The sequence below is a fragment of the Manis pentadactyla genome, chromosome X, assembly GCF_030020395.1.
Source record: "Manis pentadactyla isolate mManPen7 chromosome X, mManPen7.hap1, whole genome shotgun sequence".
Lineage (NCBI taxonomy): Eukaryota > Metazoa > Chordata > Mammalia > Pholidota > Manidae > Manis > Manis pentadactyla.
The window spans coordinates 64,139,115-64,211,203 of record NC_080038.1 but is presented as its reverse complement, the minus strand read 5'-3'; the positions used below and the strand labels follow the sequence as shown (position 1 = coordinate 64,211,203).

The following is a 72,089-nucleotide window of genomic DNA, read 5'->3' as shown; positions in this document are numbered from 1 at the left end:
CTCTGTCCTTCTTCAGGAGTAAATAACCCTCCAGCCCTATGTCAACAAAAGACTTTTTTACTTTTCTCTTCCAGAGGATTTCATGCTGGCCTCTAGCACTGATGACACTATGCTGACTAGACCTGGTGAACAGGAAGTAACAACTACTCTAAATTGGCAAGACATTTGTGGAGCTGAGGATGGGAAATAAATCCCACAAACATTCAGAGGCCTTCCACTTCAGTGAAATTTCTAGGGGTCTAGTGGTTGGGGGATGTCAAGACATACCATCTAAGGTAAAGGATAAGTTATTGCATCTGGCCCCTACTACTACTAAAAGAGGCACAAAAGCTAAGTGGATATTAGAGGCAATATATACCTCATTTGGCTGTGCTACTCTAGTCCACTTATCAAGTGGCCAATAAAACCAGTTAGTTTTAAGTGAAACCCAGAACAAGAGAATGCTCTGCAACAAGTCCAGGCTGCCATGCAAGCTGCTCTGCCACTTGGGCCATATGCTCCAGTAGATCTGATGATGTGTCAAGGGGCAGTGGCAGAAAGAGATGCCACTGGGAACCTTTAGTAGACCCTTTGAAGTGAATCACAGTGTAGATCCTTAGGATTTGGGAGCAAAGTCTTACCATCCTCTGTAGAAAACTACCTTCATTTTGAGAAATAGCTTTTGGTTTGCTTCTGGGCCTTAGTAGAGACTGAATGTTTAACCATTGGTCACCATGGTACCACGCAGTCTGAGCTGCCCATTATGAACTGGGTGTTGTCAGACCCACAAAGCCATAAAGTTTACAGTTAGCACTCCATTATCAAATGGAAGCAATATATATGAGATCAGGCTTGAGATCAGAAGTGATATATATGAGTACCTGGAGGTTCAAGTATGTTGTGTGATGCAGACGCAAATGCCCATGGTCCTTACTCCTTCTACATTACCTTCTCTTAGCCCACACCTATGGTCTCATTGGTAGTTACCTATGATCAGCTGACTAAGGAAGAGAAAAGCTGGGCCTAGTTTACAGATGGTTCTGTACAATATGCAGGCACCACCAGAAACTGGTGCAGGATTACAGCCTCTTCCCAGGAGATCCCTGAAGGACAGTGGTGAATGGAAATCCTCCCAGTAGAGAGAACTTTGAACAGTGAACCTGGATGCTCATTTTGCATAGAAAGTAGAAAAGGTCAGAGGTAGGAGTCTATATAGATTCACAGACCATGGCCAGTATTTTGGCTGGATGATCAGGAACTTGGAAGGAATGTGATTGGAAAATTGGTGATAGGAAGGTCTGGGAAAAAGTTGTATGGATAGAACTCAATGAAAGAACAAGGAATATAAAGGCATCTGTGTCCCATGTGAATGTTCATCAAAGGATGACCTCAGCAGAGGAGGAGTTAATAATCAAATGTCTAGATGATGAACTGTTCTGTGACACCAGATAGCCTCTTTTTCCAGCTACTCCTGTCATTACTCAATCGACTCTTGAACAAAGTGCCCATGGTGGTAGGGATGAAGGTTATGCATGGGTTCAACAATATGGACTGCTGAGTGCCCAACTGCCAGCAACAGATAATGACACTGAGTCTTTCACATGGAACCATTTCTCAGAGTGATCAGCCAGCTACCTAATGGCAGATTGATTACAACGAGTCATTTCCATCATGGAAGAGGCAGTTTTTGTTCTTACTGGAATAGACACATACTCTGGATATGGATTTGTCTTTCCTGAATGCAATGCTTCTGCCAAAACTACCATCCATAGACTTACAGAATGCCTTATCCACTCTCGTGTTATTCCACACAACATTGCTTCTGATTGAGGAACTCATTTCACAGAATTAAATGTGGCAATAGGACCATGCTCATGGAATTCACTGCTCTCGCCACTCCCCCATCATTCTGAAGCAGTTGGCTTGATATTATGGTGGAATAGCATTTCAAAAACTCAGTAACAGTGTCAGCAGGTGGCAGTACCTTTCAGGACTGGGGAAAGGTCCTCTAGGATGCTGTATCTGATCTGAATCAGCATCCAGTATATGATGCTACTTCTCACATGGCCAGGATTCACAGGTCCAGGAATCAAGGGGTAGAAATGAGAGTGGCTCTACTCACTATTACCCCTAGTGAGCCACTAGCATCATTTTTACACTCTCTGTGAATATAGAGGTCTTCATTCCAAAAGAAGTAATGCTTCCACCATGAGACACAACATTTCCATTGAACTGGAAGTTAAGACTGCCACCCAGCCATTTGGGGCCCCTCATGCCTCTGAATCAACAGGCAAAGAAGGGAATTATTGTATTGGCTGTGATGATTGATCATGATTACCAAAGGGAGAATGGTTTGCCACTGCACAATGGGAGATAGGGAAGATTATGTCTGGAACATAGGCAATCCCTTAGGATCTCTACCCTTCTTCAGGTACTAACTCACATGGTCATACCATTGGCCTTATCATTACTGAAAACTGCTATTCATTTCTTTTCTCAATTTTAAGTACTTAGTACTCCCATGCCCTGTGATTAAAGTCAATGAAAAAGTACCCATACCCAATTCTGGCAGGAGTGCTAATGGCTCAGACCTTTCAGGAATGAAGGTTTGACTCACCCCACTAGGAAAAGAACCACAATCAGATGTGGTACTTGCTGAGGGCAAAGGCAATATGGAATAGGGAGAATAAAAGTGTAGTTATAAATATCAGCTATGACCACATGGTCAGTACAGAAATGAACACACATAGTTATGAATATTTCTTTCTAATTTGATAATGAATATTTTTGCATATATACTAACCAAATGTTTTTGCTTTCTTCCCTCTTATTTCCTTATTTTATAACATAAAATATATTAATAATAGTTAACTTTGTATTACACATTACAATATTTAAGTTAAAGGATATCAAAGGAGAAAAATGAAAATCACCCAAGGACTTTCCATCTTCTTCTAGGGAAAGGGATGGGATGGTTTCAGTTGTACACAGGACAGTTTTATCATATTAGGTGGAAATATGACTTTGCTATTGTCCTTATTAGAAGAGTAAGTATGGTTTAAGTATGGTTTATGTGTGACAAATTGACAAGGGGTGGACTTTTTTGGTCAGTTTATATGTCATCCTTGCCAGATTATAGTCCCCAGTTATTCAATCAAACACCAATAATCTAAGTATTTATTTGAAGGTACTTTGTAGATTTGATAGAAGTCCATAATCAGTTGAATTTAAGTAAGGAATTTTATTCAGGATTATATGGGTGCACCTGTCTGAATCCACTGGAAGGCCATCAAAGCAGGGCTGAGATTTTCCTGGGAGAGAGAAGAATTTTCACGTATGAACTATAGTTTTGACCCATATGACAATAAAGTCTCATCCTGCTCATGATCTTCCCTTCCTGACTGCCTGTTGACAAGAGTTTTGGTCAGTGCCCAGGGGTTTGAGCCTGCCTGCAATCTTCCCTTTTTGACAGCCTGCTTTATAGATTCTGAACTTTCTTAGCCAGTCCTTAAAATCACATAAACTGATTTTTAATCACAAAACCAATCATATAAAACCAGTATACATATATTAGTTATCACTCTCTTAGTTCTGCGTCTCTGGTTGAACCATGATTGATTGATACAGACCACCAATTTTCACTCCCCAGGGCTTCACCATTACTATTTGTCTTGAAACCATCACAAATAATCTCACCATGGATTTTATCTGTTTATGTCAATCACCCTAAGTCACCCTGAGATCCCCAAGTCATCCCTTCTTTACTAAGTGTACTCAGCTCTGTAAAGCACTTTTATGACTTCATGTTCCTCCTCTTCCCAACTTCTGAAATCCTTCCACTGTGCTTCGTGTAATTTGTGGACAGTCATCATCAAATTCCCTTGTATCCACAACTGCTTCCCCGTATATTCCCTTCATCTTCTTGATTAACTGAAATCAAACTCTCCTCTAAGGTCTTTACTCTCCCTAAACCCCCTTAAATGGTGTTTTCTTCTCTCCCACACCTCTATCACCACAAGGCCTGGAAGTGGGGGAGGTGCCCTCCTCATTACTGTTTACAGAATAGTCTCCCTCCCTCCTCAGTAACAATTCCCAACTTTGAATCTCATGTCATCAGATTACATTAGCCTCTATCTGCCATCAGGGTAGTCAAGTGCTGACCCCAGAACACTCACCTTTATTCCTTGAATATTTTAGTACCTTGCTCACTGTCACTCTCTCTAGCACCATTCCAGTCAAAATTTTTGATATTTAGGTATCTACATAGATGATCTTTCTAATAGTCTGGCCTCTCAGCTCCTTGACCTTTTTTCTTCCAAATACCTTGTTCTCCACCCTACTTTAGCCACGAACTGACATGGCCATACCACTGAGCTTATCATTACTAAAAATTGCTATTCTTTTATTTTCTCAATTTGAAGCACCCCACTTTTCAACTAACACTTCCTTCCTTCAAATTCATTCCTATTATTTCTCCATCTTAACAATACCTTAGCCCAACTCATTAAATCTGCTACTCCCATTTTCCCTTCATGTCCTTACTTCTTCTCCCTACCCAGCTTAAATTTCATAGTCAATATCATGTTATTTCCTCTGCATGTGCTTTCAATTAACGATTAGAGACCTTCTTTTCTAATATAATATCGAATGCTATAAATTTCCTGCTAAGCACTGCTTTTACTGTATCCTACAAATTTCAATATGCTTTATTTTCATTTTTATTTAATTAAAATATTAAATTTCCCATGAGAACTTCTTTCCTTTGATCCCTGGGTTATTTAGAAATATACTTTTCAAGTCCAAAACATTGAAGGATTTTCCAGACAACTTTCTGGTAATGATTTCCAGTTTAATTGCAGTATGGTCTGACATGTCTGATTTTTACTACTTTAAATTTCTCAGGGGATACTTGTCCAGAATATGAGCTAACTTTATGATTATTTCATGTTCTCTTAAGATTTGTATTGTGTTGTTGTTGGATTCTATAAGTGTCAATTGGGTCAAGTTGGCTGATAGTGTTCTTTATGTTATCTATATCCTTACTGATTTTCTGCCTACTTGTTCTATCAATTATTGATAGTGGAATGTTGGATGCTCCAACTATAATTGTGGCTTTGTCTATTTCTCCTTTAAGTTCTGTGTGTTTTGCCTTATGTATTTTGAAACTCTCTTGTTAACTACATACACATTTAGGGTAGTTATATCTTTTTAAAAATTTGCACCTGTATCATTACAAAATGACCCTTTTTATCTTTAAAAATAATCATTGCTCTGAAATTAGATTTGACTGAAATTAACATAACTAGCCCAGTTTTCTTCTGATAATACCTGCATGGTATCTCTTTCTCCCATTTTACATTTAATTTATTTCTTTACACTTAAAGTGAGTTTCTTGTAGATAGCATATAGTTGGGTTTTTCTTATTGATCCAATCTGACAATCTCTGTCTTTTAACTGTGTGTTTAGATCATTCACATTTATTGTGATTATTGATGTTTGAAATAAAATCTGCCATCTTGTTAACTGATTTCAATTTGTTATGTCTTTTCTGTGTTTCTTTTTTCCTCTTTTTCTCTTCTTTCTTTTTGGAATTATTTTTATTGCAGTAAAATATATATAAAACAATATTTTTTATTTTAACAATTTTTTTTGTAGATAATTATTTTTTATTGAAGGGTAGTGGACACATAGTACTACATTAGTTTCAGGTGTACAACACAGTGATTCAACATTTATATACATGATAATTCTAGGTACCAGCTATCACCATACCAAGCTGTTACAATATTTTGACTATATTCCTTATGCTATACATTACATCCTGGTTACTTATTTATTTTACAATAGGAAGTGTGCACTTTTTTTTTTGTGAGGGCATCTCTCATATTTATTGATTGAATGGTTGTTAACAACAATAAAATTCTGTATAGGGGAGTCAATGCTCAATGCACAATCATTAATCCACCCCAAGCCTAATTTTCGTCAGTCTCCAATCTTCTGAAGCATAATGAACAAGTTCTTACATGGAGAACAAATTCTTACATAGTGAATAAGTTACATGGTGAACAGTACAAGGGAAGTCATCACAGAAACTTTCGGTTTTGCTCAAGCATTATGAACTATAAACAGTCAGTTCAAATATGAATACTCATTTGATTTTTATACTTGATTTATATGTGGATACCACATTTCTCTCTATATTATTATTATTCTTAATAAAATGCTGAAGTGGTAGGTAGATACAAGATAAAGGTAGAAAACATAGTTTAGTGTTGTAAGAGAGGAAATGTAGATGATCAGGTGTGTGCCTATAGACAATGTGTTAATCCAAGCTAGACAAGGGCAATAAGACACCCATGTATGCAGAAGATTTCTCTCAGAACAGGGGGGGTGAGGTTCTAAGCCTCACCTCTGTTGATCCCCAGTTTCGCACCTGATGGCCCCCCTGCAACTGTGCCTGTCTTAGGTTGTTCCTCCCTTGAGGAATCTTACCTGTCTCTGGTAAACCAGTCATCTTCGGGGCCATACAGGGAAATGTAAAGTTGGTAAGTGAGAGAGAAGCCTTCTTGTTTGAAAAGGTTAGCTTTTTACTTCTCTGCATATTTATGCCCTGTGGCTTCTTTGCCCAGCATTTGTCTTGAGGTATCTTTACCACTTGGAAGAATTATGATACTCGGTAAATTTGATATGAGGCACGAATTCTATTTAAGGGTTGTAATTAGGAAGGAAGAAGAAAAGCTATAGAAGTAGCAGGTGGAAGAAAACACGGGAAGATTGATTATTTCTTTGACGTATCTTCTTGTAGAGTAACTTCAGCATGTATAGGTTTTAAACTACTAATTAAATTGTGCACACACATTAACATAATAGGAGTATAGTTACATAACCAAAGCATACCTGTAAATACCAGCCATCTCCAGTGAAACCAAGAAAACCAGTTAGGCACCTTAGGCATTTGTGAAAACTTATCTATGATATGGTGGATATTGTCCAACTGAACTTGAACAGTCTGAGAGAAATCAGACAAATTAAAACAACCTAATCCTGGGGACTGGTCACATCCCATATGTTCTTTTAACAGTAGATAGTCTGTAGTTGTAAGATTTTGGAGCGCTACAATTTGCACTTCTCCTAATTCTTGGTTGAGTTCCAACAGTATAGATCCAGTCAAATTTGTTGTTTTACTGTATGTGCAGGCCAGCTTAGATATCTCCTTCTTCATTCCCATGGCAAGTCCAGGAACTGGTGGGATGAGTGCATCTACAGCTGTAGCACTGTGTGGATCTTTGTTGGGGTTTTTTGATGATCATCTTCTGGCATGAGTCTCCCAGAGAGTGCTGATGTTGGAAGTCTTTTTCATATCATATCTTAGTTCATTTTCAGGGTAGCCAAATTAGGCTTTGATCCTCTGTAAAAACACAAACAGACATTTTGCCTACACATTTATATGCCCTTTATACCCTTGTGTAGAACTCATTGGAGGTCACCACACAGGAACTGCCTTTTTTTTTTTGGTATCATTAATCTACACTTACATGACGAATATTATGTTTACTAGGCTCTCCCCTATACCAGGTCCCCCCTATAAACCCCTTTACAGTCACTGTCCATCAGCATAGCAAAATGTTGTAGAATCACTACTTGCCTTCTCTGTGTTGTACAGCCTTCCCCTTTCTCCCACACCCCCCAATGCGTGCTAATCTTAATATCCCACTCCTTCCTCCCCCCCCTTATCCCTCTCTACCCTCCCATCCTCCCCAGTCCCTTTCCCTTTGGTACCTGTTAGTCCATTCTTGAGTTCTGTGATTCTGCTGCTGTTTTGTTCCTTCAGTTTTTCCTTTGTTCTTATATTCCACAGATGACTGAAATCATTTGGTATTTCTCTTTCTCCGCTTGGCTTGTTTCACTGAGCATAATACTCTCCAGCTCCATCCATGTTGCTGCAAATGGTAGGATTTGCCCTTTTCTTCTGGCTGAGTAGTATTCCATTGTGTATATGTACCACATCTTCTTTATCCATTCATCTATCGATGGACATTTAGGTTGCTTCCAATTCTTGGCTATTGTAAATAGTGCTGCGATAAACATAGGGGTGCACTGGTCTTTCTCAAACTTGATTGCTGCATTCTTAGGGTAAATTCCTAGGAGTGCAATTCCTGGGTCACATGGTAAGTCTGTTTTGAGCATTTTGATGTACCTCCATACTGCTTTCCACAATGGTTGAACAAGTTTACATTCCCACCAGCAGTGTAGGAGGGTTCCCCTTTCTCCACAGCCTCGCCAACATTTGTTGTTGTTTGTCTTTTGGATGGCAGCCATCCTTACTGGTGTGAGGTGATACCTCATTGTAGTTTTAATTTGCATTTCTCTGATAATTAGCGATGTGGAGCATCTTTTCATGTGTCTGTTGGCCATCTGTATTTCTTTTTTGGAGAACTGTCTGTTCAGTTCCTCTGCCCATATTTTAATTGGGTTATTTGTTTTTTGTTTGTTGAGGCGTGTGAGCTCTTTATATATTCTGGACGTCAAGCCTTTATCGGATGTGTCATTTTCAAATATATTCTCCCATACTGTAGGGTTCCTTTTTGTTCTATTGATGGTGTCTTTTGCTGTACAGAAGCTTTTCAGCTTAATATAGTCCCACTTGTTCATTTTTGCTGTTATTTTCCTTGCCCGGGAGATATGTTCAAGAAGAGGTCACTCATGCTTATGTCTAAGAAGTTTTTGCCTATGTTTTCTTCCAAGAGTTTAATGGTTTCATGACTTACATTCAGGTCTTTGATCCATTTTGAGTTTACTTTTGTGTGTGGGGTTAGACAATGGTCCAGTTTCATTCTCCTACATGTAGCTGTCCAGTTTTGCCAGCACCATCTGTTGAAGAGACTGTCATTTCGCCATGGTATGTCCATGGCTCCTTTATCAAATATTAATTGACCATATATGTCTGGGTTAATGTCTGGATTGTCTAGTCTGTTCCATTGGTCTGTGGCTCTGTTCTTGTGCCAGTACCAAATTGTCTTGATTACTATGGCTTTATAGTAGAGCTTGAAGTTGGGGCGAGAGATCCCCCCTACTTCATTCTTCTTTCTCAGGATTGCTTTGGCTATTCAGGGTCTTTGGAGTTTCCATATGAATTTTTGAATTATTTGTTCCAGTTCATTGAAGAATGTTGCTGGTAGTTTCATAGGGATTGCATCAAATCTGTATATTGCTTTGGGCAGGATGACCATTTTGACGATATTAATTCTTCCTAGCCACGAGCATGGGATGAGTTTCCATCTGTTAGTGTCCCCTTTAATTTCTCTTAAGAGTGACTTGTAGTTTTCAGAGTATAAGTCTTTCACTTCTTTGGTTAGGTTTATTCCTAGGTATTTTATTTTTTTTGATGCAATTGTGAATGGAGTTGTTTTCCTGATTTCTCTTTCTGTTGGTTCATTCTTAGTGTATAGGCAAGCTACAGCTTTCTGTGTGTTGATTTTGTATCCTGCAACTTTGCTGTATTCCGATATCAGTTCTAGTAGTTTGGGGGTGGAGTCTTTAGGGTTTTTTATGTACAGTATCATGTCATCTGCAAATAGTGACAGTTTAACTTCTTCTTTGCCAATCTGGATTCCTTGTATTTTTTTGTTTTGTCTGATTGCCGTGGCTAGGACCTCCAGTACTATGTTAAATAACAGTGGGGGGAGTGGGCATCCCTGTCTAGTTCTCGATCTCAGAGGAAATGCTTTCAGCTTCTCACTGTTCAATATAATGTTGGCTGTGGGTTTATTACAGATGGCCTTTATTATGTTGAGGTACTTGCCCTCTATTCCCATTTTGCTGAGAGTTTTTACCATGAATGGATGTTGAACTTTGTCAAATGCTTTTTCAGCGTCTATGGAGATGATCATGTGGTTTTTGTCTTTCTTTTTGTTGATGTGGTGGATGATGTTGATGGACTTTCGAATGTTGTACCATCCTTGCATCCCTGGGATGAATCCCACTTGGTCATCATGTATGATCCTTTTGATGTATTTTTGAATTCGGTTTGCTAATATTTTGTTGAGTATTTTTGCATCTACGTTCATCAGGGATATTGGTCTGTAGTTTTCTTTTTTGGTGGGGTCTTTGACTGGTTCTGGTATTAGGGTGATGTCAGCTTCATAGAATGAGTTTGGGAGTATCCCCTCCTCCTCTATTTTTTGGAAAACTTTAAGGAGAATGGGTATTATGTCTTCCCTGTGTGTCTGATAAAATTCCGAGGTAAATCCATCTGGCCCGGGGGTTTTGTTCTTGGGTAGTTTTTTGATTACCGCTTCAATTTCGTTGCTGGTAATTGGTCTGTTTAGATTTTCTGTTTCTTTCTGGGTCAATCATGGAAGGTTGTATTTTTCTAGGAAGTTGTCCATTTCTCCTAGGTTTCCCAGCTTTTTAGCATATGGGTTTTCATAGTATTCTCTAATAATTCTTTGTATTTATTGTTGGGTCCGTCGTGATTTTTCCTTTCTCGTTTCTGATACTGTTGATTTGTGTTGACTCTCTTTTCCTCTTAATAAGTCTGGCTAGAGGCTTATCTATTTTGTTCATTTTCTTGAAGAACCAGCTCTTGGTTTCATTGATTTTTGCTATTGTTTTATTCTTCTCAATTTTATTTATTTCTTCTCTGATCTTTATTATGTCCCTCCTTCTGCTGACCTTAGGCCTCATTTGTTCTTCTTTTTCCAATTTCAATAATTGTGACATTAGACCATTCATTTGGGATTGTTCTTCCTTTTTTAAATATGCTTGGAGTGCTATATACTTTCCTCTTAAGACTGCTTTTGCTGTGTCCCACAGAAGTTGGGGCTTAGTGTTGTTGTTGTCATTTGTTTCCATATATTGCTGGATCTCCATTTTGATTTGGTCATTGATCCATTGATTATTTAGGAGCGTGTTCTTAAGCCTCCATGTGTTTGTGAGCCTTTTTGCTTTCTTTGTACAGTTTATTTCTAGTTTTATGCCTTTGTGGTCTGAAAAGTTGGTTGGTAGAATTTCAATATTTTGTATTTTTCTGAGGCTCTTTTCGTGGGCTATTATGTGGTCTATTCTGCAGAATGTTCCATGTGCACTTGAGAAGAATGTATATCCTGTTGCTTTTGGATATAGAGTTCTGTTGATGTCTATTAGGTCCATCCGCTCTACTGTGTTGTTCAGTACTTCTGTGTCCTTACTCATTTTCTGCCTGGTGGATCTATCCTTTGGGGTGAGTGGCGTGTTGAAGTCTCCTAGAATGAATGCATTGAAGTCTATTTCCCCCTTTCGTTCTGTTAGTATTTGTTTCACATATGCTGGTGCTCCTGTGTTGGGTGCATATATATTTAGAATGGTTATATCCTCTTGTTGGACTGAGCCCTTTATCATTATGTAGTGTCCTTCTTTATCTCTTGTTACTTTCTTTGTTTGAAGTATATTTGGCCTGATATTAGTACTGCAACCCCTGCTTTCTTCTCGCTGTTGTTTGCCTGAAATATGTTTTTCCATCCCTTGACTTTTAGTCTGTACATGTCTTTGGGTTTGAGGTGAGTTTCTTGTAAGCAGCATATAGATGGGTCTTGCTTTTTTATCCATTCTATTACTCTGTGTCTTTTGATTGCTGCATTCAGTCCATTAACATTTAGGGTGACTATTGAAAGATATGTACTTATTGCCATCTCAGGCTTTAAATTCGTGGTTACCAAAGGTTCAAGGTTAGCCTCTTTAGTATCTTACTGCCTAAGTTAGCTCGCTTATTTAGCTGTTATATACAGTGTCTGGAGATTCTTTTCTTCTCTCCCTGCTTATTCCTCCTCCTCCATTCTTCCTATGTTGGGTGTTTTGTTCTGTGCTCTTTCTAGGAGTGCTCCCATCTAGAGCAGTCCCTGTAAGATGTCCTGTAGAGGTGGTTTGTGGGAAGCAAATTCCCTCAGCTTTTGCTTGTCTGGGAATTGTTTAATCCCACCATCATATTTAAATGATAGTCGTGCTGGATACAGTATCCTTGGTTCAAGGCCCTTCTGTTTCATTGCATTAAATATATCATGCCATTCTCTTCTGGCCTGTAGGGTTTCTGTCGAGAAGTCTGACATTAGCCTGAAGGGTTTTCCTTTATAGGTGACCTTTTTCTCTCTAGCTGCCTTTAAAACTCTTTCCTTGTCCTTGATCTTTGCCATTTTAATTATTATGTGTCTTGGTGTTGTCCTCCTTGGATCCTTTCTGTTGGGGGTTCTGTGTATTTCTGTGGTCTGTTCGATTATTTCCTACCCCAGTTTGGGGACGTTTTCAGCAATTATTTCTTCCAAGATACTTTCTATCCCTTTTCCTCTCTCTTCTTCTTCTGGAACCCCTATAATATGGATATTGTTCCTTTTGGATTGGTCACACAGTTCTCTTAATATTGTTTCATTCCTGTAGATCCTTTTATCTCTCTCTATGTCAGCTTCTATTTGTTCCTGTTCTCTGGTTTCAATTACATCAATCGCCTCTTGCATCTTATCCATTCTGCTTATAAACCCTTCCAGAGTTTGTTTCATTTCTGTGATCTCCTTTCTGGCATCTGTGATCTCCCTCCGGACTTCATCCCATTTCTCTTGCGTATTTCTCTGCATCTCTGTCAGTATGTTTATGATTCTTATTTTGAATTCTTTTTCAGGAAGACTGGTTAGGTCTGTCTCCTTCTCTGGTGTTGTCCCTGTGATCTTTGTCTGCCTGTAGCTTTGCCTTTTCATAGTGATAGGAATAGTTTGCTGAGCTGGGACGAGTGATGGCTGGAAGAACTTCCCTTCTTGTTGGTTTGTGGCCCTCCTCTCCTGGGAGAACAGTGACCTCTAGTGGCTTGTGCTGGGCACTGCGTGCAGACAGGGCTTCTGTTTCCTGCCCAGCTGCTTTGGAGTTTATCTCTGCTGTTGCTGTGGGCATGGCCTGGCTCGGGCCTCTGCTCCAAAATGGTGGAGTCGCGTTGGAGGGGGAGCGGCCGGGAGTCTATTTATCTCCGTAAGGGGCCTCTGTGCTCCCTGCAGCCCAGGGGATTAGGGTGCCCAGAGATCCCCGGATTCCCTACCTCTGGATTAAGTGTCCCGCCCTGCCCCTTTAAGACTTCCAAAAAGCACCCGCCAAAACCAAACAATGACCACAAAAAAAATAATAAATTAAAAAATAAAAAAAATAAAAAATGGCCGCTCATTTTTCTTTATTCTCCAGCGCCTGCCTCAGGCATCTGCTCACCGGTCTTGCTGCCCTGTTTCCCTAGTATTGGGGTTCCTATCCCTTTAAGACTACCAAAAAGCGCTCGCCAAAACAAAACAGCAAAAAAAAAAAATTGGCCACTCACTTTTCTTTTGTTCTCCGGTTCCAGCCTCCGATACCTGCTTACCAGTCTTGCTGCCCTGTTTCCCTACTATTGGGTTCCCTGTCCCTTTAAGACTTCCAAACAGCACTCGCCAAAACAAAACAGCAAAAAAAAAAAAAATGGCCGCTCGCTTTTCTTATGTCCTCTGGCGCCCGGCCTCCGATACCCTCTCACCGTTCTTGCTGCCCTGTTTCCCTAGTATCCAGGGCCCCGCGCACGCACTGTGTCTGCGCGCTTGTCTGGATGGCGGGTACTGGGTGTTCAGCAGTCCTGGGCTCTGTCTCCCTCCCACTCTGCCTACTCTTCTCCCGCCGGGAGCTGGGGGGAGGGGCGCTTGGGTCCTGCCATGCCGGGGCTTGTATCTTACCCCCTTTTCTAGGCACTGGGTTCTCACAGGTGTGGATGTGGTCTGGATGTTGTCCTGTGTCCTCTGGTCTTTATTCTAGGAAGAGTTGTCTTTGTTATATTTTCATAGATATATGTGGTTTTGGGAGGAGATTTCCGCTGCTCTACTCATGCCACCATCTTGGCTCCTCAGTCTATTTTAACAATTTTAAGTGTACAATTCAGTGACATTAATGACATACCATTATATTGTGTAACCATCACCACTGTTTCCAAAACTTTTTCATTACCTAAAACAAATACTCCATAACCATTAAGCAATAACTTTCCATATCCACCTTTTCCTAGTCCCAGGTAGCCCCTAATCTACTGTCTGTCTATATGATTTTGCCAGTTCTAGATATTTCAGATAACCAGACAATATTTTTCCTCTTCTGTCTCTCTTCTTTTACTTAGCACAATGTTTTCAAGGTTCATCCATGTCATAGTATGTATCAGAATGTCATCCCTTTAATTGACTGAATAATATTCCATTGTATTATATATCATGTTGTGTTAGTGGACACTGGGTTGTTTCAACCTTTTGGCTATTGTGAATAATCCTGCAATGAACATTGGCTCATGTGGCAATTCTATGTTTAACCTTTTAAGGAAGTACTAGACTGTTTTCCACAGCAGCTATACCATTTTATATTCCCACCAGCAATATATGAGGTCCAATTTCTCCACCCCTGCCAATATATAATTATTATTTTTTGTTTGTTTTTTTCTATTATAACCATCCTTGTGGGTATGAAGTGGTATCTCATGGTGGTTTTGATTTGCATTTCCCTAATGACTAAAGATGATCTTTTCAAGTGCTTACTGGCCATTTATATATCTTCTTTGGAGAAATATCTCTTCAAGTGCTTTGCCCATTTTTAATATGGTTGTTTGTCTTTTTACTGTGGAGTTGTAGGAGCTCCTTATATATTCTGGATGTGAAACCAGTATCAGATATAAGATTTGGAAATATTTTCTCTCATTCTATATGTGCCCTTTTTACTTTCTTAATAATTTCTAAGATCTTAATGTACAAAGTATTAGTTTTAATGAAGCCCAAATTATTTTTTTCTTTTGTTGCCTATGCCTTTTATCCCTTTTCTAAGAATGCATTGCCAAGTATGAGGTCATGAAGACTGACTGCTGTGCTTTCTTCTAAGAGTTTTATGGTTTTAGTGTTTATATTTAGGTCTTCGATCCACTTTGAGTTAATTTTTGCATATGGTATGAGGCAGGGGTGAAATTTCACTCCTTTGCATGTTTCCCCTCACCATCTGTTAAAGAAAGTGTCTTTCCCCATTGAGAGGTCTTGACACTCTTCTTGAAAATCAATGTATTATAGATGTGCCACTTTATATCTGGACTCTTAATCTACTCTATTGTCTATGTGTCTATCCTTATGCTAGGACTACAGTACTTTACTTACTATACCTTTGTTTTGAAAGTGGTAAATGTTGAGTCCTCTAGCATTATTCTTTTTTAAGATTGTTTTGGCTATTTGGAGTGCATTGCAATTTCATATGAATTTGAGGATTGGTTTTCCATTTCTACAAAAAAAGACCATTGGAATTTTGGTAGGATTACATTCAACCTGTAGATTGCTTTGGGTCATATTGGCATCTTAATATTAAGTCTTCCAACCCATAAAGACAGGATGTGTTTCTATTTATTTGGGTCATAGTCATTTATTGCAGGAATGTTTTGTAGTTCTCAGTGTATAAGCCTTAACCTCCTCAGGTAAGCTTATTTCTAGATATTTCTCCATTGGATGCCATTGTAAATTGAATTGTTTTCTTAATTTCCTCTTAGAATATTTTATTGCTAGAACTAATTTTTTTATTGATGTACATACAAAAAATACACAAATCTTACTGTACAACTCAACAAATATTGACATGTGTATACACTCAGGTAACCATTACCCAGATTAAGATATTGAACATTCTCACTAATTTTTCCCCCTTTACCTATTTCACCAATTCTCCCACCTCCCTTACCTAGGGCAACCACAAGTATGTTCTCTGTGTTTATGAGTCTGTTTCTGTTTTGTTTGTTTGCACATTTTGATTTTTAGATTCCATGTGTAAGTGACATCATAAAGAATTTGTCTTTGTCTGACTTATTTAACTTAGCAAAATATCATCTAGGTCCATGTTGTCATGAATGCAAGAGTTCATTCTTTTTTTTTTAATTTTCAAGCTTCATTTTATTCTACAAATTATGTGTTACATGTTGCCAGAATGCAGATAATATCTTTTTTTATTTCAGTCTTATAATTAAAATTTTAAAAATTAGGTTTAAGATGGCAGGGTGAGAGGTGAGACAGAGGCCTCCTCCCCAAACCACATTTAATATGAAAATATAGTTAATACAACTAATCCTGAATCAGTGACAGAAAAGAAGGCTGTGCAGAACTGCATACACCTGGAATAAAGAACAGACTTCATGGAACAGGGTAACGTACCAAAGCTGTGATCCAGTGGGACCCAAGCTGTTCCCCCAACCCAGCTCACCAGTGGGAGGAAGAGAAATGGAGCAGGAAGGGGATTAAGGCCTAGGACTGCTGAACACCCAGCCCTGGAGATCTGCTCTGGGAGCAATAACCAACATCAGATGATGTTCTGGAGATTACTTCAGCTGCAAAGCTAAGATAGGCAGAATAGTTTAAGAGACTGAGATTTCAGCAGCTTCTGGAAAACAGGGATCCACATCCAGCTTCTCTGAGACAAAAGAAAGGTGGGCAGACTGAGACTTCCTAAAAGCGAGAGGGCTGCAAAAGGGGCAACCACCGCACAGAACTTGCTACTCAAGGGAAAGGACAGGTGTACAAAATTACCTGAGCACACTCTGCCCAGCAGGTTGGGAACTTTCAGGAGATTCAGGCACCCTATCCCACTGACTGGCTACACAGCTCCAAGGCCCTTCACCTTGATATGCAGCCTGCTGCACCTTCCTCCTGGCTGTCCAGCACCAGCTTGCAAATTGGCAGCCCCTGCCCTGGTGTCAAGCCAGCCAGGGGGAGGCCCCACCTATGTCAACTACAAACACAAAGCACAGAACCTTACACCTGTGCATTTAGCCCAACAGTTCTGGCAGCAGAGACAGGCACAGTAGCAAGGAAGTAGGAAACAGCTCTTTCCTCCCCCCAGGCACCAGTGCCGCTCCCCTGTGATGTCCAACATCACTCCAGGGGCAAAGCACCTCGAGAGAGTAGGGCTTCTGGGCACTAGAGGGTGCCACAAATAAATACAAAATGTCAATGGAACCTTAGTCAAATCAAAATCCCACAAACACCAGAAAAAGGGCCAACTGAAAATGAACTCATCAATCTTCCTGAAAGTCTTCAAAATAAAAATCATAAACATGCTCATGGAGGTTCAGAAAAATCTTCAAGAATTCAGGGATGAACTCAGGACCGAGACTCAATCATTAAGGAATTCAATACCTGAAATGAAACATACAATGGAGGGATTTAAAAGCAGATTATATGTAGTAGAGGAGATCATAAATGGAATAGAAACTATAGAAGAGGAATACAAAGAAGCTGAGACACAGAGAGAAAAAAGGATCTCTAGGAATGAAAAAATATTAAGAGAACCGTGTGACCAATCCAAATGGAACAATATTTGCACTATAGGGGTGCCAGAAGAAGAAGAGAGAGAAAAAGGGATAGAAAGTGTCTTTGAGGAGGTAATTGCTGAATACTTCCCCAATCTGGGAAAAGAAATAGTCTCTCAGGCCATGGAGGTGCACAGACCTCCCAACACAAGAGACCCAAAGAAGACAACACAAAGACATATAATAATTAAAATAGCAAAGACAAAGGATAAATACATACATTTAAAAGCAGCCAGAGAGAGTAAAAAGATCACATACAAAGGAAAACCCATCAGGCTATCATCAGACTTCTCAACAGAAACTTTACAGGCCAGAAGGGAGTAGCATGATATATTTAATGCAATGAAACAGAAGGACCTTGAACCAACAATATTCAATTTGGCAAGATTATCATTTAAATTTGAAGGGGGGATTAAACAATTTCTATATAAGGAAAAGCTGAGAGAATGTAGCTCCTACAAACCATCTCTACAGGATATTTTGGAGGGACTGCTATAGATGGAAGTGTTCCTAAGGCTAAATAGCTGTCATCAGAGAAAATTAAGTGACAGTAAAGTAAGTAGGACAATAAATTACTAAGCAGATGCAAAATCAAATCAACTATCCCCAAAATGAGTCAAATGCATAGACAAAGAAGAAAATGATACCTAATATATAAAGAATGGAGGAGGAAGAAAAAGGAGGAAAAAACCCAATTTTTAGATTGTGTTTGTAATAGTATACTGAGTTTAATCAGACTGTTACACAGCGAGGAAGTTTCCCTTGAGCCTTTGGTAACCATGCATCTAAAGCCTGCAATGGCAATAAGTACATATCTATCATTATCACCCTAGACATAAATGGTGTGAATGCACAAATCAAAAGACACACAGTCACTGAAAGGATAAAAAAACAAGACCCATCTGTATGCTAACTACAAGACACTCACTTCAAACCTGAAGACATACACAGATTAAAAGTGAAGGGATAAAATGATATTTCATTAAACTAATACAGAGAAAAAGTAGGAGTTGCAGTACTTGTATCAGACAAAAAAGACCTCAAAACAAAGAAAGTAACAAGAGACAAAGAAGGACATTACATAATGATTAAGGGTTTGGTCCAACAAGAGGATATAACCATTATAAGTATATATGCATGCAACATAGGAGCATCTCAATATGTGGAACAAATACTAACAGAATTAAAGGGGGAAATAGAATGTAATGCATTCATTTTAGGAGACTTCAAGACACTACTCATTCCAAAGGACAGATCAACCAAACAGAAATTAAGTAAGGAGACAGAGGCACTGAACAACACATTAGAATGGATGAAAGTAACAGACATCTGGACAACACTCTACCTGAGAGCAGCAGGATACACATTCTTCTCAAGTGCACATGGCACATCTTCAAGAATAGATCATATACTAGGACACAAAAAGAGCCTCAGTAAATTCAGACAAATTGAAACTGTACCAACCAGCTTCTCAGACCACAAAGGTATGAAACTAGAAATAAATTACACACACAAAAATGAAAAATCCCACAAACACATAGAGGCTTAACAACATGATCCTAAATAATCAGTGAATCAATGACCAAATAAAAACAGAGATCAAGAAATATATGGAGACAAATGACAACAGTAATTCAACACCACAAAATCTGTGGGACGCAGTGATGGCCATGCTAAGAGTGAAGTATATTGCAATAAAGGCCTATCTCAGGAAAGAACAAGCCAATATGAACAGACTAAACTCACAATTAATGAAACTAGAAAAAGAAGAACAAATGAGGCCCAAAGTCAGTCGAAGGAGGAACATAATAAGAATTAGATTGAAATAAATAAAATTGAGAAGAATAAAACAATAGAAAGAATCAATGAAAGCAGCAGCTGGTTCTTTGAGAAAATGAACAAAATAGATAAACCCCTAGACAGACATATCAAGAAAGAAAGAGAGTCTACACAGATAAACAGAATCAGAAATGAGAAAGGAAAAATCACTACAGACACCACAAAAATACAATGAATTATTAGAGAATACTATGAAAAATTTTATGCTAACAAACTGGATAACCTAGAAGAAATGGACAACTTTCTAGAAAAATACAACCTTCCAAGGGTGGCCCAGGAAGAAACAGAAAATCTGGACAGACCAATTACCAGCAACAAAATTGAATTGGTAATCAAAAAACTACCTAAGAACAATATACCGGAACAAGATGGCTTCGCTGCTGAATTTTATCAAACATTTAGTGAAGACCAGTATTAGATATTCATCCATTCTCCTTAAAGTTTTCTGAAAACTAGAAGAGGAGGGAATACTTCAAAACTCATTCCTTGAGGCCAACATCACTCTAATACCAAAACCATACAAAGACACCACAAAAAAGAAACTTACAGATCAATATCCCTGATGAACATAGATGCAAAAATCCTCAACAAAATATTAGCAAACGGAATTCAAAAATACACCAAAAAGATCATCCATCATGATCAAGTAGGATTTATTCCAGGGATGCAAGGATGGTACAATATTTGAGAATCGATCAAAATCATCCACCACATCAACAAAAAGGACAAAAACCACATGATCATCTCCATAGATGCTGAAAAAGCATACAGCAAAATTCAACATCCATTCATGATAAAAACTCTCAACAAAATGGATATAGAGGGCAAGTACCTCAACATAATAAAGGCCATATATGACAAACCCACAACAAACATCATACTTAACAGCAAGAAGATGAAAGCTTTTCCTTTAAGATCGGGAACAAGACAAGGATGCCCATTCTCCCCACTTTTATTCAACACAGTTCTGGAGGTCCTTGCCATGGCAATCAGACAACACAAAGAAATAAAAGGCATCCAGATTGGTAAAGAAGAAGTCAAACTGTCACTATCTGCAGATGACATGATATTGTACATAAAAAACCCTAAAAACTCCACTCCAAAACTACTAGAACTAATTTATGAATCAAGCAAAGTTACAGGATGCAAAAATTAATACACAGAAATTTGTTGCATTCCAATACACTAATGATGCACTAGCAGAAAGAGAAATCAGGCAAACAATTCCATTCACAATTGCATCAAAAAGAATAAAATACCTAGGAATAAACCTAACCAAGGAAGTGAAAGACCTATACCCTGAAAACTACAAGACACTTGTGAGAGAAATTAAAGAAGACACCAATAAATGGAAACACATCCCATGCTCATGAATAGGAAGAATTAATATTGTCAAAATGGTCATCCTGCCTAAAGCAATCTACAGATTCAATGCAATCCCTATCAAAATACAAACAGCATTCTTCAGTGAACTAGAGCAAATAGTTCTATAATTCATATGGAACCACCAAAGACCCCGAATAGCCAAAGCATTCCTGAGTAGGAAGAATAAACCTAGGGGGATTATGCTCCCCAACTTCAAGCTCTACTACAAAGCCACAGTGATCAAGACAATTTGGTACTGGCACAAGAACAGACCCATGGACCAATGGAATAGACTAGAGAGCCCACATATAAACCCAAGCACATATCATCAATTAATATACAATAAAGGAGCCATAGACATACAATAGGGAAATGACAGCCTTTTCAACAACTGGTGTTGGCAAAACTGGAGAGCTCCATGCAAGAGAATGAAACTGGATTATTGTCTAGCCCCATACACAAAAGTAAATTTGAAATGGATCAAAGACATGAATGTAAGTCATGAAGCCATAAAACTCTTAGAAGAAAACAGGCAAAAATCTTCTGAATATAAACATGAGCAAATATTTCCTGAACACATCTCCTCAGGCAAGCGAAACAAAAGCAAAAATGAACACATGGGACTACATCAAGCTAAAAACCTTCTGTACAACAAAGGACACCATCAACAGAACAAAAAGGTATCCTATAGTATGGGAGAATATATTTGTAAATGACATATCCAACAAGGGATTAACATCCAAAATATATAAGGAATTCACACACCTCAACAACCAAAAATCAAAAAACCCTATTAGAAAATGGGCAGAGGATACGAACAGACAATTCTCCAAAGAAGAAATTCAGATGGCCAATAGGCACATGAAAAGATGCTACACCTCGCTAATTATCAGGAAAATGCCAATTAAAACCACAATGAGATATCACTTCACACCAGTTAGGATGGCCAACATCGACATGACTAGGAACAACAAATGCTGGTGAGGATGCGGAGAAAGGGGAACCCACCTACACTGCTGGTGGGAATGTAAACTAGTTCAACCATTATGGAAAGCAATATAGAGGTTCCTCAAAAAACTAAAAATAGAAATACCATTTGACCCAGGAACTCCACTCCTAGGAATTTACCCAAAGAAAACTAATCTGATTCAAAAAGACATATGCACCCCTGTGTTTATTGTAGTACTGTTTACAATAGCCAAGATATGGAAGCAACCTAAGTGTCCATCAGTAGATGAATGGATAAAGAAGAAGTGGTACATATATACAATGGAATACTATTCAGCCATAAGAAAGAAACAAATCCTACCCTTTGCAACAACATGGATGGAGCTAGAAGGTATTATGCTCAGTGAAATAAGTCAGGTAGAGAAAGACAAATACCAAATGATTTCCCTCATTTGTGGAGTATAACAATGAAGCAAAACTGAAGGAACAAAATAGCAGCAGAATCACAGACTCCAAGAAGGGACTAGTTGTTACCAAAGTGGAGGGGGTTGTGTAGGGCAGGTGGGGAGGGAGGGAGAAGGGGATTGATGGGTATTATGATTAGTACACATGGTGTGAGCGGATCATGGGGAAGACAGTGTAGCACAGAGAGGACAAGTCATGACTCTGTGGAATCTTACTACACTGATGGACAGTGACTGCAGTGAGGTATGGGGGGGGCTTGATAATATGGGTAAATGTAGTAACCACACTGTTTTTCATGTGAAGCCTTCATAAGAGTGTATATCAATGATGCCTTAATAAAAATTAAAAAGAAAAAGATTAGTGGGACACAATAACGATGGGCCTCTATTTTCTTTTTAAGTATCAATGATATACAATCTTATGATGTTTTCATATACACAAAACAGTGGTTCAACATTCACCCGTATTATTAAGACCTCACCCCCTCCATTACAGTCACTGTCTATCAACCTAGTAAGATGTTATAGAGTCCATAATCGTACTCTCCATGCTGTACTATCATCCCAGTGACCTACCTATATTGTGATTGCAAATTATAGTGTCCCTTAATTCCCTTAATCTCCTTCTCCCTTCCCACCCACCCTTCCCAACCCCTCCCCTTTGGTAACCACTAGTCTCTTCTTGGAGTCTGTGAGTCCACTGCTATTTTGTTCCTTCAATTTTGCTTGGTTTTTATACTTCACAAATGAGCAAAAACATTTGGTATTTGTCTTTCTCCACCTGGCTTATTTCACTGAACATAATACCCTCTAGCTCCATCCATGTTGTTGCAAATGGTAGGATTTCTTTTCTTTTTATAGCTGAATAATCCATTGTGTATATGTACCACCTCTTCTTTTATCGATTCATCTATTGATGGACACTTAGGTTGCTTTCACAGCTTGGCTATTGTAAATAGTGCAGCGATAAACATAGGGGTGCATATGTCTTTTCAAATCAGGAATCTTGTTTTCTTCAGGAGTGGAATTGCTGGAGTGGAATTCCTAGGAGTGGAATTGCTGAGTCAAACAGTGCTTATGTTTTTATTTTTATTTTTGAGGAACCTCCAAATTGCTTTCCACAATGGTTGAACCAATTTACATTCCCACCAACAGTGTAGGAGGGTTCCCTTTTCTCTGCATCCTTGCCAGCATTTGTTGTTTCTTATCTTTTGGATATTGGCCATCCTAAGTGGTGTGAAGTGATATCTCACTGTGGTTTTTATTTGCATTTCCCTAAGGATTAGCGATCTGGGGTATATTTTTATATGGCTGGTGGCCATCTGTATTCCTTCTTTGAAGAAATGTCTGTTCAGGTCTTCTGCCCATTTTTCAATCAAGTTATTTTTGGGGGGGGTTGAGACCTATGAGTCCTTTATATATTTTGGATGTTAACCGCTTATCAGATAAATCATTAACAACATATTCTCCCATACTGTAGGATGCCTTTTTGTCCTACTGGTGTCCTTTGCTGTACAGAAGCTTTTTAGTTTGATATAGTCCCACTTGTTCATTTTTTATTTTGTTTCCCTTGCCCAAGGAGATGTGTTTAGAAAAATGTTGCTCATGTTTATATTCAAGAGATTTTTACCTGTTTTCTTCTAAGAGTTTTATGGTTTCGTGACTTACATTCAGGTCTTTGATCCACTTCGAGTTTACTTTTGTGTATGGAGGTAGGCAATAATCCAGTTTCATTCTCCTACATGTAGCTGTCCATATTTCCCACCTCCAGTTGTTGAAGAGGCTCTCTTTTCCCTATTGTATATTCACAGCTCCTTTACCATGTATTAATTGACCATATATGTGTGGTTTTGTATCTTGGCTTTGTATTCTGTTCCATTGATCTATGAGTATTTTCTTGTGCCAGTACCAAATTATTTTGATTACTGTGGCTTTGTAGTAGAGCTTGAAGTCAGGTAGTGTAATTCCTTCCAGCTTTGTTTTTCTTTCTGAGGACTGCTTTGGCTATTTCGAGTCTTTTGTGGCTCCATATGAATTTTAGAACTATTTGTTCTAGTTCATTGAAGAATGCTGTTGGTGTTTTGATGGGGATTGCATTGAATCTGTAGGTTGCTTTAGGGAGGGTGGCCATTTTAACAATATTAATTCTTCTTATCCATGAGTACTGGATAGGTTTCCATTTATTGATGTATTCTTTAATTTCTCTCATTTGTGTCTTGTGTTTTCAGAGTGAAGGTCTTTCACCTCCTTGGTTAGGGTTATTCCTAGGTATTTTTTTCTTTTTGATGCAACTGTAAATAGAATTGTTTTCCTGATTTCTCTTTCTGCTAGTTTGTTGTTAATATATAGGAATGCAACAGATTTCTGTGTATTAAGTTTGTATCCTGCAGTTTGCTGAATCCAGTTATTAGTTCTAATGGTTTTTTTGGTGGAGTCTTAGGGTTTTCTACAAATGTATCATGTCATGTGCAAATAGTGACAGTTTTACTTCTTCCTTACCAATTTGGATGCCTTTTATCTCTTTATCTTGTCTGACTGCCATAGCTAGGACCTCCAGTACTATGTTGAATAAAAGTGGTGAGGGTGGGCATTCTTGCCTTGTTCATGACCTTAGAGGAAAATCTGTTAGCTTTTCACCATTGGATATGATGCTAGCTGTGGGTTTGTCATATATTATGCTGACGTGTGTATCCGCTACACCTGTTTTGTTGAGAGTTTTTATCATCAGTGGATGTTGAATTTTGTCAAATGCTTTTTCAACATCTATTGAGAGGATCCTATGGTTCTTATCCTTTCTTTTGTTAATATGGTATATCACATTGATTGATTTACAAATATTGCGCCATCCTTGCATCCCTGGAATAAATCCCACTTGGTTGTCATGGGTGATCCTTTTGCTGTATTTTTTAATTTGGTTTGCTAATATTTTGTTGAGTATTTTTGCATCTATGTTCATCAGGCATATTGGTCTATAATTTTCGTTTCTTGTAGTGTTTTTGTCTGGTTTTGGAATTAGAGTGATGCTGGCCTCATTGAATGTGTTTCAAAGTATTCCTTCTTCTTCCATTTTTGCAATACTTTAAGAAGGATGGGGGTTAGCTCTTCTTTAAATGAATGGTAGAATTCATCTTTGAAGCCATCTGTGCTTGGAGTTTGGTTTGTTGGGCATTTTTTGATTACCAGTTCAATTCTGTTACTGGTAATTTGTCTGTTCATATTTTCTGTTTCTTCCTGGATCAGTCTTGGAATGTCATACTTTTCTAGGAAGTTGTCCATTTCTTCTAGGTTGTCCAGTTTATTGGCATATAATTTTTCATAGTATCCTCTAATAATTTTTGTATTTCTGTGGTGTCAGTTGTAACTTTTCCTTTTTTGGCTCTTATTTTGTTTACTTATGTCCTCTCTCTATTTTTCATAAGTCTGGCTAGGGGGTTGTCTATTTTGTTAATCTTCTCTAAAAACTAGAACTTGGTTTCACTGATTTTTTTCTATTGTTCATTCATCTCTATTTTATTTATTTTTCCTCTGATCTTTGTTATGTCCCTCCTTCTACCAACTTTCAGTTTCATTTTTTCTTCTTTTTTTTTAGTTTATTGAGTTGTGCATTTATTTGGGATTATTCTTGTTTCCTGAGGTAGGCCTCTTTTGCTATGTTCTTTCCTCTTAGAACTGTTTTTGTGGTGTCCCACATATTTTAAACTGTTGTAGTTTTATTTTTGTATCCATGTATTGCTTAATTTTTTCTTTGATTTGTTCATTGATCTATTGATATTTAGAAGCATGTTTTTTCACTTCCATGTATTTGTGGGGTTTTTTGTTTTGTGTAATTTATTTCTAGTTTCACACCAGTGTGTTCTGGAAAGATGCTTGATTCAATTTCAATCTTTTTTTAGTTTATTAAGGCTCTTTTTGTGTCTTTATATGTGATATATTCTGGAGAATGTTTCCTGTGCACTTGAGAAAAATGTGCATCCTTCTGCTTTAGGATGGAATGTTCTGTATATATCTGTTAAGTCCATCTGATTAGTATGTTGTTCAATTACTCTGTTTCCTTATTTATTTTCTGTGGATGATCTATTTATCCATTGATCTAAGTGATATGTTAATGTCTCCTAATATGATTGAGCTGCAGTCCATTTCTCCCTTTAGTTCTGTTAATATTTGTTTTACATATTTACATACTACTTTGTTGGGTGCATAGACATTTACAATTATTATATCCTCTTGTTGGAGTGACCCCTTTATCATTATGTAATGTCCTTCTTTGTTTTGAAATCTATTTTGTCTGATATAAGTGCTGCTACTCCTGCTTTTTTCTCCCTATTATTTGCATGAAATATCTTTTCTCATCCCTTCACATTCAGTCTATGTATGTCTTTGGGTCTAAAATGAGTCCCTTGTAGTCAACATATAGATGGGTCTTATTTCTTTATCCATTCTGCAACCCTATGTCTTTTGATTGGTGTATTCATTCCACTTATATTTGAGGTAGTTATTGATAGGTATTGCCATTTTATTGTTTTCTGGTTGTTTTTTTAGTTCCTCTATGATCCTTTCTTCCTCCATTATGCTCTTCTCTTGTTATTTGATGGTTTTCTTTAGTGCTGTGATTGGATTTCTTTTTTTAAAATTTTTTGTGTATCCATTATAGGCTTTAGGTTTGTGGTTACCGTAAGGTTCATAGTTTCTTAAATACATAACAGTCTATGTTTCATCACTATTTCAAATACAGTCTAAAATTACTTCTTTTTTGTCCTTTTTCCTACTCCACACTTTATATATGAGATGTCATAATCTGCATTTTTTGTGTATCCCATGACTGATTTTGTATATAATTGATTCTACAACTTTTTTTTAGCTTCCTACTTGATTTGTAAGTAATTGGTCTACTACATTTACTGTAGGTGTATTTTTACTGATGAAAAATGTTTAGGCTTAAGAACTATTCCATCTACAGGAGCTCCTTTAACATATACTGTAATGCTGGTTTAGTAATGGTGAAGTCCTTCAGCTGTCATTTATCTGGGAAATTTTAAATCTCTCCTTCAAATATCTTGCTGGGTAAAGGATTCTTGACAACAGGTTCTTTTGTTTCAATTCATTAAATATTTCATGCCACTCCCATTGGCCTGTACACTTGCTGCTGAGAAATCTGCAGGGCCCTGGTTCTCCTTTGTCATGGAGCCCCAGTTGCTCTTGGTGGATTATGCACAGGACACAAAATCTTATACTGCTGTGCTGAGCTAGTTGGGCAGGTGGTGTACAAGGAAGCACTCAGGGCTGAGGTGCCAGTGAGGGGCATGGAGCATTTGGGGCTCCCAGAAGTGCCTAACCAACTGGGCTGAGGGAGGGCTGGGGAAGTATCACCCACCTGCCCTTTATTCTGCAGAGAGAACTCTTTCCAACCCTCACTTCTCTGGAACCCTTCCCACTGCTGGTAAAGCTTTCAGACTGTCACCTCCCTTTTGGGTCTAAGTGGGACCAACAGAGCATTCCTGTCCTCCACAATCAGCAGGAGTCTCAGCCTCCTGGAGTGCTCTGACTCTCCCTAGTGTCCAGTCCTGCTAATCACCAAAGCCCAATAAAATGTGGACTCATGTTCCCAGAGCAGATCTCCAGGGCAAGGTGTGCAGAGTTTCTGAGCACTTATCCTCTCCTCACTCCATTCCTCTTCCTTCTGCTTATGGGCTGGGAAGGGAGAAGGGCTTGAGTCCCCCTCAGTCATGGCTCTGCCACTTTATCCTTTTCTGTGTGGTCTTCTTTTCTTCACCATGTGTAGATGGTCTGTTCTGCAGTCCTCAGATCATTTTCAGGGTTAGTTGCTTTTGCTGTAGCTACTTCCTTGGTGTGTATGTGGGAAATTGTTCCACCCTTGCCTTCCTACTCCACCATCTTTTTTACAGGAAGTCCACATCTTCTTTATACATTATCTGTCAATGGACATTTAGGGTGCTTCCATATTTTGGCTATTGTAAGTATTGCTGTGGTAAACATCAGAGTGCATATATCTTTTTGAATTGGTGATTTTGTTTTCTTTGTGTAAATTCCCAGAAGTGGAATTACTAGATTATATGGAAATTATATTTTTAGGTTTTTCAGACATTTCTGTACTGCTTTCAGTACTGACTGCACACATTTACAATCCCACCAGCAGTATATAAGGGTTCCCTTTTCTCCACATCCTCACCAGCACTTCTTATTTTTAACACAACTGATTTTTGATTATCAATCTCGTACCTGCACTTTTGCTGAATTTAGCTCTGGTAGCTTTCTTGCAGAATTTTGGTTATTTTTTTTGTAACATAGTGTAGCTCCAAGGGGAAGGCTATTCCTGGCCCAAGGCAAGTGCCCTATTAGTAAAACCAAAATAAGTCAAGGGAAAGGGTAAGTTAGGGGAAAGGCTTTTATTCCTTACAGTCACTAGCCAGGCACAGCACTATCCATCTACTCAGGCCATGTCTTGTGCTGTCCTTCCCTGACCCAAGCTTTCTGGCAGGAACTCAAAGGGCAGGTCCTTGGTGACTGGCAAACACCAAACCAATTATATACCAGGAACAGGGGTAGGAGAGAATGGCTGTTTTCTTTCCACCCCTTGCCCTAGATCAAGGGGAGACCCTGCAGTGGTAAACACCTATTGATCTGTAAGTGAAATAAGGCTATTGGAGAAATTCTGGCAATTCTGCCATTTATCCTGCACATAGAATCATGCCATCTGAGAATAGAGATTTTACTTCTTTTACAATTTGCAATTTTTAAATTTATTCCTCCACCTAATTGCTCTGGATGAAATTTACAGTATAAGGTTAAATAGTAGTGGTGGAAGTATTCTTATATTTTTCTTGATCTTAGAATGAAAGTTTCCAGTGTTTTGTCATGAGTATGATGTTAGCTTGTGTGTTACATATAAGATTTTGTAACCCACATTTTTCATTCAACACAGTTTCATAAACATATTTCCATTCTACTAAAAGCAGAAATATTTTTGTATGCTTAATATAGTCGGGAAATAATAATAAACTGGAGAATATAGGCAGAGAACTGAAGAGAATAATAAAAGAACCAAATAGAAATTCTACAATATGTAAAGTTAAGAATTCAGTGGATCAGTATAACAGACAGGATACAGTAAAAGAGAGAATTAGAAAACTCAAAGATAGATTAGAAAAATATCTCGAATTAATTAATTAATGTCTCAGAGAAACATTAATGTGGAAAAGAGGGAAGAAAGAGTAAAATGTCTCAGAGAGATATTAGTGTGGAAAAGAGAGGAGGAAGAGTAAGAGACAAAGGGATACAGTGTGAAAATCTAACATATGTACACTTGGATTCCCAGAAGGAGAAAGAATGGGGCAGAAGTAGTATTTGTAGAAACAAATTTCTAAAATTGAGAAAAGATATCCAGACATAAATTTAAGAATCCCTATGATCCCAAAGCAATATAAATCAAAAGAAAAACAAGCCTAGGCACTTTATAGTAAAACTACTAAAAACAAAGGAAAAGAGAAAAATATTAAAAACATCCTGGGAAACAGCAGAGTAGTTCATCAATATATTAAAAATAGAATTAATATAGGAGGGGGCTCAAGATGGCAGTGTGAGTATGGCAGCAGAAATCTCCTCCCAAAATCATACATATTTTTGAAAATACAACTATTCCTAAAAGAGAGACCAGAAGATACAGTACAACAGCCAGGCTACATCTACACCTGCAAGAACTCAGCATCTCATGAAAACGGTAAGATACAAAGCTGTGACCTGGAGGGACCCAAGCACTCCCCCCACCCCAGTTCACCAGTGGGAGGAAAAGAATCAGAGTGGGGGGTGAGTGGAAGCACAGGACTGCTAAATAACCAGCCCTAGTAATCTGCACCAGGAGCACAGACACACATTACATGGTGTACTGGATATTAGAGAAACAGAAAAGTAAAATCCAAGATGGAGACTGCAAGCAGGTCCCCACAGCTGGCTTCCCTGGGACAAAAGAAAAGTGGGAACTTTCTAAAATAATTAAAGGGACAAGGGCTCGACAGCTGGAAAAAATAGTCCCAGCACACTCAGCCAAACAGACTGGGAATCTTGAGGAACTTCAGGCTCCCTAACCTGCTGGGGGGTAATACAGACCTGAAGCCCCTCATGGTGATAAGCAGCCTGCCATTCATTCCCGGCAGCTAGTGCTCCAAGCAAACTGGCTGACCCACGACAGCTGCAGAGCAGCTGGAGAACAGCCCTGCCCACAGAAACCACACAGTCTCCTCCCGGTGTGCAGCTAACCATGACAGAGGAAGCCACAGTAAGATCCAGAGGGGATGAAGGGGCGTTGTTCTCACAGGAGAACACACCTGGCGTGTCGGCAACCCGCCGCAGTACACTAGGCTATCCCGAGGGCTGCCCCACCCATGGCACCTCAGGAGATTATCCCAGAGTCTGCTCCCAGTTTGCAGGTAACTGGCAAAGGCAGCGGAAGCTGAAGCAAGGTCCGGAAGGCATGAAGAAGCACCATTCTCACAAGAGAACACACCCAGTGTGGCGGCAACCCCTTGCAGTGTGCTAGGCTAACCTGAGGGCCACTCCACCCATGGTAGCTCAAGGGATAATCCCAGAGACTGCACCCTGTGTGCAGGTAGGTGCAAGGCAGTGGAAGCCAGAGCAAGGTCCAGAAGGCATGAAGGGGCGCCATTCTCACAGGATAACATACACAGCATGTCTACAACCCCCCGCAGTGCTCTAGGATATCCCAAGGGATGCCCTGCCCACAGCAGCTCAGGAGATCATTGGAGAGAATGCTCCCGGTGTGCGGGTAGACAGCACAGGCAGTGGAGAAGGGCAAAGTGAACAACAAGCAGGAAGGGACTTGGTTCTCCAAGTTGACACACACGCCACCTGCCTGCACCCACTTTTATCACCATGAAAAGGCAGAGGAATCTGGTCCAGTCAAAAATCACTCAGCCAACCCCAGAGAGAGGGCCTGGTGAAATATATATAACCAATCCTGCTGAAAAATAATTCAAAATAAAAGTCATAACCATGCTGGCTGACCCACAGAGAAATATGCAAGAGCTAAGGGACGAAGTCCGGAGGGAGATAACAGAAATGAACCAAGCAGTGGAAGCCTGGAAAGGTTCAGAAGACACGAAGGGGAGATGTTCTCACAGGAGAACATACCAAGCACATCTGCAACCCCATGCAGTGCACTGGATACAAGGTCTTAAGAGTAGACTGGATGAGGTGCAAGAAACTGTTAATAGAATAGAAAACAGAGAACAGGAACACAGAGAAGCTGAGGCAGAGAGAGATGAAAGGATCTCTAGGAATGAAAGAATATTAAGAGAATTGTGTGACCAATCCAAATGGAACAATATTCGCATTATAGGGGTACCAGAAGAAGAAGAGAGAGTAAAGGGTACAGAAAGTGTCTTTGAAGAAATAATTGCTGAAAACTGCCCCAAGCAGGGGAAGGAAATAGTATCTCAGACTATGGAAGTCCACAGAATCCCAACACAAGGGACTAAAGGAGGACAACACCAAGACATATAATAATTAAAATGGCTAGGATCAAAGACAAGGACAGAGTATTAAAGGCAGCCAGAGAGAGAGAAAAGATCACCTACAAAGGAAAACCCATCAGGCTATCATCATACTTCTCAAGAGAAACCTTACAGGCCAGAAGAGAATGGCATGATATATTTAATGTAATTAAACAGAAGGGCCTGGAACCAATAGTACTGTATCTAGCAAGATTATCATTAAAATATGAAGGAGGGATTAAACAATTCCCAGATAAGCAAAAGTTGAGGGAATTTCCCTCCCACAAACACCTCTACAGGATATTTCAAAGGGACTGCTCTAGATGGAAGCACTCCTAAGGCTAAATAGATGTCACCAGAGAAAATAAAATAACAGCAAAGAAAGCAGATGAACCAAATACTACCTACAAACAAAAAATAAAATAAACTATCCACAAAAGCAGTCAAAGGAAACACAAAAGAGTACAGAATAAAACACCTAACATATAAAGAATGGAGGAGGAATAATAAGAAGGGAGAGAAATAAAGAATCATCACACTGTGTTTATAATAGCTTAATAAGAGAGTTAAGTTATACGGTTACATAGTAGAGAAGCTACCCTTGAACCTCTGGTAACCATGAATCTAAAGCCTGAAATGGCAATAAGTACATATCTTTCAACAATCACCCTAAATGTGAATGGACTGAATGCACCAATCAAAAGACACAGAGTAATAGAATGGATAAAAAACAGAGACCCATCTACATGCTGCTTACAAGAGACTCACCTCAAACCGAAAGATATACACAGATGAAAAGAGAAGGGATGGAAAAAGATATTTCATGCAAACAATAGGGAGAAAAAAGTAGGTGTTGCAGTATTGGTATCAGACAAAATAGACTTCAAAACAAAGAAAGTAACAAGAGATAAAGAAGGACATTACATAATGATAAAGCAGGCACACCAACAGGAGGATATGACCATTATAAATATATATATATACCCAACACAGAAGCACCGACATATGTGAAACAAATTCTAACAGAAATAAAGGAGGAAATAGAATGCAATGTATTCATTTTAGGAGACTTCAATACACCACTCACTCCAAAGGACAGATTCATCAGACAGAAAATAAGTAAGGACACAGAGGCACTGAACAACACACTAGAATACATGAACCTAAGAGTAATCGCCAGAACTCCACACCGAAAGGCAGCAGGATGCACATTCTTCTCATGGGAATGTGCACATGGAACATTTTCCAGAACACACCACATACTAGGCCACAAAAAGAGCCTCACTAAATTATAAAAGACTGAAATTTTACCAACCAACTTCTCAGACCACAAAGGTATAAAACTAGGAATAAATTGTACAAAGAAAACAGAAAGGCTCACAAACACATGGAGGCTTAACAACATGCTCCTAAGTAATCAATGGATCTATGACCAAACTAAAACAGAGATCCAGCAACATATGGAGACAAATGACAGCAACAGCACAAAGCCTCAACTTCTGTGGGATGCAGAGAAGACAGTTCAAAGAAGAAAGTGTATAGCAATCCAGGCCTATTTAAAGAAGGAAGAAAAATCCCAAATGAATAGTCTAAAGTCACAGTTATTGAAACTGGGAAAAGAAGAACAAATGAGGCCCAAAGTCAGCAGAAGGAGGGAAATAATAAGGATCAGAGAAAAAAATAAATAAAATTGAGAAGAATAAAACAATAGAAAAATCAAAGAAACCAACAGCTGGTTCTCTGAGAAAATAAACAAAGTAGACAAACCCCTAGCCAGACTTATTAAGAAAAAAAGAGTTTACACACATAAATGAGAAAGGAATAATCATGATGGACCCCACAGAAATACAAAGAATCATTAGAGAATACTATGAGAATCTATATGCTAACAAGCTGGAAAACCAAGAAGAAACTGACAACTTCCTAGAAAAATACAACTTTCCAAGACTGACCCAGGAAGAAACAGAAAATCTAAACAGACCAGTTACCAGTAACGAAATTAAATAGGTAATCAAAAAACTACCCAAGAACCAAATCCCCAGGTTAGATAGATTCACCATGGAATTTTATCATATAGAGAAGACATAACACCCATTGTCCATAAAGTTTTCCAAAAACTGGAAGAGGATGGAATACTTCCAAACTCATTCTATGAAGCCAGCATCACTGTAGTACTGAAACCAGGCAAAGACCCCACCAAGAAAGAAAATTACAGACCAATATCCCTGATGAACATAGATACAAAAATACTCAACAAAATATTAGCAAACCGAATTCAAAAATACATCAAGAGGATCATACACCATGATCAAGTGGGATTCATCTCAGGGATGCAAGGATGGCACAACATTCAAAAATCCATCAACATCAACCACAACATCAACAAAAGGAAGGACCTAAACCACAAGATCATCTCCATAGATGCCAAAAAAAGCATTTGACAAAATTCAACACCCATTCATGATAAAAACTCTCAACAAAATGGGTATAGATGGCAAGTACCACAACATAATAAAGGCCATATATGACAAACCCACAGCCAACATCATACTTAACAGTGAGAAGCTAAAAGCTTTTCACCTAAGATTGGGAACAAGACAGGGTTGCCCACTCTCCCCACTTTTATTCAACATAGTACTGGAGATCTTGGCCACGGCAATTACACAAACAAAGAAATACAAGGCAATCAGATTGGTAAAGAAGAGTCAAACTGTCACTATTTGCAGATGACATGATATTGTACATAAAAAACCTAAAGACTCCACTCCAGAACTACTAGAACTATTATCTGAATTCAGCAAAGTTGCAGGATACAAAATTAATACACAGAAATCTGTTGCTTTCCTATACACTAATGATGAACTAGCAGAAAGAGAAATCAGGAAAACAATTCCATTCACAATTGCATTAAAAATAATAAAATTCCTAGGAATAAACCTAACCAAGGAAGTGAAAGACCTATACCCTGAAAACTACAAGACACTCTTAAGAGAAATTAAAGAGGTCACTAACAAATGGAAACTCATCCCATGCTCTTAACTAGGAAGAATTAATATTGTCAAAATAGCCACCCTGCCTAAGGTAATCTACAGATTGAATGCAATCCCTATTGAAATACCAGCAGCATTCCTCAACAAACTGGAACATATAGTTTTAAAATTCATATGGAACCACAAAAGACCCCGAATAGCCAAAGCAGTCCTGAGAAGGAAGAATAGAGCAGGGGAGATCTCACTTCCCAACTTCAAGCTCTACTACAAAGCCACAGTAATCAAGACAATTTGGTACAGTCAGAAGAAGAGACCCACAGACCAGTGGAACAGAACAGAGTGTCCAGATATTAACTCAAACATATATGGTCAATTAATATACGGTAAAGGAGCCTTGGATATACAATAGGGAAATGACAGCCTCTTCAACAGCTGGTGTTGGCAAAACTGGACAGCTACATGCACATGTAAGAGAATGAAACTGGATCATTGTCTAACCCCATACACAAAAGTAAATTTGAAATGGATCAAAGACCTGAAGGTAAGTCATGAAACTATAAAACTCTTAGAAAAAAACAAAGGCAAAAAGCTCTTGGACATAAACATGAGCGACTTCTTCATGAACATATCTTCCTTGGCAAGGGATACAAAAGCAAAAATGAACAAGTGGGACTATATCAAGCAGAAAAGCTTCTGCACAGCAAAGGACACCCCAAAAGAACAAAAAGGCATCCTACAGTATGGGAGAATATATTCATAAATGACAGATTCAATAAAGGGTCAACATTCAAAATATATAAAGAGCTCATGCACCTCAACAAACAAAAAGCAAATAATCCAATTAAAAAATGGGCAGAGGAGCTGAACAGACACTTCTCCAAAGAAGAAATTCAAATGGCCAACAGACACATGAAAAGATGCTCCACATTGCTAGTCATCAGAGAAATGCTAATTAAAACCACAATGAGATATCACCTCACACCAGTAAGGATCGCCACCATCCAAAAGACAAACAACAACAAATGTTGGCAAGGATGTGCAGAAAGGGGAACCCTCCTACACTGGTGGGAATGTAAATTAGTTCAACCATTATGGAAAGCAGTATGGAGTCTCCTCAATAAACTCAAAATAGAAATACCATTTGACCCAGCAATTCCACTCCTAGGAATTTACCCTAAGAATGCAGCAGCCCAGTTTGAAAAAGACATATGCACCCTATGTTTATCACAGGACTATTTACAATAGCCAAGAAATGGAAGCAACCCAAGTGTCCATCAGTAAATGAGTGGATAAAGAAGATGTGGTACACAATGGAATATTATTCAGCCATAAGAAGAAAAGAAATCCTCCCATTTGCAACAGCATGGATGGAGCTAGAGGGTATTATGCTCAGTGAAATAAGCCAGGTGGAAAAAGACAAGTATCAAATGAGTTCACTCATCTGGGGAGTATAAGAACAAAGAAAAAAACTGAAGGAACAAAACAGCAGAAGATTCACAGTACCCAAGTATGGACTAACAGTTGCCAAAGGGAAAGGGACTGGGGAGGATGGGTGGGAAGGGAGGGACAATGGGGAAAAAGGGGCATTACTATTAGCAGACATAATGTAGTGGGAGGCATGGGGAGGGCTGTACAACACAGGGAAGACAAGTAATGATTGTATAGCACCTTACTACACTGATGGACAGTGACTGTAATGGGGTATGTGGTGGGCACTTGATGATGGGGGGAGTCTAGTAATCATAATGTTGCTAAAGTAATTGTAGATTAATGATGGGGGGAGTCTAGCAACAATAATGTTGCTAATGTAATTGTATATTAATGATACCAAAATAAAAAAAGAGAGGGAGATTATTATTAAAAATAAATAGAATTAATATATAACCCAGCAATTCCACATCTGGGGACATAGCAAAAAGAAATGGAGTCAGGGTCTCAGGGAGATATGTGTGCACCTATGTTCACAGCAGCATTACTCACAATAGCCAAAAGTTGAAGGCAACCCAAGTATCCATTAATGGATGAATGGATAAACAAAATGTTGCATATCCATACAATGGAATATTATTAAGCCTCAAAAAGGATGAGAATTCTGACACATACTTCACCATAGATACACCTTGAGGACATGATCTTAAATGAAATAAACCAGTACAAAAAGGCAAATACTATATGATGCCACTGTGAGGTATCTAGAATAGCCAGATTTATAGGGACAGAGAGTAGAAGGGTGGTTGCCAGTGGGTGAGGGGGAACGTTTAATAGGTATAGAGTTTCAGTGTTTCAAGACAAAAAGAGTTCTGGATATTGGTTGCACAACAATGTGGATGTACTTAACACTGCCAAATTGTATACTTGAAAATGGTTAAGACTGTAAATTTTGTGTTATGTATATTTTTAAGTAAAAAAGTCTAGAGAAAAATATTAACTCAGAGGAGAAGTACTTATAGTAATAGCTGACTTCTCAACAGAAACAATAAAAGCCAGAAGAAAGTAGAATAATACACTCAAGTGCTAAAAGATAATATATGTCAACCTACAATTCTACATCCACAAAAACAGGCTTAAAGAATTAAACTGAAATGACATTTTCAGAAAAACAAACCTAAGAGAATTGACCATCAGGAGACTAGCACTAAAGGAAATACTAGAGGTATTTGTTAGGCATAAGGGAAATGATTCTGGATGGGAAGTCAGAGATTCAGGAAGGAATGAAGAAAATGAAAAGGGTAAATGAGGGTAGGAGGAAAGAAATAAAAAGGGTCACTTATAATAATGATAATTTCTTGTGGGGTTTAAATATATAAAGAAAGTTAAAATACATAATTAATAGCATGCAAGTCAGGAGGGGTGATACATGGAACTAAAGTGTTCTAGGTCCTAGCATTGAAACAATATGTGAGAAAGTTCTCAACATTGTTAGGAACAAGAAAATGCAACTGTAAAACTCCATTGTGATACATCTACATGTCCACCAGATTGACTAAAATAAAAAAGATTGACTCTGCCTAGTTGGTGGGGATGTGGTAGTGGAATTTACACATGCTGCTCATTGTATATTCAGAAAATCCTATATACAAAAAGTCATGGATATGTGGTATCAAAGACACATACAAGACAAGTTACAACAGGCTTATTTATAATACTTACAAACTGAAAACAACCCAAATGCCCATCAACAGTAAAATGGGTAAATGTTGGCATATTCATAGAATGGAACACTTTAGAGCTTCAGTGTGCAATGCAGTGTCCACTAGCCACATGCGGCTCCTTAAATTTAAGCTAACTAAAATAAAATTTAAAAATCAAGTTCCTTAGTAGCATTAGCTACATTTCAAGTGTTCAACATCCTCAGGTGGTTGCTGGCAACTGAATTATACAACATAGAAACAGAGCATTTTTATTACCACAGAAAGTATTATCAGTCAGCATGGCTCCAGAGCAAGGGTCAGCTACTTTCTTATGCAAAGGGCCTAGCAGTAAATAATTTAGAATTTGCAGGCCATGTGGTCTATGTTGCAACTATGCAATTCTGCCATTGTTGCATGAATGCATCCATAGATAATATATTAATGAATGAGGATGGCTGTGTTTCGATAAAACTTTATTTATGGACACTAAAATGTGTATTTCACAAAATATTACTCTTCTTGCAATTTTTTTCAGCTATTTAAAAATGTAAAAATCATCCTTAGACCATTCAAAAGCCATACAAAACCAATACCAGACCAGATTTGGTCTGTGGGCCATAGATTGCCTATTCCTGCTATATAGTAAGGAAAATGAATAAAGTATAGGTACCAATCAAAACATGGACAAATCTCACAAATAAGAAAACTGAGAAAAAGCAACCTGCATTAGTTTCCTACTGCTGTCATAACAAATTACCACAAACTAAGTACCTTAATATGAATTTACTGTCTTCTAGTTCTGGAGACCAGGAGTCCAGCACAGGTCTCACTGGGCTGAAATCAAGGTGGTAACAGGGCTCTGTTCCTTCTGAAGGCTCTAGGGAAGAATATATTTCCTTGACTTCTCCAGTTTCTAGAGGCTGCCTGCACCCCTTGAGTTGTAGTCTCTTCCTCCATCTTCAAAGTCAACAATATATTGAGTCTTTGTCATGCTACCATCTTTCTGGTTCTCCCTCTTCTGCCTCCCTCTTCCACTTTTAAGGACACTGATTACATGGAGTCTACCAAGATAATCCAAAATAATCTCACTATTTTAGAGTCAGGTGATTAACAAACTTAATTCCATCTGCTAAGTCAATTCACCTTTGCCATGTAACCAAACACTGTCACAAGTTTCACAGATTAGAACATGGACATATTTAAGGGGACATAATTCTGTCTACCACACAACCAGACCAACAACCATGTATATAGTAAGATTCCATGAATTTAAAGTTTAAAAAAAGAGAAAAAAGTTACTATAATGTTAAGAGTGCTCCTTCCTACTGGTGTTAAGACACTAAAGAAAAACAAAGAAGGGATTACCATAAAAATTAGGATAGTTGTTACTTTAGGGTAAGGGGGAAGACTGATTGAGAAGGGACATGGGGGAAGCATCTGAGTACTAAAAATGTTCTATTTATTGACTTGCATGGTAGTTACAAAGGTATTTGCTTTATGAAAATTTATTGAATTTGGTGATCATCCATGCATTACCTTTCACAATACAAAAGTTTAAAAAATAAAAGAAAGAAGAAGAGTACTCCAAATTTGAAATCACTAAGCAGTGCATGGTAGAAGAGTGTGCGATCAAACACTGTTTACACAAATGCAACTTCTAGTCAGCATGTTAGTGCTGCAAAATGTAATACTAGTGGACTTTCAGGGATCCTGTGGTATTTGAGTATGATCTCCAATATGAGAGGAATCAAAACAAACAGAAAAGTAGAATCCAGAGGAAACAGATATAATACTGAGACAGAGAATGTGGCCTTAGACAGAGTAGGGTGAGGGCCTCTGGAAAAAGCAAGGCAGGATATTTACAGTCAAAGCAATGTAACTACATGCAAGGAAAACCCCTGCCAAAACTCTGTTAAACATTAAGCTCTAGAGTCATTCTTCAGTGAGATCAGTTGATACTCCCCAAATAAAGGAAAGTAGCCCATGTTTTTATTATGCTAATTGTTTGTAATCATGTGTACGGTTCACTCCAGCATGCTGAAAGAGACTTAATATCTCATCAAGGACAAACATCCTAAGGCCACTTTTAACAAGTCCACACCCTAAGCCCTTTATCAGTTCCCAAAAATCCTCAACAGCCTATAAATCCCCTAGACAACACACCACACCAGGCTCTCTTGTCCCCTCCTGGTGGGAGCCAGGAGCTCTGTCCTCTTACTCTATCTCTCAATAAAAGTCTCTCCCTGGCTCTCCTACCTTGGGTGTTTGCTAAGTTCATTCTTCAACTCTGCAAACAAGAATCCTGGCATCAATATGGGAACAGAAAAACATTTTTTAAACCATGAACCCCCAAGACCCCAATTAATATCCTAGAGAAATGAGAAAATATACTGCATCCATGCACTAAAATAGGCACAGAGAATGAAAAGAGCTGGTAGAGAAACTAAAATAGAAGAATAGAGATCAAAACCCAAGAAGCAAAAACCTCTCTAGATAGGCTGAAAACTAAAGTTATAGAACTATCCCAGAAGCAATGGAAAGAGGACAGTGAGATGGATAACAGAAAAGAAAAGATAAGAAAATTTCATGATCATACCAGAAAATCCAGCCTGCCAGTCTAGGGATAGTGTTCTTAGTTTTGTGAAATGTGGCAGGCTTGCCAGCATGGAAATACTAGCAGTTCTAAAGAGAGAGAGAAAAATGCTGGGAAGGAAAAAATTAAGACAGTGCTTATAGACTAAACGTCTGTTTCCCCCCAAATTCACAGGTTAAAACCTCACCCCTAACATGATAGTATTTGGAGGCAGGGCTTTGGGGAGATGATTAGGTCATGAGGGTGGAGCTCTCACAGACGGGATTAGTGCCCCTACAAGAGACCCCAGTGAGCTACCTTGCTCCTCCTGCCTGTGAGGATACAGAGAGAAGATACTGTCCATGAACCAGGAAGTGGGCCCTCACCACATACCAAATAGCTGGTACTTTTCTGCCTCCAGATCTGTGAGAAATAAATTTGAGTGATTTACAAGCCACCCAGTCTACAGTACTGTAATAGCAGATTGAACCAATTAAGTAGACAAGAGAAGTTCCTGGAATTGAAGTACACAAATCTTCAGGCTAATGGGGTATACCAAATGCACATCATAAAAAATCATCTTACTGGGATACTTCCAAATCCAAGGAATATAGAAAAATATTGATATTGGTCAAATAGGTGAGGAAATGGTACTATGGATAACTCAATTAACATAAATTCAACAACTTAGAAGAAATAGGGCAGTATCTTGAAAACCTCAACTTACCACAATTCATCCAATATCAAATAGATAAATAGAATACTCCTACACAGAAATTGAATTTATAGTTCAATGCCTTCCCAAAAAGAAAACCACAGGCCCAAGATGATTTCACTGGTGAGTTCTACTATATATTTAAAGAATTAACAGCAATGTTACAAAACCTCTTCCAAAAATAAACAGGAGAGAACCGTTCCTATCTCCTTTTATGAGGTCAGCATTACCCTGATACCAAAACCAAGCAAAGACAATAAAAAAGCAAGCAAGAAAAAAAACTACAGACTAATGACTCTCATGAACCTAGACACAAAAATCTTCAACCAAATATTAGCAAATAGAATCCAGCAATATATATAAAGAAAAATCTATCTCAATTAGAGTTTACACCAGGAATGCAATCAATTAAATATATTATATTAATTGTTTTTAAAAGTAAAATCACATGATGAAGTCAACTGATAAAGAAAAAGCCTTTCTACCCAAAATAAAACTATTCAAGATAAAAACTCTCACCAAACTATGAATAGAAAGGAACTTCTTCAACCTGATAAAGGGCATCTTCAAAGAAACCTATAGCTAATATTATACTTAATAGTGAAAAGCTGAATGCTTCCTGCTAAGATCTAGAACAAGGCAAGGATGTTCATACTTACCATTCCTATTCAACAGCATACTATAAATCCTAACTAGTGTAATAATTCAAGAAAAATAAATCAAAGGCATTCCATTAGGAAAGGAAGAAATAAAACTGCCTGTATTCACAGACAACAGCATTATCTATATAGAAAATCCCATGAAATCTATTTAAAAATCCTATAAAATAAAAAATTAGTTTAGTAAAATCACAGGATACAACATTAATATACAAAAATCAATTATACTTCTACATATAATAAATGTACAAGTGGAAACCAAGTATTTTAAAACCAATATAATTTATATTTCCAAAACATGAAATATTTAGGGATGAATCTAACAAAATGTATACAATATCTACCTTCTGAAACCCACAAAATACTAATGAAAGAAACCCAAGAAGACTTGGTTAAATGGACAGATAAAGCATGCTAATGGATTGAAATATACAACATAGTAAAGATATCAATTCTCCTCAAACTAATCTACATATTAATGTAATACAAACAAAATGGCAGTAGGATATTTTTATAGATACAGACAAGATGGTTCTAAAATTTATATAGAAAGGCAAAGAACCTAGAATCACTGAAACAAGTTTTAAAAGAATAAAGGTGAAGGAATTACATGACCTGCTTTTAATATTTACCTTCTTTTAACATAATAATTGAGACAATGTGATGTTAGTGAAGAGATAGACACATAGGTCAATAGAATACTATAGAGGCTCCAGAAGTAGATCCAAGCAAGTACTGCCAACAGATTTTTGACAAATATACAAGGTAATTAATTGGATAAGGCATAGCCTTCTCAAATATGGCATTGCAACATTTAGGTATCCATACATTAAAAAATAATAATAATCTGAACCTATAATTCACACCTTATACAAAACTTAACTCAAAATAGATCATATATCTAAATATAAAACATAAAGCCATAATATTCTTAGAGGAAAACATAGAAGAGTATCTTCATGACCTGGGGATAGATGAAGAATTCTTAGACATAACACCAAAACATGAACTATAAGAAATCATAGGAAAAAAGTGTTAAATTTGCTTTCAACAAAATCAAAAACTTTTATTCTTAGAAAGTCCCTATTAAGAGACTAAAAAGACAAATACATGGTGCAAGGAAATATTTGTAAATTACACCTCCAACTAAGATCCAGAATATACAAAGAACTCTCAAAACTCAACAATTAGAAAATGAACAGCTCATTTAAAAAACTGGCAAAGGACTTGAACAGACTCTTCAACAAAGAGCATAAAAGAATAGCAAATAAGCACATGAAAAGATGTTCAAAATCATTAGCCATTAGGAAAATGCAAATTACAAACACAATGAGATACCAGTACCCACCTATTAGAATAGCTGAAATAAAAATACTGACAGTTTCAAGTACTAGTAAGGATTTGAAGCAAATGAGATGCTCATATATTGGTGCAGGGCGTGCAGAATGGTATGGTCATTCTGGAAAACAGTTTGTTGATTTCTTATATAAAGGTAGATATACAATTACCATATGACCCAATGATCCCACTCCTGGGTGCTTGCCCTAGAGAAATGAAAACTTATGTTTACAAAAAATCTGTCTGTGAACATTCTTAAAGACCTTATTCATAATCATTAAAAACTGAAAGCAACCATATGTCCTTCAAAAGATGAATGATAAATAACCTGTAGTACATCCATGCATTGAAACACTACTTAGCAATATAAAAGAAGCTACAATTGATATATGCACAACTCAGATGAGTCACACATGCACTATGCTAAATGAAAGAAGCCAGTCTCAAAAGGTTACATACTGTATGATGTATGTGCTGTCTGTATAACATTCTGGAACAGATAAAAATATAGGGATGCAAACAGATTGCTGGTTATTAGAGGTTTGGGGTGGGGGAGAATAAGGGAGATTTGGGGGGGTGATGAAACTATTTTGTGTACTGATTGTGATGATGGTTATACAAATTTATCCATGCATTAAAATTCATGGCACTGAAAAATCAAAAAAAAGTTAATTTTACTATAATAATTTTAAATGTATTACTTTTTAAAAATTGAATGGATCATACATAAAGGAATGGGAAATGTAACATTCGAAATGGCAGCTTTCTCAAAAGTGACATTGGAAGTTAAAAAACAGTGGATCAACACCTTTAAAGTCCTTGTAAAAGTTTCTAGCCTGAAATTATATATCAAGTTATCAATTAAGTATGAGATAATGACAAACTTTTTTCATGCAGTCTGAAAGGAAATCATCTCCCACGTACCTTTTCTCAGGAAGTTTCTGAAGGATGAGTCCCATCAAAAACATTGTAGTAAACTAAAAATAAGTAGGTCCCAATAAACAGAAGACCCCACATAGAGGCTTGGCAAAGGAATGTTGATTCATGTAGCATCCTTAGCAATGAATAAAGATTGGCACATGGTCTGAGAAAATGTTCTCCAAAAAAAAAGAATGAAGATACTTGAAGATGTGAAGAATATTGCTGATAGGTCTATGATGGAAATTTAAGTTCCATTAGGACAGGAATTTAGTTTGTCTTGTTCACTCATGTAGTCCTAGTTCTTAGAACAGTACCTAGCACATGGTAAGCATTCAATAAAGATTTGTTAAATGAAAAACAGAAACAGGAAGAGTGAATGGGAGGAGGGGAATATGATACAGTGTGTAACACAACTCTTTTTTTCTGTGAAGCTGAGCTGAGAAATGTGGTGTAGCTCAAAGGGACCATGGGATCAGAAGAGTGTTTGTAAGTTAGGAGAAATGACATGACTATATGCTGATACAAATGATCCCAAATAGAGAAAAATAGTTATGGGGAAGATGGGGAGCTTTCTACTAGTTGCCTTATAGTCTCAGGGAAATGGGAATCAAGGTCAACATCAGGTGACAGTGAAGACGGCCCACAATCAGCAAGTATCCAATATCCTCAACATCGCTAGATGTTCCCCTCTTCTTCTTGCTTAACTGAAAACTGGCTGTTCCTTAAGATCACTACCTTCTATGAAGCCCTCTTAAGTGGAACTGCCATCTCTCATAGATCTCTACTACCATTGGGCTAAATCCTTTGCATAACTGAGATCCTTTCAAAGTTATTAAAACTAGTTTCAAGGCCCTCAATACGGTCTACCTAGGCAAGTGATTATGTGGACTTGAAATAAGTGTGAATTCCACTGTTATTAAGTGCACTGTTTTATAGATGTCACTTCACTCAAATTAATAGAGACTGTTGTGCAGCTTCTATATCCTTGTTAATTTTCTGTCTAGTTCTTCTATCAATTATGGGGAGTGGAGTACCAAAGCCTCCAAATACTACTGTTGAAGGTGCTATTTCTCCAATCAATATTGTCAAATTGTGTTGTACATATTTTGAGGTTCTCTTTTTGCATACATAGAAATTTAAAATTCTTATATTTCCCTGCAATGGATCCTTTTATCATTATAAAATGTCCAATTTTGTCACTAGTTACACATTCTCCCATAAAAATCTATTTTGTTGAATACTATTATACTCACTACAACACACACTTGCTTACTGAATTCTTCATGTGTTTCCTCTATCATTCCACTCTCAATGGATTCAGGTCATTAAATATAAATTATATCCCCTGTCAAAAGTGTTAGTCAAATCCGGCTCTTTTATCAAGTAGACAACTTTTACCTACTTATTTGAGTCTTTAACACATTCATAATATGGGTAGATTTGCATACGTTATTTTGCTATATGTTATTTGCTATTTTGTTATATTTGCATACGTATAATTGCTACGTAATTTCTCATTTCTTTTTGCTCCTCTATTCCCCTGTGACTACCATCTTCTGTGTTATATAGATATGTTCTCATAAAACAAGTGATTCCTTTGTTCCAGGGCCTCAGAGCTTGCAGTGTGGCCCTTCCTTCCCTAGCAAGAGCTAGTACGTGCCCCACGCTGGTAGGTGCTACAGAGTCTCTTTCCTCACAAAGCCACAGGTACGCCGCCCAGGGGAAGCCCCCGTTTCCTCTCTGTCACCTCAGTGGGGATATGCCGAGCCTGATAAGGGAGGAAAGAAATGGTATGCCAAAGGAGTTGCAAGAGATAGCCAGCCTTCACTGGCAGGGGCAGGGGACAATCCCCAGGATGGGATTTTAGGGGTGCTGGATCAAGGGGACTGAAATGTAAGACTGGATAACCAAGTTTTCCTGAGCGGGGGCACTGTCTTGTGTGGCGGGACTTAACATACTGGCAAGGAGTCCAGGAAAGGGAGGAAATTCACTGCCAGAGCAGCCCTTAGGAGCTTTAAGAAAGCAATGGGCTCCATGGGGAGAAGTGGCAATGCCTGCCTTGGACTGGCAAATAGTAGAGGAAAGAACAAAAAGGTTGAGTGATGCAGGATTGGAGAGAAAGTGTGAGGCCAATCGCATGGCCTGAAGGTTATGTTCCACAGGAGGGCCAAGAGCTCACACCATTCACCAAAGCCATCAGGGCCGTTCTGGTGAGAGGGGCCCCTGCATCACTAAAAGTTTGGTGGTTGCTCTCTGCAAGCAGTGCAAGACCAAGAGTCGCCAGGGGAGCACATTTCCAGGAACAACTGGCAAGGTTAGAAGGGCAGTCAAGAGCGCTTGATGGGCAGGGAGCTGAGAAGATGGTTCAGACAGCCTGGCTCCCTAGGGGCAACTATAACCAGAAAAACGCAAGAATGCAGGAGAAGGACGGTGGTTGTCCCAGTAGAAAGTCACAATCTCTTGCACAGTTCCTGGCCCTGAGCCAATTTTGAGACTGCCCCCCACTGACTGAAGAGGTGGATGGGTCCTGAGGAGGAAGGATTCAGAAGCAAGGTGGTCAGTATATATGTTGTTATGATGCCACTATCTTTCTCCACAGAGAATGACTGCCATTTCTCAGGTGACTGTAGGCTGGGGAAGGAGGAATATCCCGACATTTGAAGAACTACAGGATACAAGGTTTGAACTGACATTTGTTCTGGAGGCCCAAAGTGTCACGATGAGTAGGGCTTATGAGGCCCTAGTAATTTAAAGGGTTGGGGACAGTGATCAGTTCCCGCTGAGTCAGCTGGGTCCCTGGGCCAACGCAGTGGTCATTGCTCCAGCTCACGAGTTGACACTTGGCAGTTGGAACAATAACCCCCACATTGGGTCACTGGTCTGCAGGGCAAGAGCTATTGTGCTGGGGAAGGCCAAGAGGATCCTCTGACGCTGGCCTCTGCCCCAGGCCAAGATAGTAAGTCAAACCGCTATGGGATCCTGGTGAGGGTGGGTGGGGTGTTTAAAAGAGATTCTGATGCCATTGGACACCTATGGGATGCAGGGGAAGAAGAAGTAAGAGAGCAGCAGGGATGAAGCGAGTGTAGAACGTGTGGAAAAGGTCTAGGATTCTCTCTACAGGGGACAGAGACAGGGATGGAATGGAAATGGCCAGAGGGGCACCAGGGGCTTCAACTGGATCCATCAGTTATGTGTTCTAGGATGGCGCTTGGCACAGGAGATTTCGCTGGACCCTTCATTATCTACTTTAGCATACCTGAGATAGCACACACCATGACTTGAAGAGTCACTGGGAGAAGTGGGAGAGAGCAATCTCCAGACACAGGCAGGGATGCAGTGTTGGGGCTGGGGCACACTCCATGAGGCTGACTGCAGAGTTGGAGTGGATCAAATATCCCCTGCTTTGTAACCTGCTCCAGCATGGCAGGCTTCTCAAGGGCAGACCCAGAGAAATCAGGCCTTTGAGTTCCTGCAGGCAACAGGTGTTGAGGCACCCCAGGCCTCCCTTGTAGGTCAGCCAGAGTAGGATGCAGGAGGGAAAGGTGACAGGAAGACAGAGGAGTATGGATGGGAAAGGGAGGAAGAAAGGTGTTGAGGGAAAGCAGGGCTGTTGGAGCAGGGATTGAGTGTCAAGCAAGGGAAATTCTAATACTGGAGGGCCTTAGAGAAGTCAAGGGAGGGGGGACCACACTCCAGATACCGGGACTGCTCAGCTCATGGATGCTGGGAAGCAGTAGTGTCAGGGAAGTCTGAGAGGGTAACTGGCACCCCACTGCCACCGCCACGGCCACCACCACTGTCCCCCATTGGCTGTGTTTCCTCCCAGACCTTTCAAACATACCTGTACACACACCTGTATGTGTTCTCAAACATTATGCAGGGTTGACTTGGTTTCTTTTTCTTTCTTTTATAATTTACAAACATGCATCCAATGGCCTTGTCCTGCAGCTTTGCTCTATGCACTCAAGAGGATGCCTCTGCAATCTGTGAACACAGCCTCATGCGTCCCTTCTGACTGCTGAGCTTTAATCTACTGGATACACAGGCCACTTTGCACTCATCCCTCTCCTTACTGATGGGAACTCAGAGCGTTCCCAGTTTCTGACAACCAACACCCTTGTGCATGTGTCCCTCGTACACCAACCACACATACTGGCCTGTCTCTGGAAAATGTACCAGGCCTGGCAGCAGCCTGACCCGGTCACAGCGGGAATGCACGTTTCCCAGGCTAAAGATTCTCAGCCCAGAGCAGACCTCTGGAGCCCGACTGCGTGGTTTCTGACCTGTAGCAGATCCCAACAAACCCAGTGACCTTGGGCCAGTGGCTGAACCTGTCAGTCAGTGCCTCACCTGAGGGCGCTAATATGGGGGTACTTCAATCCTTGGACTGTCGTGAGCATGCGTTAGTTCTTGCCCACAGCACTTAGAAGAGCACCAGGCACACACAACTTGTGGTAGAAGTTGCTTTCCATTCATTCTGCCAAATTACCCATCTCCCCTCTCCAGATGACGCCTCTGCACTACTGCTGCCACAGCCACTGCCACCATCACCACCACCAACACCAACACCCCCGCCCCCCCCCGGCACCACGGTCCCCCCAGCAGAGGGCAAAAGCATGGGATTGGTCACAACCCTCCCACCCTTGGAATGGTTAAGTTCTTTGAGGGTTGAAAACCTGGTGCCGGACAACTGATTGGTGGTTTTAGCTAGCACCTGCAGGATTAGTGATGGTGAGCATCTTTTGGGGTGTGCACTGGCCATCGGGATTGCCTCTCCTTTGAACTGACTTGGAGTGGGGCAGGGGCTCAGTGAGGGAGGGGGGCAAACCCCAGCCTGTCTGCCCAACAGGCCTGCCAGTAAAGTTTGCTGAGTGCACAGTCACAGGCCACGTTTAACACCTATAGCAACCGTAACCCAGCAGTTGCTGCGACAGCGGCCGTACCGCCCATAAACATGACAGCATTTGCCCTCTGGCCCTTTATGGGAAGAGTGAGCTGAGCCCTGATCACTGCTGGCTGCCTGCGCCCATTTTCCTATCAGGTCGTGGTAAGTCTCGGTGTGGGATGGCGGCTGGCAGCACCCCTCTGCGCCAGGTGCTTCACCTCCATCGTGACGTTTCATGCCTCCCAGCCTCACTAACAGGTGCCGTCATTGCCCGGCTTTGAGGATGGGAAGCAGACGCTCAGAGCTGAGCCTCTGATTGGAAATTGGGACATAGGTTCCCGACCAGGTGAAGCCAGACTTGGAAGAGGTGGAACGAGAGACGTGACCCGCTGACTCCAGTCCAGAGGGACCAAGGGCTTGTTTGGCCATGGAGCAAAGACCCCGGCCCTATTGGCTAAGGCCTAGAGGGGCGGGCCAGCAAGGCTTGCTGGTTGGCGGGGGGAGGGGCAGGGGCAGTGGGGGAAGGGGCGGGGTGGGGGGAGCAGTGGGGGGAGGGGCGGGGCAGGCCAATGAGCGGAGGGCACGCGAGGTTTGATGCAATCTCATGAGGCACCTGCACACTCAGAGCCTGGAGCCACTATTGCAGGGGCAGTGACCTTGGAGGTCGTTGCCTGGGAGCCGGCCTGCGCACATGTGCAGCATGAGCTCCCCCCGACAAAATGTCTGCATGTGGGGCGGTTTCGGCTCAAAGGGTGGGAAGCAGGCCGGCGTCCACCCCGCAGATCCCGGAGCCCTGTGGGGGACCGGCGCTAGGCCTTGAAAGGGGGGCCCCCTGCGGCGGCAAGGGCGGGTTCCTGGACCCCGAGGGCTTCGAGTCCAAGCGGGAAGTGATGGAGGTGGGAGGGCCCATGCTTTGGGGCCGTGAAGGCCGACCTGGCTCCCTGGCCCAGGACAAGAGAGACGCTCTGCACTACGCATCCCACCTCGCTGACGAGTCTGTAGCGGCGGCCGTCACGCAGCAGCTGAGTGACCGGGGTACCCCGAGCGGGTGCAGAAAGCCATCCCCAGAGAGCTGTGCCTCTGAGGGCTTGGTCAAGTGGCCAGGCCCAGAGGCAGGGCCCGGTGGTGGGGGTGCACTTGCCCTTGGCTGTGTGGAATCGCAGGCAGCTTCTGCCACCCTGCTCCGGCTGGATGCGTTCGACGAGCCCTGGGCCTGGGAGAGGTTGTCTAAGAGAGGCAGAAGGAGTAGGCGGAAGGTCGGTGTGGGTCGACAGCGGCCCTGGGCAGAGGGCCAGACTGGGCCACCTTGGGACCCCAACTCATCAGATGAGTTGGGTGAGATCCAGCTGATGAGGATGAGCCTTTACCCCAAAGAAGGAGGGCAGGTCAAGCCCAGCAGCCCCGAGGTTTCCAGGAACACACCCAGATGCTCGAATTTACACCTCAGCGAGAATTTCCCTCATGTGCCAGGCTCTGTCCTGTCCTCAGCTCCCCGAGGGTTCACTTCAGCTGTGGAAAGGCAGGCTCTTGGCCAGCTGGACATCTCTTCCGCTAAGAAAATGCAGAGTGTGTTCTGGGAGAAGGTGGGGAGCAGGCCCAGCTACCCTGGAGCAGGAGTGGGAACTGCTGTCGGCGCGGCCAGCACAGGCGGCCTGTACCAGGCCACTCCTATGGAGAAGGTGGCCCAGGGGAAGAAATCCCCAGAGGATGTCTCCAAAGGTACTCTGGGGAAAACCTTCCCTTCCTGGGGCCAGAGAGTCCCAGCAGCTCCCCTGGAGACAGCCACCTTCCCCCCAGTCTCTGGTGTTCCACTGCCTGGGAAGTCCAAGAGGTATTCGTTGGTCCACTTGTTCGCCAAACACTCCAAGCACAGGGGTGCTGGGAAGAATTCTGTGGCCAGGAGGACACGAGAGATTGAGCTGCTGGTGGGAGGAGATAACGATCCAGATGGAGACCCAGTCCCAAAGGGCCAAGTGAGTAGGCCATGCTGCTGCTCCTCTCCCTCCCCATGCTTCTCCCCTCCCCCCACCCCCATACCACCACCTCTTGACCTCCACTGTCCACCCCTCAGCGGTTGTCCCTGGGCACCCTGGGTCGTTAGGATGCCAGATTGGGGTCGTTTCAGTAGGGGCAGACAGGAGGATGATGCTGCAGGTGTGCCGGCGCCATTCCAGACTGACCCTTGTCTGCAGGTTTCCTGCCCTCTCCCCCAGGGGGGCTGGGATGGAAGGGAAGGGAGGGCTGGTGGCTGATTTGGATTGGGGACCCCTTCAGAGTTTGGGAGGCACAGGTTCAGTGTTTAGATCTCCATTGTCAGTTTCCTGATTCCTACATCCTAGCTATTCCCCCAGCCTGCCTCACAGGGGCCTGGGCTTTCTCAGTGCCCCACTGTTCCCCCACCTAGCTCAGCTCTGCCTCCTGGCCTGGGGCTGACTGAAGGACAAAGGTGCTAATGAGGTCAGCCTCTGAATTTCCTTCTGTTCCCTGCCTCACCCCAGCCCTAAGCACACACGTGCAGGTACCCCCTCCGCCCCCTACCAGTGAGAAATTTTTGTTTTAGCCTCCAACACCCAGGCCAGGGCCATGTTGTCTGTGTATGCATTGTGGAGAATGCCACATTGGCAACCTGGACACCAGAGTCCCCCAGGTTCCAGGAAACTCACAGCCCTTGACCCCGATCCAGGAAGACATCATGCCCAGAGGGCCGGCACCCTCTGGTGAGTCTTGTGGGTTTGATAAGAGGGGAGGGGAGAGGGCATGAGGAGGGAAGCTCTGGCTCTGCTGGGGTCTCAGCCTCGCTCCCTGACAACCTGCCTGCCGGGGCAGCTTCTCACACAGGAAATGGGGTGTGGACAGGGCTAGCCATCGTGTGCGTGGGGTTTGGGTGGCAAGGGGCGATTGGTGGCAGTGCCATAAAGTGCACCTCTGGACATCGACTCTGAGTGGAGCCAAGCGTTTTCTGTTAAGTCCTGTTTGGCCATGCTGCTCATCCCAGGGGCTGGCTGTGGCTTCAGCTCTGGGAGGGTGCCACCCAGAGCCACAGCCCTTGGGGTCCTGGGCGAGCACAGTTGCAGATGGGCTTCCCCAGAGGAACAGGGGATGCATGCCCAGAGGGGAGGCTGCAGCAGCTGGGCAGAGCAGGGTCAACTTGTTGCCAGCAGAGGGTGGTGCTGCCTCGTGTTGGACCCAGCTAAGCCCTTTCTGCCTTACTGGGAGCCTCAGAAGCTGGATTTTGTGTTCTTTCCCTCTCAGGTGACCAGGAACCACTAGACATCTCCCTAAGACCAGAAAGGCAGCAGCAACCTGCTGGAGCACAGGGATGTTGTCAGGTAATGCTTCCCCTGGCTCCTAGGAGCACAGGCCCAAGTTAGATGGTGGGATCCAAGTCCAGGTTAAACTGACGTGCCCCCTCCCCAGTCCTGCACCCCACGGAGGGAGGGCACCTCCTTTCCACAGAGGAGCCCATGCCAGTCTGGCCACTGGGCTTCGGGATGGAGGGCCTGGGGAGGGGGGAGGGCGGGCAGGTGGGAGGTCAAGGATACAGGAGGTTAGAGCATTCTAACCATTTCTTCTTCTCTGCTGTCTGCCAGCCTAGTGTGTGGTGCTACAGAGAGAAATAGATGAGCTTAAAAAGCAACTCGAGAGGTGGAGCCAAGATGGCCGCGAGTAGAGCAGCGGAAATCTCCTCCCAAAACCACATATATCTATGAAAATATAACAAAGACAATTCTTCCTAGAATAAAGACCAGAGGACACAGGACAACATCCAGACCACATCCACACCTGCGAGAACCCAGCGCCTCGTGAAGGGGCAGCCCGAGCCAGGCCATGCCCACAGCAACAGTGGAGATAAACTCCATAGCAGCCGGGCAGGAAGCAGAAGCCCTGTCTGCAAGCAGCTACCCAGCACAAGCCACTAGAGGTTGCTGTTCTCCCAGGAGAGGAGGGCCACAAACCAACAAGAAGGGAAGTTCTTCCAGCCGTCACTCATCCCAGCTCTGCAAACTATTCCTATCACCACGAAAAGACAAAATTACAGGCAAACCAACATCACAGAGACACCAGAGAAGGAGACAGACCTAACCAGTCTCCCTGACAAAGAATTCAAAATAAAAATCATAAACATGCTGACAGAGATGCAGAGAAATATGCAAGAGATATGGAATGAACTCCGGAGGGAGATCACAGATGCCAGAAAGGAGATTACAGAAATGAAACAAACTCTGGAAGGATTTATAAGCAGAATGGATAAGATGCAAGAGGCCATTCATGGAATTGAAACCAGAGAACAGGAACGCATAGAAGCTGACATAGTGAGAGATAAAAGGATCTCCAGGAATGAAACAATAATAAGAGAACTGTGTGACCAATCCAAAAGGAACAATATCTGTATTATAGGGGTACCAGAAGAAGAAGAGAGAGAAAAAGGGATGGAAAGTATCTTGGAAGAAATAATTGCTGAAAACGTCCCCAAACTGGGGGAGGAAATAATCGAACAGAACACGGAAATACACAGAACCCCCAACAGAAAGGATCCAAAGAGGACAACACCAAGACACATAATAATTAAATTGGCAAAGATCAAGGACAAGGAAAGAGTTTTAAAGGCAGCTAGAGAGAAAAAGGTAACCTATAAAGGAAAACCCATCAGGCTAACATCAGACTTCTCAACAGATATACAGGCCAGAAGAGAATGGCATGATATATTTAATGCAATGAAACAGAAGGGCCTTGAACCAAGGATACTGTATCCAGCACGACAATCATTTAAATATGATGGTGGGAATTAAACAATTCCCAGACAAGCAAAAGCTGAGGGAATTTGCTTCCCACAAACCACCTCTACAGGACATCTTACAGGGACTGCTCTAGATGGGAGCACTCCTAGAAAGAGCACAGAACAAAACACCCAACATAGGAAGAATGGAGGAGGAGGAATAAGAAGGGAGAGAAGAAAAGAATCTCCAGACACTGTATATAACAGCTCAATAAGCGAGTTAAGTTAGGCAGTAAGATACTAAAGAGGCTAAACTTGAACCTTTGGTAACCACGAATTTAAAGCCTGAAATGGCAATAAGTACATATCTTTCAATAGTCACCCTAAATGTAAATGGACTTAATGCAGCAATCAAAAGACACAGAGTAATAGAATGGATAAAAAAGCAAGACCCATCTATATGCTGCTTACAAGAAACTCACCTCAAACCCAAAGACATGTACAGACCAAAAGTCAAGGGATGGAAAAACATATTTCAGGCAAACAACAGCAAGAAGAAAGCAGGAGTTGCAGTACTAATATCAGACAAAATAGACTTCAAAACAAAGAAAGTAACAAGAGATAAAGAAGGACACTACATAATGATAAAGGGCTCAGTCCAACAAGAGGATATAACCATTCTAAATATATATGCACCCAACACAGGAGCACCAGCATATGTGAAACAAATACTAACAGAACTAAAGGGGGAAATAGACTTCAATGCATTCATTCTAGGAGACTTCAACACACCACTCACCCCAAAGGATAGATCCACCAAGCAGAAAATGAGTAAGGACACAGAAGTACTGAACAACACAGTAGAGCGGATGGACCTAATAGACATCTATAGAACTCTACATCCGAAAGCAACAGGATATACATTCTTCTCAAGTGCACATGGAACATTCTGCAGAATAGACCACATAATAGCCCACAAAAAGAGCCTCAGAAAAATACAAAATATTGAAATTCTACCAACCAACTTTTCAGACCACAAAGGTATAAAACTAGAAATAAATTCTACAAGGAAACAAAAAGGCTCACAAACACATGGAGGCTTAACAACATGCTCCTAAATAATCAATGGATCAATGAACAAATTAAAATAGAGATCAAGGAATATATAGAAACAAATGACAACAATAACACAAAGCCCCAACTTCTGTGGGACATAGAGAAAGCAGTCTTAAGAGGAAAGTATATAGCGATCCAGGCACACTTGAAGAAGCAAGAACAATCCCAAATGAATAGTCTAACATCACAATTATCGAAATTGGAAAAAGAAGAACAAATGAGCCCTAAAGTCAGCAGAAGGAGGGACATAATAAGGATCAGAGAAGATATAAACAAAATTGAGAATAATAAAACAATAGCAAAAATCAATGAAACCAAGAGTTGGTTCTTTGAGAAAATAAACAAAATAGATAAGCCTCTAGCCAAACTTATTAAGACAAACTGAGAATCAACACAAATCAACAGAATCACAAATGAGAACGGAAAAATCACGACAGACTCCACAGAAATACAAAGAATTATTAAAGACTACTATGAAAACCTATATGCCAACAAGGTGGAAAACCTAGAAGAAATGGACAACTTCCTAGAAAAATACAACCTTCCAAGACTGACCAAGGAAGAAACACAAAAGTTAAACAAACCAATTACGAGCAAAGAAATTGAAACGGTAATCAAAAAACTACCCAAGAACAATACACCCTGGCTGGACAGATTTACCTCGGAATTTTATCAGACACACAGAGAAGACATAATATCCATTCTCCTTAAAGTTTTCCAAAAAATAGAAGAGGAGGGAATACTCCCAAACTCATTCTATGAAGCCAACATCACCCTAATACCAAAACCAAGCAAAGACCCCACCAAAAAAAATTACAGACCAATATCCCTGATGAATGTAGATGCAAAAATACTCAACAAAATATTAGCAAACCGAATTCAAAAATACTTCAAGAGGATCATACACCATGACCAAGTGGGATTCATCCCAGGGATGCAAGGATGGTACAACATTCGAAAGTCCATCAACATCATCCACCACATCAACAAAAAGAAAGACAAAAACCACATGATCATCTCCATAGATGCTGAAAAAGCATTTGACAAAGTTCAACATCCATTCATGATAAAAACTCTCAGCAAAATGCGAATAGAGGGCAAGTACCTCAACATAATAAAGGCCATATATCATAAACCCATAGCCAACGTTATACTCAACAGCGAGAAGCTGAAAGCTTTTCCTCTGAGATCGGGAACTAGACAGGGATGCCCACTCTCCCCACTGCTATTTAACATAGTACTGGAGGTCCTAGCCACGGCAATCAGACAAAACAAAGAAATACAAGGGATCCAGATTGGTAAAGAAGAAGTTAAACTGTCACTATTTGCAGATGACATGATATTGTACATAAAAAACCCAAACGACTCCACCCCAAAACTACTAGAACTGATATCGGAATACAGCAAAGTTGCAGGATACAAAATTAACACACAGAAATCTGTAGCTTTCCTATACACTAACAATGAACTGATAGAAAGAGAAATCAGGAAAACAATTCCATTCACAATTGCATCAAAAAGAATAAAATACCTAGGAATAAATCTAACCAAAGAAGTGGATGACCTATACTCTGAAAACTACAAGTCATTCTTAAGAGAAATTAAAGGGGACACTAACAAATGGAAACTCATCCCATGCTCATGGCTAGGAAGAATTAATATCGTCAAAATGGCCATCCTGCCCAAAGCGATATACAGATTTGATGCAATCCCTATCAAATTACCAGCAACATTCTTCAATGAACTAAAACAAATAATTCAAAAATTCATATGGAAACACCAAAGACCCCGAATAGCCAAAGCAATCCTGAGAAAGAAGAATAAAGTAGGGGGGATGTCACTCCCCAATTTCAAGCTCTACTATAAAGCCATAGTAATCAAGACATTTTGGTACTAGCACAAGAACAGAGCCACAGACCAGTGGAACAGACTAGAGACTCCAGACATTAACCCAAACATATATGGTCAATTAATATTTGATAAAGGAGCCATGGACATACAATGGCAAAATGACAGTCTCTTCAACAGATGGTGCTGGCAAAACTGGACAGCTACATGTAGGAGAATGAAACTGGACCATTGTATAACCCCACGCATAAAAGTAAACTCAAAATGGATCAAAGACCTGAATGTAAACCATGAAACCATTAAACTCTTGGAAAAAAACATAGGCAAAAACCTCTTAGACATAAACATGGGTGACCTCTTCTAGAACATATCTCCCCGGGCAAGGAAAACAACAGCAAAAATGAACAAGTGGGACTATATTAAGCTGAAAAGCTTCTGTACAGCAAAAGACACCATCAATGGAACAAAAAGGAACCCTACAGTATGGGAGAATATATTTGTAAATGACAGATCCGATAAAGGCTTGACATCCAAAATATATAAAGAGCTCACACGCCTCAACAAACAAAAATCAAATAATCCAATTAAAAAATGGGCAGAGGAACTGAACAGACAGTTCTCCAAAAAAGAAATACAGATGGCCAACAGACACATGAAAAGATGCTCCACATCGCTAATTATCAGAGAAATGCAAATTAAAACTACAATGAGGTATCACCTCACACCAGTAAGGATGGCTGCCATCCAAAAGACAAACAACAACAAATGTTGGCAAGGTTGTGGAGAAAGGGGAACCCTTCTACACTGCTGGTGGGAATGTAAACTAGTTCAACCATTGTGGAAAGCAGTATGGAGGTTCATCAAATGCTCAAAACAGACTTACCATTTGACCCAGGAATTGCACTCCTAGGAATTTACCCTAAGAACGCAGCAATCAAGTTTGAGAAAGACCAATGCACCCCTATGTTTATCGCAGCACTATTTACAATAGCCAAGAATTGGAAACAACCTAAATGTCCATCGGTAGATGAATGGACAAAGAAGATGTGGTACATATACACAATGGAATACTACTCAGCCATAAGAAGAGGGCAAATCCAACCATTTGCAGCAACATGGATGTAGCTGGAGGGTATTATGCTCAGTGAAATAACCCAAGCGGAGAAAGAGAAATACCAAGTGATTTCACTCATCTGTGGAGTATAAGAACAAAGGAGAAACTGAAGGAACAAAACAACAGTGGAATCACAGAACCCAAGAATGGACTAACAGGTACCAAAGGGAAAGGGACTGGGGAGGATGGGTGGGTAGGGAGGGATAAGGGGGGGAGGAAGAAGGTGGTATTAAGATCAGCATGCATGGGGGGGGTGGGAGAAATGGGAGGGCTGAACAACACAGAGAAGACAAGTAGTGATTCTACTACATTTAGCTATGCTGATGGACAGTGACTGTAAAGGGGTTTATAGCGGTGACCTGGTATAGGGGAGAGCCTAGTAAACATAATATTCTTCATGTAAGTGTCGATTAAAGATAACAAAAAAAAAAGAAAGAAAGAAAGAAAAGGGGGATTACTCCATGATAGGATAAAACTAAATGTAAATCAATGATTAATGCATGCTTTAAATATCCTTAATTTTGATCACTTAAAGGGTGTCAGATGATTGGCTATGGAGGCCCACTTTTCTGATAATATTCCTTTCTCTTAAAAAAATAAAAATAAAAAAGCAGTTCCTGTGTGGTGACCTCCAATGACTTCTACACAATGGTATAAAGGGCATATCAAAGTGTGGGCAAAGGGTCTGTTTGTGTTTATACAGAGGATCAAAGCCTAATTTGGCTACCCAGAAAATGAACTAAGATACGATATGAAGAAGAACTTCCAACATCAGCACTCTCTGGAAGAGTCATACCAGAAGATGATCATCAAAAAACCTCAACAAAGATCCAGGTGATGCTGCAGTCATAGCTGCAATAATTCCACCGGTTCCTGGAGTTGCCATGGGAATGAAGAAGGAGATATCTAAGCTGGCCTGTGCGTACAGCAAAACAACAAATTTGACTGGATCTACACTGTTGGAACTCAACCAAGAATTAGGAGAAGTGCAAGTTCAAGCGCTCCAAAATCTTACAACTACAGACTATCTACTGTTAAAAGAACATAAGGGATGTGAATATTCCCCAGGAATGGGTTGTTTTAATTTGTCTGATTTCTCTCAGACTGTTCCAGTACAGTTGGACAATATCCATCATATCATAGACAAATTTTCACAAATGCCTAGGGTGCCTAATTGGTTTTCTTGGCCTCACTGTAGATGGCTCGTAATTATATATCTGCTTTGGTTACGTAACTGTATTCCTATTATGTTAATGTGTGTGTGCAATTTAATTAGTTTAAAACCTATACATGCTTAAATTACTCTACAAGAAGATATGTCAGGGGGCGGAGCCAACATGGCGGCGTGAGTAGGACAGTGGGAATCTCCTCCCAAAAACATATATACTTTTGAAAATACAACAAACACAACTAGCCCTAAAAGAGAGACCAGAAGACGCAGGACAGTGGCCAGACTGCAGCTACACCAGCGAGAACCCAGCGACTGGTGAAAGGGGTAAGATACAAGCACCGGCCCTGCGGAACCCGAGCGCCCCTCCCCCCAGCTCCCGGCGGGAGAACAATAGGCAGAGCGGGAGGGAGACGGAGCCCAGGACTGCCGAACACCCAGCCCCAGCCATCCGGGCCAGAGCGCAGACACAGTAGATGCCCAGGGGGCCCTGGATACTGGGAGAACAGGGAGTAAGACCTCTGAGCGGGTGCTGAAGCTGATGCCCCTGTGACAAAGAAAAGCGGGGGCTTTTTGAAAGTCTTAAAGGGACAGGGACTTAACAGCTTGACGGAAAAAACCCAGGTCACAGTACAGCAGCTGGAAATTACAGGGAAAACCGGGTGCACTAACCCCCTGGGCAACAGCTCTGAGACCCCTCACGGAGGCAAACAGTCAAGCAGCCCCCCCATCCATCACCCCACCGGGCGCTGCGAAAGCAGAGAAGCAGCCTGAGACAAATTCCGCCCACAGAAAGGGAAATTTCTCCCTCCCGGCCAGGCAAGACACAAAGACCCACTCTACACGCAATTACCCAACACAAGCCACTAGGGGTCGCAGTTGCCCCAGTAAAGAAAGGCCAGTAGTAAGTGAAAATTTTGGCCCTCCCAGCTGACAGTCAATAGCACCTGTCAACATGAAAAGGCAAAAAAATATGATCCAGACAAGACTAACCCAGACAGCTTCGGCATCTGCTACATCTTCCCCTGAGAAGGAATCTGGGGAGATAGATTTAGCCAGTCTACCTGAAAAAGAATTCAAAACAAAAGTCATAACCATGCTGATGGACTTGCAGAGAAATATGCAAGAACTAAGGAAGGAGAATTCAGAAATAAAACAAGCTCTGGAAGGACTTCAAAACAGAATGGACGAGATGCAAGAGACCATTAATGGACTAGAAAACAGAGAACAGGAACGCAGAGAAGCTGATGCAGAGAGAGATAAAAGGATCTCCAGGAATGAAAGAATTTTAAGAGAGCTGAGTGATCAATATAAAAGAAATAATATAAGAATCATAGGCATTCCAGAAGAAGTAGAGAGAGAAAAGGGGATAGAAAATGTCTTTGAAGAAATAATTGCTGAAAATTTCCCCAAACTAGGGGAAGAAATGGCCTCTCAGACCACAGAGGTACACAGAACTCCCATGACAAGGGATCCAAGGAGGGCAACACCAAGACACATAATAATTAAAATGGCAAAGATCAAAGACAAGGACAAAGTATTACAAGCAGCCAGAGAGAAAAAAAGGTTACCTACAAAGGAAAACCCATCAGGCTATCATCAGACTTCTCAACAGAAACCCTACAGGCCAGAAGAGAATGGCATGATATACTTAATGCAATGAAACAGAAGGGCCTCGAACCAAGACTACTGTATCCAGCACGAATATCATTTAAATATGAAGGAGGGATTAAACAATTCCCAGACAAGCAAAAGTTGAGGGAATTTGCCTCCCACAAACCACCTCTACAGGGCATCCTACAGGGACTGCTCTAGATGGGAGCACTCCTAAAAAGAGCACACAACAAAACACCCAACATATGAAGAAGGGAGGAGGAGGAATAAGAAGGGAGAGAAATAAAGAATCATCAGATTGTGTTTATAATAGCTCAACAAGCGAGTTAAGTTAGACAGTAAGACAGTAAAGAAGCTAACCCTAAACCTTTGGTAACCACAAACTTAAAGCCTGCAATGGCAATAAATTCATACCTTTCAATAATCACCCTAAATGTAAATGGACTGAATGCACCAATCAAAAGACACAGAGTAATAGAATGGATAAAAAAGCAAGATCCATCCATATGCTGCTTACAAGAGACTCACCTCAAACCCAAAGACACGCACAGACTTAAAGTCAAGGGATGGAAAAAGATATTTCAAGCAAACAACAGAGAGAAGAAAGCAGGTGTTGCAATTCTGGTATCAGACAAAACAGACTTCAAAATAAAGAAAGTAACAAAAGACAAAGAAGGACATTACATAATGATAAAGGGCTCAGTCCATCAAGAAGATATAACCATTATAAATATATATGCACCCAATACAGGAGCACCAACATACCTGAAACAAATATTAACAGAACTAAAGGAGGAAATAGAATGCAATGCATTCATTCTAGGAGACTTCAACACACCACTCACTCCAAAGGACAGATCCACCAGACAGAAAATAAGTAAGGACACAGAGGCACTGAACAACACACTAGAACAGATGGACCTAATAGACATCTACAGAACTCTACATCCAAAAGCAACAGGATACACGTTCTTCTCAAGTGCACATGGAACATTCTCCAGAATAAACCACATACTAGGACACAAAAAGAGCCTCAGTAAATTCCAAAAGATTGAAATCCTACCAACCAACTTTTCAGACCACAAAGGCATTAAACTAGAAATAAACTGTTCAAAGAAAGCAAAAAGGCTCACAAACACATGGAGGCTAAACAACACGCTCCTAAATAATCAATGGATCAATGACCAAATCAAAATGGAGATCCAGCAATATATGGAAACAAATGACAACAACACTAAGCCCCAACTTCTGTGGGACACAGCAAAAGCAGTCTTAAGAGGAAAGTATATAGCACTCCAAGCATATTTAAAAAAGGAAGAGCAATCCCAAATGAACGGTCTAATGTCACAACTATCAAAATTGGAAAAAGAAGAACAAATGAGGCCTAAGGTCAGCAGAAGGAGGGACATAATAAAGATCAGAGAAGAAATAAATAAAATTGAGAAGAATAAAACAATAGCAAAAATCAATGAAACCAAGAGCTGGTTCTTCGAGAAAATAAACAAAATAGATAAGCCTCTAGCCAGACTTATTAAGAGGAAAAGAGAGTCAACACAAATCAACAGTATCAGAAATGAGAAAGGAAAAATCACAACAGATCCCGCAGAAATACAAAGAATTATTAGAGACTACTATGAAAACCTATATGCTAACAAGCTGGGAAACCTAGGAGAAATGGACAACTTCCTAGAAAAATACAACCTTCCAAGACTGACCCAAAAAGAAACAGAAAATCTAAACAGACCAATTACCAGCAACGAAATTGAAGCGGTAATCAAAAAACTACCAAAGAACAAAACCCCCGGGCCAGATGGATTTACCTCGGAATTTTATCAGACATACAGGGAAGACATAATACCCATTCTCCTTAAAGTTTTCCAAGAAATAGAAGAGGAGGGGATACTCCCAAACTCATTCTATGAAGCTAACATCACCCTAATACCAAAACCAGGCAAAGACACCACCAAAAAAGAAAACTACAGACCAATATCCCTGATGAACGTAGACGCAAAAATACTCAACAAAATTTTAGCAAACCGAATTCAAAAATACATCAAAACCATCGTACACCATGACCAAGTGGGATTCATCCCAGGGATGCAAGGATGGCACAACATTCGAAAGTCCATCAATATCATCCACCACATCAACAAAAAGAAAGACAAAAACCACATGATCATCTCCATAGATGCTGAAAAAGCATTTGACAAAGTTCAACATCCATTCATGATAAAAACTCTCAGCAAAATGGGAATAGAGGGCAAGTACCTCAACAAAATAAAGGCCATCTATGAAAAACCCACAGCCAACATTATATTGAATAGCGAGAAGCTGAAAGCATTTCCGCTGAGATCGGGAACTAGACAGGGATGCCCACTCTCCCCACTGTTATTTAACATTGTACTAGAGGTCCTAGCCACGGCAATCAGACAAAACAAAAAAATACAAGGAATCCAGATTGGCAAAGAAGAAGTCAAACTGTCACTATTTGCAGATGACATGATACTGTACATAAAAAACCCTAAAGACTCCACCCCAGAACTACTAGAACTGATATCGGAATACAGCAAAGTTGCAGGATACAAAATCAACACACAGAAATCTGTGGCTTTCCTATATACCAACAATGAACCAACAGAAAGAGAAATCAGGAAAACAACTCCATTCACAATTGCATCAAAAAAAATAAAATACCTAGGAATAAACCTAACCAAAGAAGTGAAAGACTTATATTCTGAAAACTACAAGTCACTCTTAAAAGAAATTAAAGGGGACACTAACAGATGGAAACGCATCCCATGCTCGTGGCTAGGAAGAATTAATATCGTCAAAATGGCCATCCTGCCCAAAGCAATATACAGATTTGATGCAATCCCTATGAAACTACCAGCAACATTCTTCAATGAACTGGATCAAATAATTCAAAAATTCATATGGAACCACCAAAGACCCCGAATAGCCAAAGCAATCCTGAGAAAGAAGAATAAAGTAGGGGGGATCTCACTCCCCAACTTCAAGCTCTATTATAAAGCCATAGTAATCAAGACAATTTGGTACTGGCACAAGAACAGAGCCACAGACCAATGGAACAGACTAGAGAATCCAGACATTAACTCAGACATATATGGTCAATTAATATTTGATAAAGGAGCCATGGACATACAATGGCGAAATGACAGTCTCTTCAACAGATGGTGCTGGCAAAACTGGACAGCTACATGTAGGAGAATGAAACTGGACCATCGTCTAACCCCATATACAAAAGTAAACTCAAAATGGATCAAAGACCTGAATGTAAGTCATTAAACCATTAAACTCTTGGAAGAAAACATAGGCACAAACCTCTTAGACATAAACATGAGTGACCTCTTCTTGAACATATCTCCCCGGGCAAGGAAAACAACAGCAAAAATGAGCAAGTGGGACTATATTAAGCTGAAAAGCTTCTGTACAGCAAAAGACACCATCAATAGAACAAAAAGAAACCCTACAGTATGGGAGAATATCTTTGAAAATGACACATCCGATAAAGGCTTGACGTCCAGAATATATAAAGAGCTCACATGCCTCAACAAACAAAAAACAAATAACCCAATTAAAAAATGGGCAAAGGAACTGAACAGACGGTTCTCCAAAAAAGAAATACAGATGGCCAACAGACACATGAAAAGATGCTCCACATCGCTAATTATCAGAGAAATGCAAATTAAAACTACAATGAGGTATCACCTCACACCAGTAAGGATGGCTGCCATCCAAAAGACAAACAACAACAAATGTTGGCGAGGCTGTGGAGAAAGGGGAACCTTCCTACACTGCTGGTGGGAATGTAAACTTGTTCAACCATTGTGGAAAGCAGTATGGAGGTACATCAAAATGCTCAAAACAGACTTACCATTTGACCCAGGAATTGCACTCCTAGGAATTTACCCTAAGAATGCAGCAATCAAGTATGAGAAAGATCAGTGCACCCCTATGTTTATCGCAGCACTATTTACAATAGCCAAGAATTGGAAGCAACCTAAATGTCCATCGATAGATGAATGGATAAAGAAGATGTGGTACATATACACAATGGAATACTACTCAGCCATAAGAAAAGGGCAAATCCAACCATTTGCAGCAACATGGATGGAGCTGGAGGGTATTTTGCTCAGTGAAACAAGCCAAGCAGAGAAAGAGAAATACCAAATGATTTCACTCATCTGTGGAATATAAGAACAAAGGAAAAACTGAAGGAACAAAAAAGCAGCAGAATCACAGAACTCAAGAATGGACTAACAGGTACCAAAGGGAAAGGGACTGGGGAGGATGGGTGGGTAGGGAGGGATAAGGGGGGGAGAAGTAGGGGGGTATTAAGATTAGCATCCATAGCGGGGTGGGAGAAAGGGGAGGGCTGTACAACACAGAGAAGACAAGTAGTGATTCTACAACAGGTTGCTACGCTGATGGACAGTGACTGTAAAGGAGTATATAGGGGGGACCTGGTATAGGGGAGAGCCTAGTAAACAAAGTATTCATCATGTAAGTGTAGATTAATGATTAAAAAAAAATGCAGTTCCTATGTGGTGACCTCTAATGAGTTCTACACAATGATATAAAGGACATATAAAAGGGTAGGCAAAGGGTCTGTTTGTGTTTATACAGAGGATCAAAGCCTAATTTGGCTACCCCGAAAATGAACTAAGAAACGATATGAAAGAGAACTTCCAACATCAGCACTCTCGGGAAGACTCATGCCAGAAGATGATCATCAAAAAACCCCAACAAAGATCCACGCACTGCTACAGCTGTAGATGCACTCATCCCACCAGCTCCTGGACTTGCCATGGGAATGAAGGAGATATCTAAGCTGGCCTGTGCATACAGTAAAACAACAAATTTGACTGGATCTATACTGTTGGAACTCAACCAAGAATTAGGAGAAGTGCAAATTGTAGCGCTCCAAAATCTTACAACTACAGACTCTTTACTGTTAAAAGAACATATGGGATGTGAACAGTGCCCAGGAATGGGTTGTTTTAATTTGTCTGATTTTTCTCAAACTATTCAAATTCAGTTAGATAATAACCATCATATCATTGATAAGTTTTCACAAATGCCTAGGGTGCCTAACTGGTTTTCTTGGTTTCACTGGAGATGGCTGGTAATTACAGGTATGCTTTGGTTTTGTAACTATACTCCTATTATGTTAATGTGTGTGCGCAATTTAAGTAGTAGCTTAAAATCTATACATGCTGAAGTTACTCTACAAGAAGATATGTCAAAGAAATAATCAATCTTCCCATGTTTTCTCCCGCCTGCTACTTCTATAGCTTTTCTTCTTCCTTCCTAATTACAACGAATTCTTAAATAGAATTCATGCCTCATATCAAATTTACCGAGTATCATAACTCCTCCAAGTGGTAAAGATACCTCAAGACAAATGCTGGGCATAGAAGCCACAGGGCATAAATATGCAAAGAAATAAAAAGCTAACCATTTCAAACAATAAGGCTTCTCTCTCACTTACCAACTTAACATTTCCCTGTATGGCCCCGGAAGATGACTGGTTAGCCAGAGACGGGTAAGATTCCTCAAGGGAGGAACAACCTAAGACAGGCACAGTCGCAGGGGGGTCATCAGGTGAGAAATTGGGGATCAACAGAGGTGAGGCTTAGAACCTCACCCCCCCTGTTCTGAGAGAAATCTTCTGCATATGTGGATGTTTTATTGCCCTTGTCTAGCTTGGATTAACACATAGTCTACAGGCACACACCTGATCATCTACATTTGCTCTCTTACAACACTAAACTATGTTTTCTACCTTTATGTTGTATCTACCTACCACTTCAGCATCTTATTAAAAATAATAAAGAGAGAAATGTGGTATCCACATATAAGTCAAGTATAAAAATCAAATGGGTATTCATATTTGAACTGACTGTTTATAGTTCATAATGCATGAGCAAAACCAAAAGTTTCTGTGATGACTGCCCTTGTACTGTTCACCATGTAACTTATTCACTATGTAAGAATTTGTTCTCCATGTAAGAACTTGTTCGTTATGCTTCAGAAGATTGGAGACTGACGAAAATGAGGCTTGGGGTGGATTAATGATTGTGCATTGAGCATTGACTCCCCTATACAAAATTTTATTGTTGTTAACAACCATTTGATCAATAAATATGAGAGATGCCCTAACAACAACAACCAAGAAAAAGTACACACTTCCAATTGTAAAATAAATAAGCAACCGGGATGTAATGTATAGCATAAGGAATATAGTCAAAATATTGTAACAACTTGGTATGGTGATAGCTGGTACTTAGAATTATCATGTATATAAATGTTGAATCACTGTGTTGTACACCTGAAACTAATGTAATGTAATACTGTGTGTCAACTACCCTTCAATAAAAAATAATTATCTAAAAAAAAAAAAAAAAAAAAAAAGAAGATATGTCAAAGAAATAATCAATCTTCCCATGTTTTCTTCCGTCTGCTACCTCTATAGCTTTTCTTCTTCCTTCCTAATTACAACCCTTAAATAGAATTCGTTCCTCATATCGAATTTACTGAGTATCATAATTCCTCCAAGTGCTAAAGATACCTCAAGACAAATGCTGGGCATAGAAGCCACAGGGCATAAATATGCAAAGAAGTAAAAAACTAACCTTTTCAAACAATATGGCTTCTCTCTCACTTACCAACTTACATCTCCCTGTATGGCCCCGGAAGATGACTGGTTAGCTGGAGATGGGTAAGATTCCTCAAGGGAGGAACAACCTAAGACAGGCACAGTCGCAGGGGGGCCATCAGGTGGGAAATTGGGGATCAACAGAGGTGAGGCTTAGAACCTCTCCCCTCCTGTTTTGGGAGAAATCTTCTGCATCCGTGGATGTTTTATTGCCCTTGTCTAGCTTGGATTAACACATAGTCTACAGACACACACCTGATCAACTACATTTCCTCTCTTACAACACTAAACTAAGTTTTCTACCTTTATCTTACATCTACCTACCACTTCAGCATTTTATTTTAAAAAAAAATAATAATAATGATAAAGGGAGAAATGTGGGATCCACATATAAATCAAGTATAAAAATCAAACGAATATTCATATTTGACCTGATTGTTTATAGTTCATAATGCCTGATCAAAACCGAAAGTTTCTGTGATGTCTGCCCTTGCACTGTTCACCATGTAAGAACTTATTCACTATGTAAGAATTTGTTTACCATGTAAGAACTTGTTCATTATACTTCAGAAGATTGGAGACTGTTGAGAATTAGGCTTGGGGTTGATTAATGTTTGTGCATTGAGTCCCCTATACAGAATTTTATTGTTGTTAACAACCATTTGATCAATAAATATAAGATATGCCCTCTCAAAAAAAAAAAAAAAAAAGCAACTCGGTATGAGGAACCTCGGGCTGGGGCTGGGGCAGGGGCAGGAGGCAGACTGTGGAGTCTCGGTGCCAAGTCTAGGGAGTAGGGGGTGGCCTGGCTGGGGGTACTCTCCTGTGGGGGAGGAGAGCCTAGCAGGCCTGGCCCTGTAGCCTGCTGTGCATGTTCACCAGCCTGGGGGTGGCAGGTGGGGGGTGCAAATGGGAAAGCATCGCCTGCACTGCATCACACTTTGCAAAAATGAAATCTCCTCTTCTCAGGACGTTTAGAGATGCCCCATTGATTTTCCCTTTACCTGCCGCTTGGTATGGCTAGTATGGGTGTGTGTGTGTGTGTATGAATGACAAGTTCTGAGAGGTTCTGATATGTCCCAAAGCTTGAGAAGAACTGACACTTTAGTTCCCATTTACTAAACATGTCCACATTTAATTCAGGTGGTGGGTGAGTGAGTCAGTGAGTGAGTCCTGGGCCCTGTGGACAGGGGCTGCAGGGGGTTGCAGGTTGCAGGGCTAGGCAGTGCCCCCCGGGGTGACATGGGGTATGAGTTCATCTGTCCCCATGTCTGCAGCGTCTGCTTAGGCCTCTCTCTGTTTCAGCGACCATGCAGTCCCTGGTTGACAAGTTCCAGGCCCTTTGAAGTGAGTGTTGCACACTCCATGCCCCTTCCCATAGTCCTGGCTGTTGAGGAGGGCTGTGGGATGGCCCTGGCTGGAGGCTTTTCCCTGACTCTGCTCTGTTCCACAGGTTGAGCCCAGCGTCTTTGTACAAGAGGAGCAGCTGGTCGCTGTGGAGCCCGGGAGCTGTGGCCAAGCTGGGTCCCTCCTTTTGTTCTGCCTCAGCCGGGCTTCCTCTCCTGCTTCTTTTGCCCCCTCCCCACCCCAGTTCACAGCAGTTTCAAATTAAAGTACCTCTCATATTCTGTGGTCTGTCTGCTCTCTGGGGGCCAGGAGGAGTGGGAGAGGGGTGGGACTGGGAGCTGCTCCACTTCAGAGCCTTTTCCAGAACAGCACCTCTGGCATTGCGCAGTGGCCTTCTCCCTGTGGGGAGTCCGGGCCAGCCTCTAGTAGGGGCCCTGCAGTCAGGCCACCAGAGGGCCCTGGGTCTGGCCTCTGTATGGGCTCTGCCTGGCCACATGAGCAGTTCCTCCCTTCCCCCTGCAGGCCCTCTTGGCTTCTCTCCTGATCTCCTCCTCTTGGGTCTCTGGGTTCCCAGGTATTGCTGTTCCTCTCCCTACCCTTCAGCAGGATCCCCAGACCCCCTTCCAGAGCTCTAAGCCCCCTTCCCCTCCCTGGTTGGGATCTCGGTCCCGCTTGTCCCGTCCACCCTGCCTGGCTGGCCGTGTGCCCTTGGCCTCCCTTGTGGCTTTCCTTTGGCAGCTTTCCCTGCACCTGTGCTTCAGCAGGTGTTAAAGAATGTGGTGGGACTCATCTTCCCTCTCCCAAGGCCCAGTGTTCTCTGCGGAGTCCTTACCTCCCTCAGGTGCTACCATGCACAGGATAAGTTACCCATGGTCCCATGTGACGTCCTCCTCTCCTTTGACAAAGCCGTCACCTTTGACACTTGGTTACTGATCCCATGGGGCTGCCCTCCTTGGCTTCAGTAGAGGGGAGGATGCAGAACTCACAGTCCAGGGGCTTGCAGAGCAAGAGCGGAGGTACAGGGAACATGACAGGGAAAGCACAGGTTGGTTTCTGGGCTGGAGGTCAGAGCAAGGAGTCTGTCGTGGTGTTTCTGGGCCAACCTCGGGGAAACTGCCCATCCAGCAGCTAGAAATGGATGATCTGGCCCCCAGAGTTTCACCTCCCTCCTGTCCTAGCCAGCTAACCAGCCCTCCCCCAGCCTGGTCCTCTCCATGCCCTTGAGTGGAAAGTGGCCAGTTTCTATGGCACACATGCTTGATTAGGTCTCAGTGTTCTTGCACAGCCCCAGCAAATACACCCACGACACAGATGTTCCTGGAAATGCTATTTCGGTGTCCCAGCTCAATCTTCCAGAGGCCTTTCTAGGTCACATGAGACTTAATCTGAACTCCGTGTTTGATTTCCCTGTTGCTCGCATTTGGGGACCACCTCCTTCCTTCAACCAGGACCCAGGGCTAGGGCTTCAGTACAAGAGGGTACCGAGTGAGGGAAGCTTCTGCCAGACTCCCTTGCCGAGTGACTGGGGTTTAATATATAAATGGAGGGATGATGGGGAATGGAACATTCATGGTTGGCATGTGTGCGCCTGTATGGATTGGTGAATGATAGTGTTTGGGGATAATCTCCTTTGAAGGAGAAAGATGTGACTGCAGAATAAGGGGAGTAGAGACTGGTCAAGAATCCAGAAAGGATGGAGTGAGCAAGAGCAAGGGTTGGATCTGTGTTTCGGGGGGTGTTGTTAAATTCCTAAAGCACAGGAGGGGAATGACAGGGAAGTTGCCAAACTGCACTATGGCATGTCGGAACACTCATAATGCTGGAGTCTTTGGAGGAGGCTCTGGATCCTAGTCTGTGATCCTGCGGTATCTGACATCTCCTGTGTGTGTCGATGGAGTGAGAGTGGGAAGGTCGACTTCATCAGAGTAGCCAGGACACCCCTCATCTAAGAAGCAGGGAGCTCACATAGGAGACTGTCCCAGTCGAGCTAGCCAGGACACAGGCAGGAGGGCACAGTGCAGATGGGCAGTAGGGTGCCCTCTCCTGGAAATGGGGCAGACTCAGTCCACCGTCCCCATACTCACCCTGTCTCTCTTGCAGGCCCGTGGCCAGAGCTCAGGTGACAGACCCCCATGTCCCGAATGGGACAGCCATGGACCTCAGGGGTGCAGAATAACGTTGGTGGGACTCAATGCTTCCACTTCTAAACCCTCACTTGAGAAGGTGAACTGGATTGCTTAGGCTACAGATTTGACCCCGACCCAACAGTGGTAATTTCTTGGCAGGGTAACAGCGTGCTGCTGTCTGAGTGAATGAGTTTGGCAGAGACTTTCCAACTGGGGTTTCCAACCAGCCAGACACGCAGGCAAGTTATGAATGGGCAGAAGTCCAGCACAGATACTGCTCCAGGAGTTGGGGGGCGTGGTCACCAAGGGTGAGGATGAGGAGAAGCACACTGAAGGAGTCATGGGAGAACATGAACACAACCCCAGTGACTAGTTTTGCCAGGCTCCCTTCCCTCCTCTGAGAACATGGTCTCTCTGTTCCATATTCACACCAACTACAACACAATAACATTGCTATAACAGTGTACATCACAGACTACCAGCTAGGGCCTTGCAGGTCCAGGGGGTATTCATAAGTGGCCAATTCTGACACATAGATCAAAGAAATACATCTGGGTCCCAGGGGAAATGAGGCGGTCAGACCCCCATCCTAATACAATGTGTCACTGTTGCCTTCCCCTCAAGCCTCCTGTCCAGCCAAGGAAGCAGTGGGGCTCACCTGGAGAGCCCTAGGCCCCATCCTTCCCCATCCTGCTACCTACCCAGCTCCTGGGCAGATGCCCCTCTCCATCACCCCCACGGCCACCAGCACCACCACCAGGAGTGGCCAACCACTCTCTGTGGACTCTTGGGGGGATTGGCAAACCCAGGGAAGGTAGGAGGAGGTGAGCACTAGAGAGGGAGAAGGGTGTGGTAGGCAGAGTAATGGTCCCCAAGGATGTCCACGTCCTAATTCCTGGAATTGGCTAACATGTTACCTTGCGTGGCAACGGGAGCTTAAGGTCACAGATGTAATTACAATTGCCTCTCAGCTGACTTAGAATGAGGAGACTCTCGCCCAAGTTTGCCACGTCCAGCCAGGCACACTGGGACTGCCAGGGTGACCATGTGAACACTACCTGCCTGACTCCTGGGGGCACCATTGGCATGACTACAGGGTGCTTGGTGCCCCTGCTTTTGTGTGATGTGGAAGCCCTGGTAAGCACCACTCAGATTTAGAGAACATGCCAGTACCTTTGGAACCCTTTTTATGCCAAAGCCAATCACTTATCCTCCCCAGTTCTCCTAAGGTAAGTGCCATCCTGACTTCTTAGGATTTTCAGGACTTTTATAAAGGATAACAATTGCTATTTAATGCATAGCCCTCATAAAGATGTAAAAGAAAAATTACCTGAAATTAAGCATTAATTATATCTATAAAGCACTGTATACATGTACATAATTACCGAAAACATATACCTACAATTTGACAAATAATTATGAAGTGATCGAGCCATGTAGCTTCTGCTTGGGAGAAGTCATGGTACATTGCACCTCCAGAAGTGCCATCTGTGTCCCTGTCTGTGAAGGAAGCCAAATGCAAAAGTATACACACTGCTTGCTTCCACTTATGTGACGTTCTTGAAAAGGCAAAACCACAGGGACAGAAAAGCAGATCGGTGGTTGCCAGGATCTGGGGGTTGAGAGAAGGGGTTTAACTACCAGAAGAAATTTTTGGGGTGATGAAAATGGGTTATATTTTAT

The 72,089-nt window shown here is 41.1% G+C and overlaps 1 protein-coding gene across 1 annotated transcript; it reads left to right on the top strand.

Moving 5' to 3' along the window:
* Window positions 1-49,396: 49,396 nt before the first annotated feature.
* LOC118915312 (uncharacterized protein CXorf49 homolog) lies at window positions 49,397-52,338 on the top strand (the record flags this gene model as incomplete). Its single annotated transcript, XM_057495357.1, has 4 exons — window positions 49,397-50,650; window positions 51,238-51,394; window positions 51,930-52,006; window positions 52,273-52,338. Coding segments are annotated over exons 1-4 (1,554 nt in total), but the record flags the coding sequence as incomplete, so codon positions are not given.
* Between the last annotated feature and the right edge of the window lie 19,751 nt (window positions 52,339-72,089).